We start from the raw sequence: 60,948 nt of genomic DNA, 5'->3' as shown, positions 1-60,948 counted from the left end.
AAGTTTATTGGAAGGCGTAGTGGTACGAAAACGTACAATGTATTAGTTTATTAATATACATATAATAACGATCGCTATACACAACTTCACCATATAGCAGTACATAAGTGAATGTCAGCCAGAATAGCTCAGTTGGGAGAGCGTTAGACTGAAGTTGTTTACGCAACAGTCATGTAAAGACCCACGGTTCAATCCCGGGTTCCGGCACGAATGGAACAGTTCGGCGGCTGACATTTGTTTCAGTCAGGTTAATAAATATAATTAAGCTTTATTTAATGTAGATATTTTTAAATCCATTTTACTACAATTGGACATTTTTATTAAAATTAATGGATGCAACGTGGTGACAACGTTAATTAAAATTTCTTACATCCCTTAAATATCTTATTAAAAATACACGTGTTTTTATATTTACAAATAAATGCAAACAACACATCAATTATCCATGTATTTTTATGGCTGTCTATTTTAAAATGTCAACATAAAATAAGCTTGATTATATTTATTAACCTGCCTGAAAAAAATTGTCAGCCGCAGAACTGTTCCGTTCGTGCCGGAACCCGGGATTGAACCGGGGGCCTTTAGATGATTGTTGCGTAAACAACTTCAGTCTAACGCTCTCCCAACTGAGCTATTCCGGCTGACATCATTTATGTACTGCTATTTGGTGAAGTTGTGTATAGCGATAATACATTGTACGTTTTCGTACCACTACGCCTTCCAATAAACTTGCTTGCGCGATAGGTCGTCAAATATCGTACTGCATTGATTCTCCACTAAAAACGCAAATTAGAAAAACCATAAAATAAATATATTTTGATTATGTTCGGTTTTTATACAAAACCAGAAAGTTTCGCGTATTTGACCAGTCCCTGTGATCTTCCCCCTGTGATCAGTTGTGGATCAGTTATTAATTAAAACAATAAGCTTTGCCTTATTGGCAATAAATAATGTAAAAGAATGTCATAGCCACAAATGCAGTACTTTTTTACACTAATTTACACAAAAAATCACCACTATGCAAGATATTCTTAAAACAAAAATATATAAATTGATCCGTAAAATAACTTCTCATCCCATAAGAGAAAAAAATGCATTGCATACTAGTCGCAGCTCTCCAAAGCGACGCCAATAGCATGACTAAGGGAAATGCAATCAAATCAAATATGTTACTAACAATGCTGTGGGTATTAATCAATAAAAACAAACCATAAACAAACGCTCTTGTCTCTTTCACGTTAAATAGAAAACAACTTTTCAAATCCGTATTCTAAGTGACAAATCGATGGAACACGTGCGTTTTTAGTGGGATCAGATAATGACCTTTGGAATTTATGAGATATGAATGTATGGTAAGTGTATGGTGATCAGGAGATCCGTGACTTGATCTTATAAACGTTCACACGACTGATTTAAAACACGGATAAACGCGTAGCTTAAGTGGTATTATTGTAAATGGGAACGCATTAAATATAAAGGATCGGTGATCGAGAGATCCGCGTTATTATCTTTAACATCTGAACGACTGATTAAAGTACTTAATATCTTCTAAGTGATCAAGAGTTGTTTTTTTCAAAACCAACAGGATGTTTTCTTGTTTGTCCATCGCCCACTGTATTTTGCTTGATTTTGCGATCAGGATTTGACCTTAAAATCAGATTTGAGATAATATATTCATTTATTCAGTCACCAAGTTTTTTAAGCTTGACACTTATTGATTGTAAAACTTTCCATCGTCTCTTAACGGTTCTTGAGGACGCTGTTTTTGACCTAGTTATTGGTACATGGGTGAAGCAGTTTTTTTTATCAGTCCAACACTTCATGCTAAAATAAGATTTCACTCATGTTTGTAAAGCTGAATATTTACTTGGTTTGTATTTAAATGAGGACATATTTTCCGTACTCATTCCGGAAATGTTATTTAGTTGAAAGCCTTGATGAGTTCAATTGCCTTTTGCTGATATGGGAAGCAAACAGTCATTGGTTTTATACTTAAAAGCCATTGATAGCAATTAATGTTTATTTTTTAAATTATAAAAATATTTAACATTGTTTTTTCTATATTTATTTTATAAAGACAAACTTGCCGTTTGCTGTCGATGTTTGTGTCGGTTTACATGGTTTTCGATTGTTTTTACTTTTAGCTAAGATTGAGCTTTTGTGTCAATAAGAACGATACTAACCCCATTGGAAAATGACCGTTCCAAGGCGGCAACCCCAGTATCACTCATTGGTGTTTCTGTTAGACGTGTGATTTTGTCGTTTGTATGATTGTTGGACAATGCGACTAGAGATATTTCCCTTACATAAACGAATTCAAAATGATGAAAACATATCATTTCTCTCCTTCTAATACAAAATGGAGTTTCATTTATTAATTGTTGTAATGATGTTGATGAAAACCTTGGCCATATCGATAAACAACCGGTCGCAAAAAGTCAAGGCTTTTAAGATAACATCGCGGATTTAAAAAACAAGGACAGTCATCTGTCCGCAATTTCAGCTCAAGTGCGGAGAGTCTCCTTAATAGGAGACAACGAAATTGACCGAAATTGAACGTTTTATTACTTCAAAATATTAAGCGTGATGAAAACAGATACAAATAGTTGAGCACTAAACTAAAGGGGTAATGATGTGCATCCAGAGGGCTATTTTTATTAAATAACACAAGATTTAAATGATACACATTTAACAACTTGAATATCACGTTCAACGAAAAACGGTTGCATAGGTGGGTACATCGGAGAAATATCAAAAGTATAAGAAACAGTTCGGATGACATGAAAGATTCATATCTTTATTGCAGGGGATACAGTTATGGGATTTACAATTATAACACAGCGTTTACGGGATAATGCCATGGAATACAATTATATTAAAGACACAGACCACACTAATATTATATTTTCCGCATTTTTTGATGTAATAAAAAAAGAATTTGAAGAGAAACACGGTGACGTTAACAAGGGCTTTTCCATAACAAAGCGCTCCACCATTTCGAACGCTTCGACGGTGTATTGAACATTTTGTGTCAGTTATCTGATATTATAATGTTTGTAAATTTTAACCTAAACAATACGATATAAAGATATTTGATTCAAATACATGGTGCAGCACTGTTTACCATTTCCATCTATTAGCCATTATATATATATTTCTCTCTCTGTCTCTCTCTGTCTCTCTCTGTCTCTCTCTGTCTCTCTCTGTCTCTCTCTGTCTCTCTCTGTCTCTCTCTGTCTCTCTCTCTCTGTCTCTCTCTCTCTGTCTCTCTCTCTCTGTCTCTCTCTCTCTCTCTCTCTCTCTCTCTCTCTCTCTCCTCTCTCTCTCTCTCTCTCTCTCTCTCTCTCTCTCTCTCTCTCTCTCTCTCTGTCTCTCTCTCTGTCTCTATCTCTGTCTGTCTGTCTGTCTGTCTGTCTGTCTCTCTCTCTCTCTCTCTCTCTCTCTCTCTCTCTCTCTCTCTCTCTCTCTCTCTCTCTCTCTCTCTCTCTCTCTCTCTCTCTCTCTCTCTCTCTCTCTCTCTCTCTCTCTCTCTCTCTCTCTCTCTCTCTCTCTCTCTCTCTCTCTCTCTCTCTCTCTAGACATAATCGAATAAAATATGTGATTGTATTAATAAGTTTGATATATTTGTACTTTAATAGCATTATTTGTCAAAACAAAACGTTTAAACAAGCAACAAACTTGCCACCAATTTTAACTTCGAGTTTCGTTTTCTCTTTTATCAATTATACCATAAGAATGTCGGCAATTTTACTAAGGACGGAATTGCTGCAAAATTATAAATGTTATATCAATTTGAAAGTAAATTAACTTGAACAATGCACAAAAACCTCGGGATCAAATTTGTGTAGACGAAATTATTTATTTATTTAATGTTATTTGCACACAAACATTGTTTGTGTGCTATTTCTATTTTCGTTGAATTGCAGGTCGTTTTACGCCAAGCTTTTTTTTTCTTAAATTTGGTTCGCTTCTTATCGCCCAAACTTTTGAAAATAGTTACGCAATAGATAATGCAATAGATAATGCTTATGTAAATAGTGCACAGAGGTCACTCTATATGCCCCCCACGATTCAAACAATATAATAAGGTTTAATGAATTGGTACGTAACATTGCGAAACCTAATCCTAACTATAATGAATGGGTAATCCATGATGCTGATCATGCTCCCACGTATAATAAATTGGCAATAAGTTGTTTTCTTTGTGAAATGAATGGTACAAAAATCAGGTTTAAATAATGAATTGTCAATAAACAGGGCTCTGGATTTCCTTTCAAAAATTAATTCAATAAACGGGTCATAATGGGGGCTAATAAATTGGGATGTTCACATTAATTGACTATTATTGTCATTTTTTGGTGATTGCTGGAACAATTATTAAAGAGATTTTTTGTTTGGACGTTAATTTGCCAGATCGATTTGAAGAATTAATTTAAAAAAAAACACAAAATACAATTATTCTTTTACAGTATTTTTTTAAAACAATTATTGATCAAAATACAAATACAACTTATTAGATAATCTTCAAGTAAGAGATAATGAGTTACATGAGTATGTCAATAATTTGATAATTTAAAATGACAATGTACTTTTTCGGTTTTTAGTTATGGTAATTCATTACCCCATCCACCATTGTCCATTGTTTATTTTCCTATTTGTATATGTAAGTTATTTCTTCCTTTCCACGTATGTTTTTGTAAATAGTGGGAGCAATGTTATCATTTATTCAACAATCGAAGTGTGTTTTAGAAAAGAAATCAGTATTACTTTAACGCCATGTGGATATGTTAATTGTTTACGACAACATAAACAAAGTACCATACAGTGAAAAATATCATTCATCCTTAAACGTCATTACTGGATAACACATAAGGTCAAGATGTACATCCTTGTTCTAATGGACAAGCCAATCACTATGTATAGTTTATTGCAATTATTTTGCTGTATTTATAGATAACTCAAGTTTTTTGTTGATGTTTACCATCAAATTAGGATAAAATCACTCTGGCAAAGTCACATATCCGTGTTCAGTAGGATATCTTTCTACCTAGATTAGAACTGATAAAACACTTAATACACTGTGTACAATTAAAAGGCCAAATTGTTTCGTTCCTTAAACACGACCAAAGATTAGTAAAGGGTTCATTCATTACCAATTCAAAATTTCATGCAATGGTCAATTTTAATATTTTCCAAAATAAAAAAAAAATGAATTCACAAACATTTGAAGAGGATTCCACCAACAAACCATTTAATTACACAAAAACTATATATTAAAAACTAAAGAAACTGTTTTTGGTAAACGCATTGAGCTGTTCGGTTTGTAGACCTGAACCAATGATATCTTGATCAACACCTAAGTACTTGTGTCTGTGCCGTACCGGGTGGGATGGAATTAAGAGCAAAGTCAGCCCCATCCCACTGTTGTTTCCGGAGGACTTCAGTGGCGACACCTTGCGGAACTTTGTGAGCTATTGTACACTTGTACACTTGACACAACTGAAATGCTTCTCTATATATATCGCAGATTGTTGTGAAATAAAATCATTGTGTCTGTTGGTCTCCAAAGATGAACAAGGCTGTGGTTTTCTTCTTCGTGGTAGGCCTGATGGTCTCCGTTGCGCAAGGTGAGATTTGTTAATAATAATAATAATAATAAAAATAATAATAAAAAAATAAAATAATAATAATAATAATAATAAGTTGTTTTTTTTATATTGTTTTACTTTATCTGACTTCATCATGTAAACAATGTAAGGGTTATAATGTATATATTATATACATGTCTGCCTGTTTTTAAAATGTAGTGATCATGTGAATGCAACTATGGTCTCCAACTACATGCACGAATTAATATTATGGTAAGATGCTTTATTTGCGTGTTTTACCATCACTGAAAGGTGACAAATTAATTTTTGTAGAGCACGTGCAGGAATGAAATTCGTAACTTGTCTCCGTTTGCGATAAATTATTTAAATGAAAGCCCACCGACAACTACCCTATAATATTTTTTATTATATGCAGCTAATAATTTGACATTCAATAAATAAATATACTTCAGCAAAGTGAGTGATGTACGATGTGCTTCATCGCGCTGATATTTTGTTCATTTTACTACTTCAAACAATATTTGGGCTAACCCTACATAACATACGTCAGAAAATGGGAAAAACGCCAAATTTGGAACAGTGCCACATGAATGCAAAAGAAACATACAGGAGCATGTAGTTCTTTCACCACAAAATCCATTATGTCCACAATACATAATTGTGTTATATTCACATGATATGATAAGTGTTCATCAGTAAGAAAGACACAGCATTCTTGTTCTGCCTTCAGGTGCATGCCACCTTGCCGGGTGGGACCATCCTACACACAGCAAGCTCAGCGCCAGTCCACTACAGGTTCCTGACGACTGCAGCAGCGAGACGCTGCGGAACTTTGCGACCGACTGTGGACTCCAGGAACACTACAAGGTTTGTAGTCAACTGATTTACGAGTAAACAGCAAACGATATTTTATTTGTTTTTCTTAAAAATAAAGAGCATATTGGGTGAATTTTATTTTTTAAGATTACATTTAATCCTGCAAGGCTTAGAAACATCTGAAAATGACGCGTGCTCTAATGTTTTGTGTCTAGCATGACAACCTTCTACTTTTCGATACACTTACCTCTTAAGGGATTTATTATTCTAGCATAAGGTATCATTCAAACTACTTAAGATGCAAACATAATGTCAAACAATTAAATAAATAACATCGGTTTCCCAGAGCAGCGCAACGGTATTTCTCTCAAATTTGTATGATGCCACATTGACATGCATAGTGTTCTAAGAATACTAATCGTTTAAACGTGTGCTAAAATATAGATAGTATAAACTAAGGTTTGTACATTTGGTTGTTATCCAAGACATTTTACTGAAGTAATCGGATACAATTGTACTTGTAATCCTTTCAAAAAGTAAAGGGAGGATTGAGCTTTTTGTTGCGATTGGTGCACTTGTTGCATTCATAAATAAGTTTCAATTAAATTTGTGTTAATTGGCTAATAAAATTGAATTTTGATGCGAACAGTCCGATACCGAGGTTAAAAGTTTACTGTTTTACGAGAAGTAACTTGAATTGAAGGTAGTTGTCTTGGTTATTTATTGTATTTATGAGCTATCATTTTAAACCCTACAGGAAGACTTGACATGTTTGCTATGTTTGGTATATGATAGAATGAAGATATATTATATCTGTATATGTGTTAATCGGTCAATTGCCATTGCTTGGAATTTTGTTGCGATAACTCCGAGGTTTGCAGTTTATTGGTTCAAGTGTAGTTTCGTTGATTTAAGTTGTTGTTTTTTGTATATAGTGGTCTGATTTATACTTTTAAAGCGTATAAGCAGGATAGGCCTTTGTGTTGTTTGTGTGTCATTGGTCGCATTGTGGAAGAATTATTCGATTTATCCGTCAAAAAGCAGCGCGTTTGGAAATCTGGTTCGAAGGATTTGAAACAGGATTTATGCCATATTCGTCTCTAGTCACACACCCGAATAACACAAAAAATAATTCTTGACATATAAACAACGATGGTGCGAAACTTAGTTCGATTTCAAGATGATTTTTTACATATATGTGCAATTTTAAATAAAAACTATATTTTATTTTATTTTCTTATGTTCTGAACGTCTTTCTTCAAATCTGTTATTTTCCCATTTATGATGAATGAACCCAAACAAAGTTTCGGACATATTGGCATTTGTCATATGTTTTTAATGACAATAGGCGGGTATCATTGAAGAATTAAATTTTACTTATCGGCAAAAGATATTTAACAAAACAATTTAGAAATTACGAAAAGGATTAATTAAACAAAGTATAACGGGCTTAACGTATATACCATGTATAAGTTACTCTATATTTCAATCAACTATCAGGGCAACCACTTCATCGTGAGCAACGCCAATAGCCCTTTCGGCGTCGTCTCGATGATTCCAGAGCACATTAAAGATTACGGCACGTGCGAGAGAATCGTACAAGAACTCAACGAGAGATGCACATACGACTTCTAAAGCTACTTACGCCGCTTTAACGTGAACGCCAGCTGAAGCCGTAACGACCCCTTCTACTAAGACATTCAATTTGTGTATATTATAACTATGTTTTAACTTCAGCTTTAGATTTGTTTGAGTTGTATTGACACCTTTACCCTAATCATCGAATGGATTTTCATGTGTAATCAGAAATCAAATATTTAGTATTATTTGTTCAAATCCGATTTAACACATTTTGTTGTTTCTAGAATGTTTTCTATTTCAAATGTTATCAGCAAAATTGACTGTTTGATGCAAGGTTCCTTCGATAAATAGACCATTGACGGTTAAATTTGATTTTCTAAATTAATTTATATTTATACTCCGAATCTGTGTCTTCTGTACTACTAATAAATACTATTGCATTATACTTTTTGTTAAAAGTATGCAGAAGTCAGACGTCAAGAAATCGAAAAACAAACGCCTTCAACAGCCACGAAATTATTTATTCTTTACGAAACAAAAATGGACTTAACGTAAAATTGTTGTTTTCATACGGAAATTCTGGTATCCAGCATATATCGACCTATGTAAAATGCAATGCCACACTCATTTTAACGAAGTCCATTTCATGATATGCGAAAAACCAATTAAAAGAATTACTACATCGACTGTTCACAGTGATTTTTCCAAATATTATGTTTATTTTGAACTTTCAATACCATGACCACACATCTTTATTATATCATACCATTTGTTCGTATGCGACCAATACGAGATTCAATTTTTAAATACGATAAAACATACTCATTAATAACGTTCTCTGTTTACGTAACATACTAATAGCCGAGCTTCATGTATGTCAATACAAATGTGGTCTTTATGCCGTACAAATTAGTTTCTTGACATAAACAAGTTCGTGATTTGTTTTAATATCTTGATAATAATTTGCAGAAAATGGCATAATTGGTTGTGTCAATTAGCAACGTACTCGAGAGAGCACCTCTATCGCGAGCCGATTCGACTTTAAACAACTAATACAACTTATACCAAGCTATCAGAACATGCACGCATATCATTCTATAGTGACATTTGTGTCATCAGCACACCTGGGATGATAATTTTTACAAATTCTTGCGCTTTCACTTTAAAAGTATATAAGAAAACTTTTCTTTCACCGTTGTTATTGAATAAATGATCTTAGAAAATGAAAACGATTTTCGTATGCAAGAAATTTCTACTATAGACACAGTCGAACTCGTGTGTAGCTTTGCGAATGCGTTATTACTGCTGCGGAAACGCAAATAATGACTATATACTTCTGTTTGGATAATTTATTTCAGAGATCACAACCCTTTTGAATCTGAACAACGACCACTTTCGCGTGCATTTGATCTTTATTGAGAATACAATGAACATGGTATACAAATGTATCGGGAAAAACAGATTAAGCAATATAATTGCGTTTCACGACAAGACTATAGTTCGAAAACATATTAAAGGGTAATTCTTGAAAACAAAACAATGTGCTCAGTATTTAGAGATCTTTGAGTTTAAACACGCATATCGTATGCAATTTATTGCACCTCAATTGACAATAAGCATGTGTGTTACTATTTATGATATGAAACACATTGGTACGGGGTATTGAAGTAGTTGTTTTTATTTTGTACTGAAATTAAATGTTTGGGTGAAGGGGGTTAATTATGTATACAAGAAGCGTAATATATGGATATACAAGGATGACCACAGAAAAGGGCTTGTTTACAAAAAACAGACTATTACTCCTAACCTAACCGCTTAAATGTCAATGTCGGATATTAATTATCTGTCTTTTTGAAAACCTCAACCAGTCGATGTGGGTGGTAAATTACTTCACGGCCACTGTCCACCATGCTTCAGCCTGCTTCAAGTTCTATCTAATGTGTATCTGAGACAATAGAAAGATGTTATAAGTACTTTTGCTATTAAGTCTGATTACTAGTGCAAGTTAATACAAACAAAGTACATGCACAGTGGTTAAAATTGCTTCTCTCATAGTGATCAGGTAGGTATCTTTATCGTCAAGATCACATGTGACATTCATTCAAAATAGGGTTTGATAGTACAATACTTGGTAAAAATGTTCCTTAACATTGTAAACAAAATGTATGTCAGGGTGGAAAAGAAGTCACTGCGGCGAAGCAAATATTTAAACAGGGTGCACTTACATTCAAAGCCACCAATTGTTCGGACATGCATCCGCCAGTATGACAGTATTTAGGCCTCGCCCAAATTCAGTCGAGTACAGTAGTATTTGTGACTTGTCAATTCATCCAGACAATAACTCTCCTGCAAACTGATGGTACAGGCTATGGTCAAAATCATTTCCAACACTTTAAAGAACAAAATCAAATTACAGCAAATTGTGTTGGCAATTAATATTTTGCCTCGATTAGTCCTATGCTATGTATATAGCATAAATGCACAATAACATATGCACTTAATAGTATCTGTTAACATAGCAGGTCTTATAAAATGGTATTATACAAAGTAGACAGAAGGTACGTTCATTCTAGTGAACGAATTGCCCAGCCTTAAACCGGAACAGGACGAAATAATAAAGCGTTACGCGTTTTAAAAGTGCATGATAGGGATTCTGACATATTGTTTTAAGACATAATAAAGTAACTTGTTGAGACAGATGGATGCACCTGTATGTAGAAATGAAACAAAAAACGCCATTGTGTGCTTAACCAGTCTTATAGTGGGACCTAGGAGCTTATTTCCTTTTATTGTATCATATCTTTCCCACTTATGGTATCTAAGGCAACCTTTTTATACAATACAATCCTTAAAGTCTTCTATCTGCTGTACAGAATGTTTGGAAAACTCAGTTGTCGATACTCAACACATAAACGTCAATTTTTAAGGTTATGAATGCGCAAAAAATCCATTTTTGTAAAGTGTGCAATTTTTTCAACATGATCAAGCTTCATTCGGATATATCTCCATACATGGTTGCAAATACATGCCTATTATTCATATATATGACATTTATTAAAAACTATGTTTGAGTTGTAACTCAAAATATTATAGTAACACTACTCTTTTACAACTTATTTCGAGCTGGGTAGGTTTCTTGGGTTGGGCTGCTAAGCATGAGCAACATTGTATTCATAAAAAACAATTTCTGATCATGTATGTCGCGCTTGGTTTCTGATCCAGATCAGCATTTACTTTTAAAAGTGACACATAATACTATTGTTAAAATTTGTTTAAATAGTTTTGATAGAAGGAACTTAAACGTTTCGCAATTATAATCTGCACTAAAACAATGGTTATGGTTTGGTTATGATAAAGATGTGTTGTCTATATGGTTATTTTTGAGTCCATTTTTTAAATATTAGAATTTCATTTCATGATGTGTTGAAATAACATTTATTAATATAGCATTTATATCGCAATAATATCATCTGAGCATGCATGATCATGCTGAGCCAGATCAGCATATACTCCACTCAATTAGAACGAATGTTGAGTTGGAATCTCGCGCTTGGGTCTTGAGCCTTATCAGTAAAACTTTTGACGCATAATAATATAGGACGAATGCTGGTCTAATAAGTCGCGCTGGGATGCTGAGCCAGTTCGCCATTGACGTAAACGGATAAAGAACAAATGCTGAGCTGATATGTCGTACTTAGATTCTGAGCCTGATCAGCATTGGCATTATTAATTTTGAATGAATGATGCACTGATACGTCACGTCGGGAAGCAGAGCTAGATCAATATTGATGTGCTGTCTCGTTGCGATATACCAGTTCTGTTGCTACAATTCACTGGTTTCCTATGTCTTGTACCTCGTAAAAAAGTAACTTTGTAGTAGTCTTGACCCAGACTGACAACTTCGAAATGTCCTCATATAAGTTTCGAAAGCGCCACCTATCTTGTTCCCGGGTCATGTATCTAATGGATTCCAAAAACGAATAGTAAAATGTAAAATATATCAAGAATACGAAAACGAGAAAATTGTAATAACATGCATTATGCATGATTTACCTTGATTTTGCTTGATGCGAGCGTAAAGCATCATCATTGACGAAAAATAATTTCCAACATATGAATTTGGTTTATTATATTGTCATGATGGATCCTAATGTAGACTTGTTTTTTTCAATGATAATCAGGTAACATACAACGAAAATATTTGAATGTCGAAGCATTTGGGAGAATGATATTATCGGGACAGGTATTACATACTTGATTTGGCTTTATTGCACATCTCGATACAACCGTTCCATGCGTTGTGATTAAACTACTACTACTACTAGTAGGAATTTATAATTCAATCAAATTTATTGGTATCCAATTAAAACAATGGACCAGACCTGTATTACATATTCTTAATAAAAAAGAATGTGAGAAAGCATTATTAAAATAACAATATATGAAAAACGTTAAGTGCAAAGTTTACCGGACTGTTTCTTGATTCATATTAACGAGTGCTGTGTGATGCACGTTCAATCCAATTAAGATTCATTTAAGCAGTCAGTTGACTTATGACGTCATTGAGACATCATGTCTTAGACATCATTGCACAGGTGTAAGCCAGAAGGTACACAAAGACTGTTCGAAGAGGGACTTAAAGCACAGCGTTATAAAAATGAATAATACCAGTGACCAATTCTGAATATTTACGTTTAGTTAAAAAGAATTCAGTTTTAACGTGGTATTTTTGTTGATTGTGTTCTCGAAGGTACATGCTTTCGGGAAAGTTCATTAAACATATATCTGTTTTTCAATACAATTACATCCGGGTTTTAATCTCTTCCAACTCAAAACAACGTCCGGTATAAAATAACACGAGAAAGACAAAGAAAAAAATAGTTGAGATTTCTTTTCGTATAATCAGTAAAAGAAAAACTGTGCTTGTCGTATACATTGTCGACGATGATCTTTGTTCGTGCATTTCGTTTAAAGTGAGTTTTGAGTGTGATGGTCAATTACTTTCGCGAGTGTTAGGAAGGACGAAAGAAGTAATGTATTGTTTGCAAACATTCAACTTAGTATTCAGTCGGAAAATAAGTGTTTTTTTCCCCACTTATTCGACTGACCTTTTTTGCGCCGATCTTAAACTCGCTTTTGAAATTCTATGTTGATTTTTTTTTCATTTTTGTAAAAAAATACTTGATTCTCTTAAAGTATGTGGTTATTTTCCTACATTTCATCATATCCACTAAATTAACTTTAAATTTACCAAAGATAACCAAAGAAAGACCATTGACAAGAGATTTGGAAGATTTCGGAATGTCATCACATATTCTTATTCAACTAGGAAAGGTACACAGATTTACGAAAGTCAAATTAAGCCGACCTACCTACCCTAGTTTTGGTGATGTTAATTGAAATATATAATGTTTTTAGGCCTCATTATATGGTAGCGTATATATGGAAGCGTATATGGTACCTTGATGCTGTGATGATGTCAACATTCTATGACGGCATGATATGAAAAAGGTGTCATGGCGTAAAAAAAAATCATCGTGTCGACTCAAACTATGATGGCAAGTCATTTTCACAAGAACATGACGCCAAAAATTATGTTGATTTGACGACTTAGGATAAGATTTCAAGACTAAAAGAACCCGCATGTTGGCATAACAGCCTAAATCTTTGACGATATTTTATCATTTAGCCGTCCTGTAAATTTTAATAATGTTGTGTTGTTTAATGTATGACGAGATATATCTTGATGACTTGCAAGTAACGTTATGTTGACATATCGATATATTTGAAGGAGGGATGCTTAATGTATTATTTTCTGCGTCCCGATGTCGATATAATCTAAGTGGACAAAAGGCGTTTAAAAAAAATGTTTGAATAATATCTGCGTGGATCACTTGATGTCGACATGACTCACGAAGACATGAATATAAAATATGCATGCATACGTCGATAAATATATGACGATATATATCGTCAACATTATATGGGTGAGATTACCTAGATTATGGCGACCAAATATTTTTTCGAGAAAAGCCGGAAAAAGTACGTCGAGATTTTAACTTAATGTCATCATGGCGAGTAAAATTAAGTGGGAAAAACCTACAAAACTATGACGACATACCATGTTATTTTACACTAAGTCGATATAAACTAGTCCGGCATGACCATATTATTGGGGTTTACCATATACGCTTCCGTATCATTATGATGTGGACTCTACGTCATAATGTTCGGGAAATTGATAAGATCGAGAACACTTAAATAGATTTACGCGTGATTTTCCGTTTGCTATAGGTCGCAAGTAAATACTCTTTGTTTGTTGTTTTATGTGCTTTTTATGATTTAATGAGTGAATTGAATATATATTTACATAACCATTTTACCGGTTAAAAAACAAATGATGGACTTTTTCACATTATATTTGTATCGGAAAATTTAACTTTCAGTGAGGATTGTTACGCCGAGCTTACTCGACACGATGGTTTAGTAAACGGGAGGCTACTGTTTTAATTTATCTCGAATCGCAGTTTTCGCCTAGTAGTAAAACATGAAACGTAAGTATTAAGACCATTATCATTTTGTCCATAATTACTATGTTTTTGGTTGATGTCATCTATACGCGTTTACTAATTATTATGGGCATTGATCTTAAAGTCAGTGTGGCATCTTAAATACAGGGCAGAGATAACGGTAATGGCTAAGGTATGCGTCTTTAACGTATTTGTTTTTGCGATATAAATTGTAACGTTAATATTTTTAAGATTATTTCAGATGGTAAAACGCTTGACTGCAAATGCGATGATCGTGGATTCGATCCGAACACATAACTGTTGTGGGGATTGGTCATGTAATACTAGCAATTCTCCCGCACCCCTGATTCAAAAAGAGAATATGTCAGTAACTGGTCATAAGTGCTGGTAAATAAGCTATTCCTGGAAACGTGCGAGCTGGTTAACTGACCTCCGTGATATTAATAATTTAATTAATTAATAATTAATATAAAAATTGACTTGTATTTGCACGGTTGTTACAATCAATGAAGGTATCATTATTATTTTGTTTTGTGCAGATCGTTGTTAAATCTGATTATTTTGCGGTCTTTGATCCAGCAATTTTTTTTTAATAACTTAATTGTGTTTAATGTGTTAGCAAAATTGCAGTCTTGTACTTTTAAACTAGCCTTTGGTGACAAATTGGAATTGGATTTAGATAAAGTGATCCCTGTCAAATATAAAAAGGAAATATTTCGTTGAATCATAGTACTTTGTTAAAAACTAAATAACAATAAAGACCTATATAAATTAGAACGTTTTTATACTAACGGTTTAATGTTTTACAATTCCATGAAAAAATATCCACTACTTTCGTTTCCATACCCGTAGGTAATTGTTTTCAGATTTTATGTTTGTAAATAATTTATGTTATCAATTTAAGACACCCTAAGCCATATAATGAATGTATGTACTTTTGAAACACTTCATGTTTATAAAATGTATATTGGCATAAAAGGTAATGCATTAACCTGTTATTAAATATCCACAGCTATGTGACTCGTAAAAGCCATCATGGGAGTGAAAGTAACATAGGAATACACGTTACACATCTCTTATGTGACACGGCATATTCTCATTCACGGGTGAATAAGGTCAATGCCCTTCCATAGAGAAGAAATGCGAAGTATTTTACAGTATCAATCACCAATGCTTTGCTTTGAATGGTTGATTTTCAGGTAGAAGTAAGCTTTCTTCTCAGAATAAGAAAATTGACATCAAAAGCAGTGGTGAAGATGAATTCTCAGGGAGATCTGGACAAATGGAATTTGACCTAAATGCTGATGTAAAAGCCAATGAAAAAAGACTCAAACATAGCTTCAAACTATGCCTCCTGGGTCTAGTGATTATTATCGCCATATATAAATTCCATATGATTGGGTCTTTGTCGAAGACGAATGTAGATGAAATTGTAATAAATCAGACTGAGACTGGATGGAAAAGGACATTTAAAAACCGACGTGAGTACCGTAATTTTGACATATTGTTTTAACTTCAAAAATAATTTTGTTGCTTCAAGAGTTTATCAAAGATTAATGAAGTATTAATAACTTTTTAATTATTTTAAGATTACGCGGCCATGCTGAACATCATCATCTTCTTCCACTTCTTTTTCTTATTCTCTTTTTTCTTCTTTTCGATCGCCAAATGTTCGTTGGCACGGTTTCTGTAGAGCATCCACTTGCCAAGACAGCATCTCCGGCAGTGTCACAGGTTCGGTCCATGCATTATTCTTCAGTGTTTGGTGGTTGCTTTGCCGAACAATTTAACTGTTTCAAAAGGAAAAGTTGAGAATAATGCATAACATTTTAAATGATTACAATTGTTATTAATGGTGTCTTTTTCTCATTGAATGTGCCACATGATGGTTTGTTGCTATCATTTTAAGTGCATTAAATTACACTTTGTTGTACAGCTAATTAAACCAAACCAAAATAGCGAGCAATGTCGGTAGCACAATTCTGCTAAAACTGTTAATCATATGTATAGTTGATCAGTTTCTGGTGTTAAGCAAAATAGTCGTTCTTTTATTCCACTTAAAATATCACTGATGTATGTTAACATTTTTAACTTTTTTGGATGAACGTTGAAAATGCGTACTTCAATTAAACATTGTAAATACTTTAACGTACTTCTTCTTCAACAATTAAAAAAAAGTTCGTGGATTCGGGTTTTTATTAGTCGTGTTTTATGAAAATTTCCATTACAGTGTTCCCTTTTTCGCACACGTGGATATAAGTCTTGTGAATTAATGGGCCAGCTTTTGCATAACAATTCATTTCTTACATCCACCAATTTATATTTTATTATAAAATAAGGGTTTTGTACAAGGACTGCCTGAGTTACTGTTTTTTTAATTTTGAGATGTGTCGACATTTTATTTGTATGTGCTTTTATGTGGATATGATACTATAGTGACAGTATTGTTATACAGCAATATATATATATATATAACTAACCTGTCGTAACTACACACTAATGCTGATAAACCTTTCCTCCAAGCACATTTTATCAGTGCGGCGTGTTACCCTGAACAAACATTTTCTTCGTGTAATTTAATAATTTTATCATAAAATAGTCATGGTCTATCATGAATTACTTAAGAACATACTCACCTGAATGAAAATGTACCACATGCTCGATAAATTTAAACATCTTTACTACAAAGACATCAATATCTAGCTCGAAACCAACTTATTCATAAGTTATCCTCTTGCACAGAACTTATATTGGAATAGTTATTATTGCATAAACTCTGTCTATAATGCCCTCTGGCGGGGTGCACAAACTTGGCACAAGAGGGCTTGAACGGGAGAAATCGTGTATTAAAGGGGCCTTTTCGCAGATTTTGGCATGTTTTGAAGTTTGTCATTAAATGCTTTATATTGATAAATGCCCTAACAAGCTTCAGTAAAAAATCAAGAATAATTAATTTTTTTAAAGTAAAAAAGGGAACACTCAGCGGGCTCGAATCACTGACCCTGGAGTCCTGGAGTAAAAAGTCTACCACTTGAACCACTCGACCGTTTTTCCAGATACAATATCAGTTGTATTTTATACCTTGTATAAGCAATCCTTGAAGTTTCACAAAATATAACGACAACAACAGAACTCTCCAAATTATTAATTCGTTTCGCGTTGCAACGCTTTATAATTTGCAGGGTTTTAAATCGTAAAAAGATGTATATTATGGCTATTTTAGAGCATGGTTAATTTTCAGTAGTACTGTTTCCTCACAAATATCATAACTAAAACGAAAATTTGCAAAACTGAAACAACTCTTTTCAATTTTGTCAATTTACCCAAACGTGAAAAGGCCCCTTTAACAAGGCGATTCACGTGCCGTTCATTCCCTGTTATGTGTTTTTAATATCCATAAACTGGTCCACGCGCAGATACTTCCCATTTTCATTGAATTCAATGAAGTTATTTTGAACTTTGTTAATAACTCCAGCCTTCGACGACTTTCCAAGCATAAATGGGGAGCTGAATAAGCATCAATTTCCTCATTCATGCAGGGATAAAGGCAATGAATATTTCAATCCACTTTTCAAACTATACCATCTACACTCTCTTGACAACAGCTTTATTTCATTGGAAACGTCAATGAACTTAGTTAAGGTTCTTTACTCAACACTTTCAAAAGACTATGCTGTAAATGTAAGTGTTTATGTACCTCAACGTCCCTGCTGTATGCTTGAAATACTTCAGTGACAATATGTTGGCAGTATTAATTTTTAGAAAATTTATTTGGAACGAAATAAGATAGACCTGTACGAAAGAAACATCTATCATTCTATGAAAACAATGACTTATTCTGACGATATTTTAATCCGTCACGACCAGTAAATTCCAAAATAATTCCTCATTTCTTACTTTGCGCCGCTGCATTATAAAATTTGCATGTTGTTTGAACACATTTTAAATCGAAAACTGTCTATCCGAAGGTAAAGCCTCGTCATTTCTGATGATGACCGAGTGAGGCATATGTAAAACACAACCTTGAACTGTATGACGTCATATGAAATAATCGAATTATTTTGTCGATGTCGAATGTACAAGACATATTGATTTCAATGTTATTTTAATTTATTTTGGTGTGTGTGATTTTTTTATGCAATAATAGCGAAAATACACATTTTCTCGGACACGATCATCTGCGGGCGCTCTCAAAATCTGTTCCTGCCCGAGTGCGCAACGGATTTTTCGAGCGCCCGCAGATGATCAAGCCCTCGAAAACATGTATTAGCCATATAAAAAAATTATTTATAAATAAAGTATGCATACGTCAGTCCAGTTAACTGGTGTATGTAAACGTACTAAGGGTTGAATGCTTAGATCGGTGAAATGCTTAGAAGGCTGAGTTTTTTTAAAAGAGAAGTAAGAGTGACAGCAAAGATATTACTGACGAACTGTTATAGTAGTAAAGGTTCCAAGCAATCAAACGTTTGTTTTCAGTGTTTGGAGGTGCCAACGTGATGTTTGATGTCGATGAAGATGGCAAACCGGATATACTAAGCGGAGCGGGAGACTTGATGACATATAACGAAACGTTATTCTGTATGGAATCGAATGACGATGACACGGCTGGACAATTTTCACACTTCCATGACCTGTGCAAAGACTTCAGTGAGAATCGTCGATACCGTTTGAGATTGTACTTAATGTGTTGCTGATTGCTAATCTTACTTCGTAGAGTATACTCGCGATTTATTGCCTAAAATAGGTCACATGATGATCGTGTATTTGTCTTTGGTTTGTTCCGCTTTTAATCCAATCAGTATAGACCTTCGTTCAAACTGAATGTTTAATTATGTCAAAGTAATAAACAGGATGGTGTCATTATACTAGTATAGCTATGTCTAGTCTGATTAATTAATTACACGGCTTTTTTGACTCGCCCATTATATAGATTAATAGACCATGCGTCATAATTAGAACTCGTTTTACTAATAACATTTTATATACGTTACCAAACGTTGACACTTTCATGATCTATGCACATTTAATAACTTCAGATCTGACCTATCCATGTAAAGCAGTGATATTCGCCGTGAGGGGTTATGATGGAAAGCTATTGTGGGAATTGCCAGTCAGGTCAATACCTCTGTTCTTCAACTGTGAAGACGTTGATGTTAATCAGGATAATAAAACTGACTGTATTGTGTCGGGCCGCTCTGGGACGTTGATGGCATTCGATCCCAGAAAAGGTATATTGGTTATAGCGTTCTTTGAGACCAGATTGTCGTACGATCAAAGATAGCAGGAAAGCTCTTCTGTGTCTAAATGAAAATTACCGTATATGCACATTGTAAAACTGATAAGCTTTAAATATGATAGGAATAATAATTTATCTAAGTAGTCTAGATTAAAAACAAGGATTTGTATTTTATGAACAGGTCTGCCAGAATTGTAATACTTTCACCAGAAAACCTGATAGATGAATTTATATGTGAACACCATCTTTGCATGTCATGTTCAATTTGTTGTTCACATTTTTCGTTTGGTTTAAAGGGACCGTCAACCACGAATGACGAAAAAAAAAGGTTCTAAAATACCGTTTCTTTTTACAATTATTAGTTTATATTGATTAAAATATCACGACTGATATATAAAATTACATGATATTACATTACTTGATAAAAGTTCATATTTTCAGTATATTCGGTAATAAAATTTCGCGATGTGAAATCGAAAGTACATCGCGAAAATAGGTGACATAACGATAAACACTATAAATAACGCAAGAAGATTGATCATAATATATATATATAATATACAATTCACAACGCATGCACAATTTGCATTCCTGGGATTACCACGTGACGATGATGCTCAATCTACTTAGGTTATTTATAGTTAACTTGTAGTTACCTGGTACCTGTACTCAGTAAAATTTATTACCGAATATACTGAAAATATTAACACTTATCAACTTTTTTCAAGCAATGTAATATCAATATGAAAACATTATTTTTTTGCCATACAATTTAAGACACTTTCTGCAAGAATACTTTAAACATTATTAGTATAGAATTCAAGTTTTTAAAGCAAATATTGTTTCAAGCAAATTTTTTTAAATGTTAATACAGGTAAAACGTTGTGGATGTCTGAACCACAAGATTTCATAAAAGCCAACTGGAATGTTTACCGAGTTGTTGCCATTGGTGACTTGGACAATGACGGTGTGACGGAGCTGCTGGTTTCAAACGGTGGAAATCCCGCGAAAACCGCCGAGGTTGTCATTTTTATTAAAACTCATACCCATGAAATCTGATACTTATTTTCTCTGCAAATACCCATAGTTTGCGTGATTTTACTGCTGTTCTTATTTGGGTCGCTGAACATGCACAAGAGTAGAGTTTGGCGGTTTTGACAAGCCTTTGTTATTATATTCACAAATTTAATTAAAAAAATGAGGGTTGTAAGAATATCACAAATTTTCTTTATAAAATATAAAGAAGTGAAACTCCAGCTGCTGGAGCAGTATTGAATTCTCATTATATATGCATTTAGTTGGTTCTTTATTTAAGGCAATTGACCAATTGCCAAAACAGTACAAAACAGCACAATACAAAACAACATACATAACACATAAAAGAATAAAGCTGGGGTCACCGCCTTGGAACGGTCAATGCAAAGCGGTTTTAGAGCGCTCAACATCACCCTTGGCCCAGCAATATTCATGATACATTTAAGTGTTTATAAAATTAAACCTCATAGCATTGCAAATCAAAGGTTAATTTACGCCCTTAACAGGAATTTGTCTTTTTGTAATGTTTCTATATAAATGATAAAGGCTATAGACATGCCTGTTTTACCTAAATTAATGGTACAGATACACAGAGCACTTGTAATTTTAATCACGGAATTTCACTTATTTAATGCTTTGAAAAAAAGGTAAAAGCACAAATTGATTCTATCTTTTATAATATTTATACTAAACCATTCACTTAACAATTGCAAGGAAATGTTATACACTATTCCCTATCTTTCAAATGATTAATCTTAAACTTTACACAAAAATTATTTACACAATGTTAACGGAATACTTATATTTCAATTAATGATTAAAATCATTATAAGTGGGTTTAAAAAAGATAACCAACCGATAGATGACCAACACATAGATTGACATTTTTTCGCACTTTAGGAGACTGACCGAGACCCAGGCAGACTTCTTGTTGTTTCCGGAGCAGATGGCAAACCATACGGTAGACGTTATCTGAACATGCCCAATAGACGCGAGACCTACATGAGTCCAATTCTGTACAAGCCATTTCATCACTACTATATCCTGTTTGGAAGTGGCGGGGAATCAATCTCTGGTGGGTGTGTATGTACATGGATATTCCCTAGATTTTTTACTTTTTCCTATGATGTACAGTTATTTTGAGAAACGGATTGTTACGCTAACACCAACACACGCACTCATACCAAATGTATGACAGAGAGCATTTTTTATGTATAAATCACAGGCAGAAACATTTATGACAATTACCTGCACACAAACCATTATTGTCAGCTCTATAGACAGTATTTTGATACCATCCCTCAGAAATTGACCCATTTCCAAGATCGTGTTTGGTCGGACACAAGTGTCCACATATAGAGATTGTCCATGTCGATCATTTTAAGAGCTAAAACTCAATAAACAAGTCATTAAACCATAGATAAACAGCACCTGTATGCACATTAAACATTTTTCAATCGGTTACAATACCTATTGTTATCGAAAAAGTATGGTAAAAGTATGGTCTGTCGATCCGCGAGTACAAAATCTAAACAGAAAATTCTATTTTGACTCGGGAAATCCTTTGATGACGTCAGAGATTTTGTAACACAAAATACGATTGGTCGGTTTTCAATTTCTAACTCATCTTTTTTTAATGGAGATCCTCGGGAAATTCCGCTAAAACAATAAAAAAAAGTAGCAAATTATGGTTTATTGAATGACGTCAGAGGATTCCCATACTTCCTTCTAAAAATTAAAGCTATTGGTTGTTTTTTTACAAATCGGCGTGAAAACACTTTTGATGGGAGTGTGAATGACTATAAAATGTATTGTTATCGATTCATTAATGTTTATTGAACGGGAAATACTTGTTTAAATGACGAACAGTCATTTAATCTTTGTGTTTCTGCTGTTTGAAACGATCGGAAATTGAAGGTATATTGGACATACTTGTGTCCGACCAAATTTTTTCCGTGAGTGTCAACTTCTGAGGGCTGGTATCAAAACACTGCTGGATCAATGGTACTGATGTACATTTTTCCTGATAAATTATTAGCTTTCGAAAACAACCGGGGTGTAGTTGATTCGTTAATATTTTGTTCGAGTTACATGGTTTACAGTAAAGATGGTGTAGTTTTACGGCAAATGAAGTTGCACTCCTTGTTTCTATTAAAGCATATATTGAAAAAAAATACCAATACTGTTGCGTTCCGTGGTACTATAAATTCACAACGCAATTCCGATACGAAACGTTCAACGAGTTTATTCACAATAAACGATTATAACTGTTAACTGCAATACAAAATGCTTACTTCCGATACATTCAATAAAACGTGTTATTCATCGGACTTATCAGTCTTGACAATGTAGCGTAGTCAAATAATAGTAATGGATGTCAAAGATTCAATGACGCTCCTCTAATATATTAAGGTAGTTAAAATTAAAATAAGTAGTTGAATGACTCAATAATTAAAAGAACTTGGTTTAAGTTATTATTTAAATCTCAAAATTCAAAGGTTCAATACCAAAATTACTATTGTTAATGTTAAATTTTACTTTTTAAAGAAAAACGTGACAAATGTTACCTCCTTAAAGATTTGACTTAGAATGATCCTTGTGACCAAAATTTGGTCACTTTATATAGCCGCGGCGTTCCACGTGTGACCAGAAATTGATCACTGTGACCAGAATTAGGTCACTGTGACCAAATATTGGTCACTGTGTGACACCGAAAACAAGTCACAATATCTGCCGTGGCCAACTATGGAACGCTCGCACGCTTAACACTTATAAATCGTTAAATAGACTTTAAATGACTAAACAATTTAAAAACAGACTATATGAACTAAATAATAACCTTACGTCTGCTAAAATAGTGCAGCTTTTTTACCTAAAGCTTAAATATTGAGCAGGTAAAGTTTTTGTGTACACCGCAGTGTGTTTCTATGCAGACATTACCCAAAAGTCAACATTCCAAGATGGCGGACAATGGAGAAACACATTCCGATTTCTAGTGAAAAAACAACAAAACTTAGTATAATTTTGAAGATCATCGTGAAATACCATAAATATATATTCATTCATTAAAAGCCGTTAAGGTATGGACAATGCACTTATATAGTAAATAATGGAGGTGAAAATGCGTCTCGGAACAGACAGTCTGCATGTCAATTTAAACAAGAAAGAACGATTCACACATTTCTGGCTAAAGTAGCAAGTAACAAACATGATTAGATTTATATGTAATGGGATCCGTGAAAAGTCAGATCCATACGGATATGCTTACTTGTAATGTTTGGTTTAACGCACTGACTATTGGAATGATGATGCCAGGACAATTATGTACAAAAAAGGTAAAACATTAGATAAAACCCCAGTTCATATCATTACTCCCCACACAATTTGGCTAAACTCCTGTAGCCAATACATATATTAGAAAGTTCTACTTAAATGTCATGTTCCAGAATGTCACTGTATAACTGTCAATAACGAGCTTCCGGAGAATAAATGTTATAAGGAACTTTACCGAGGGCATACCAATTAATTTAATACTAGAACATTCAACAACACGCACTGTTTAAATAATTTTCTTGCAATAATAGCACTGCCAATCTGTTACATGCACACAAGATTTCAGTTAACAAAAATATAAATTAACTTATAGTGGGATGTTCACTTGCAGTCAATTATTAGTCATCAATGCGCTCCCATAGACTGTATTAATTGCTTAATGTGTTCTGTATACAATGACATTTAAATCTGTTCATTGCTTCTGTGTAGTTGCCAATCCATGTAAGGCTCCCTAGCACACCTAAAACGAAAGGTCCTCTTCAATGGATCGCCTACTGGTTGCCCTAGACGTTCCACGTTCTCTGACGCTGATCTCTCATACAGCAGGAGTGGGTGGTCTGGTGGTTCCGTCATAGCAACATCGTCTATAGTCTCAATCGCCCTCCTCGCCGCAACTTCCAATGTATCACGTACCGATGACTTTACCCCATTGTTATGATTGACACTTGTCTCGCCCGTAACACTTTTTCTGTGTTCGTTATCTCGCCCAATATGCAAACAGGCTTTCGTTCCACGCAAGGGACGACCGCTACAACACAGCCCAGCTGTGTGTCTCATCTTCGGAGCTTCCGTCACCTTTACTTGGCGCTGTGTATACCTCGACTCGATCGCAATGCATCCAGCACTCTGATCACTACTGTCCTTATTCAAAATGCAAGCTTCATGGTTTCCTTTGTCTGCAGCGCATTCTTCTGTGGCAATTACGCATACACTACGCTCTATTTTTTCTGCTCTAACGATTTCGGTGTCTTGTCGAAGCGTGACTTCCGTAGCATAAGGGTTTAATATACCTACACTACATGTTGGTGATTTGTTCACATCGACCAACGTTGCTGCCATTCGAAGAGCGTACCTGTCTTGGAATTGTTGGGCAGGTTCGACTAGAAAGTCAGAGTTGATTTCATCGTCATCTTCTATGAAGCGCTCTACAAACACGCTCACAACTGCCTCAGCCAAACCAGGAAGCGTCATGTCCTTTGCTACGGTCACGCGTCTAGCCCTATCGGACTTGCCCACCCGGAACAGAGGTATCTCCAGCCCATCTAGAAGAATCTTGTTGCTGCTCAACAAGATGTCTGCTGGTACTCCATCTCTACCTTTTAGAATATCGTACGCCAGCAGCGCTTCGTCTTCTTTATTTGCTATGATAACCTTCTCAGCCAGAATCAGTGGGCTCCCTTGATATTTCGATTAAAAACAAAGGAAACAAAAAAAAATGGCGTACACTTCTGCAGTAAATTCATGTTCCAACGGTATCTATGTACAGATTAAAGAAATGGAAAGCGCAGTTATGTGACGTTTGTGGTTGCCACCATAGTGATGTTGAATGTACATGTGAATCACCGTTTAGGTACGTAGATTTTGTTTCTTTAATACAAAACATTTGTAGTTGTCAAAATTTGACCCGACGGTGTAAAAAAAAAAACGTACATGTGTCGTGACTCACATTGCTTATCAGTGTCATGCTTGATTGTTTTGATATAGACACCAACACGAATTATGGTTCAAACCAAATATTATTGAAAGAACAGTACAAGCCAGGCCAGGTATACATCATACATGTAAACATGTACACTAAACTTGAACAGTCACCTGGTCCCTAGACACTATAGGATCTATGAAGTATGACTACATACCGTCAGTCCGTCAGTAGCTAGCTTTACAGTTTTTTTTAAAGATAAATGATAATAAAGATTTTGGTATATAATGATCAACTGGTGACCAAACTATGCCTATTTTATTCATTAAGTCATGTTCAGACGGTAACCTATGCACATTTGTTTTATTAAAACCGTCTGAGCCATGATCAGTGGGTAACCTATGCACATATGTTATTTTTAATTAAATACTGTATGAGCCATGATCAGCGGATATCCTATGCCCATTTTTTTTTAAATTAAATACTTATGGAGCCATGATCAGAGGGTAACCTTTGCCCATTTTGTTTATATAATACCGTCTTAGTCGTTATCAGCGGGTTAACTATGCCCAATTTTTTTAATGCATAATATGTAACAAGTCGTGGCTTCCATTTTGCTAAAATTGTGAGCACTTTTTGTTTCAAAATACATTAAAGAGCTTTTTATTTTCTACTTTCAGGTTATACCCATTCCCTACCACAAAGATAGATCAGGATGGTAGAACTAAGTGAAAACAACTTGTTGGTCGGAGTGATGGAACGAAGTTATGGTCACCATCGAAGGACAGCAGAGTTTGTTCCCTGCATTTCGTGGACGGTAAACCTACCGCAGAAAACCCGCTACCAACTGTGAAGATGGGATATGATGGAGCTGACAAACGTGTGAAGCGCACGATACGGTTTCAGTCGACAACGCACACGCCAAGTCCTAAAAGGAGAATAAAACTGTCGCAGTCTGTGATTGTTAGTGACGCATCTTATGACATTCCCCCAGTCTATGTTGCACCTAGTCCTGACCCAGAGGATATTGAGGTGCCAAAATTGAAGCGTTATGTTCCATGGAATTTAATATTACTTGCTTTGTTCACAGCTTTGTGTAAGACTGTGGTGAATCAGAAAGAGGAGATAAAGAAACTTAAGACAGAAATAGTTATTTTGAAGGCGAGAAATAAGAAACTAATGAACACAGCCTATTCCGAGAAGATTCTTCAGAATGACTCTGACGTGAATTTTATGACTGGAATCGCAACTAAATCCATGTTTGATAAACTGCATTCACAGATTTCACAGTTTGTGACTAGGGAGTGGCGAGGAGTTGTGTCAATGTAAAAAAACATTAGAAAATTCAAGAAACTGTGTTGTGGTCCAGAAAGGAAATTAACTTCTAAAAGTTAGTTCTTGTTAATGCTGATGAAATTGAGGCTAGGACTGACCAACAAAGATCTTGCAAAGCGTTTTGATATATCTGACACTTTGTGTTCCCGTATTATTTTAACGTGGCTCAAAGCATCAAGTGAAGTCTTGAAGTCATTGTTTTTACAGACCAGGAAAGTTTAATCGCGTCAAAACCGCTGCGTTATAGAAAACTGTCCAATTTACATTCCATAATTTACTGCACAGAAATTTTCATAGAGACTCCTAAAGATCCCCACCTTCAGAGTGCCACATGGAGTGAGTATAAGCATCATAACACTTTAAAAGTCCTTGTGGCATGTGCACCCAACAGATCGATTCTCTTCGTAAGCCAAGCATATCCTGGAAGACTGTCGGACAAAGTCATAACTGTGGAGAGTGGTTTTCTAGATTCAGTGCCAATGAATTGGATTGTAATGGCCGACAAAGAATTTAACATTTTAGAAGAGTGCGAGAAACGAAGCATCCATTTGTACGTCCCTCCTGGAAAACGTGGTCTTTCTGAAATGACTAGTTTCAGTGTTGAACGGACTTAGGATATAGCAAATCTTAGGATTTTGATCGAACAGGTGATCCGTAGACTGAAAACATTCAGAATATTGGCGGCCGAACTACCAACCCAAATGATCCAACACATTGACGACATTTTGACTGCTTGTGGGGGACTGTGTAACTTGAGAGAGCCAATCTATAAAGTTTGAGTCTCGAAATACAGGGACTATAACAATGTATATAGCATAACTTAGACATGAATATAAATATTAGAATACAATCAATGACTATATTATTATTCTGACGACAATGATCTTAATTTTTTGTTATACAATATTCATGTTGTTATTGATTGCAAAAGATTATAGCAATATTTATAAAATGTGGCATCTATATATATTGTGTTATTATTTTCTATTATAATGACCAGATGAAATATTTCTCTTAGGACATAAATACCAACAGATCGTCAATCAAACCAAGCTCACGTGATTGCCATCTTGTCGCCGCTGAGCAAATAGAGCTAGTAATGTTTGGTCGGAGGTTTAAAAATTTAAAACGGCTAATACCATGTATCATTGATTCTCTGCTCGTTCAGGGAGCAGACAGACTGTCGCTGTAATCAATTATCATTTTATTTACTACTCAACCACACAGGTCAACCAACTAAAAATAAAACAAAAAAAAATATTTCTATAGCAACACTTTTATTAAAATTTGTATATATTATTCTTTTAAATAGCAACATTTAAATATGAGAATCAACAACCATGACTGGCGCCAATGGTCTTTTGCAGTTAATCTAAAGTATATACAAAATGACAAATGCCCTTGATCAAATTAATTTCAATAGCAACATTTGAAAAATATGGATTTCATACCAACATTTTATACACTTGACTCTGTAATAATATTTGAGAACTGAATGTTTTCAATAGCAACAAATAAAGTAACAAGATTCTTGTCTATAAGATTAAGACAGGCAATCATTTGAAAAATAGAGCCATTGCATTTGTCGGCAAATGATGTTGAACAATAAAACAATAAGTATGCCGTTTAAAAATTTCAGTGCTGGAACCAACTTTATAATGCGTTTAAAAACAGTCTTGATCCAGATCAGATGTCACAGAATGCAGCCTTTGATCAGTATCACTATGGTCTGATATTCTGATAGTGAAAATGGTAATTAATGCAAATGCAAACAATTTTTTTTAACAACGCATCTTTTTAAATATGTTACATATTATTCTTCTAAATCTAAGATCTTCAAAAATGTTGATATTATAAACTTTCGAGATCTAGAAACTGGAAACTGCCTAATATAGGCAAAAATCTAAAAATGTGCATTTAACCCATTCCCACTCAGAGGCAAAGTGAAAATGGCTACGTGCAAACAGCATAAAACCAGAAAAGCCTGCGAGTAACTCGCGACTGTTTAGGATTTATGCTGTTTGCTGCTCATCAGTTTATTAATGTTGGAAATGAAGCCTTTAACACTTTAATTTAATAAGAAAGGTCTTTAAATAAATTTATCGTTCTTAGGGACTAGAAACACGTCAAAATACGTATTTAAGTGGTAAAGGGTAATGCAAATGCAAACAAAAAATTCTAAACAACGCATCATTTTAAAATGTTACACATTCTTCTTCTAAATCTAAGATCTCCAAAAATGTTGATTTTATAAAATTTCGAGATCTTGAAACTGGAAACTGCCTAATATAGGCAAAAATCTAAACATGTGCATTTGTAATGTCATTTACAGTGTAAATCAGTACTTACATCATGTAAATACATAATGTATATTGCACCTGATGTGATATATGACTATATATTAAAACATCTGCAATCCATCATAAACATCTTTATGTCACAAAAAAGTTACTTGAAATCAGTTTTTCTGTTACATCGATATATATATATATATATATATATATATATATATATATATATATATATATATATATATATATATTCACAGTGTTTTACAACTCTATTTGCAGGAAATCACAGAATGTTTATTTTACTGGCACTTTGCACAGACCCATTCATCAACATTTTCAAGAGTTTTGTCAGTGACACCAGCACACCGGTAGTGTATCCAAACATCACACCTGTCACAATTTACAGACTGCTCAGCTTCAGTGAGCGGGACTTCAGAAACATCGAAACCACACACACCACATAAATATACAGGTTGTTTCGGTACAGATTGTCTCTGTCGCTTACTAGGAGGCTTACATGTCTGAATATTTGATACTGTCACCATTGGCATCAATGCTCTGCAGGCATTGATTTCACAATACAGTTATCAGACTGGTTACACACAAGTTTCTTAGTGAGTAGTGCTGGTAAAACATGGTTCATCTAGAACCAAGTTAGACTGGTTTCAGCCTTATTCCAAAACTGCTCATCAATTGGCACACGGACGGTCAAATTTCCATGGATACTATATATAAATAAGTCACAAAATGTTCTGTTAAGGATTTTCATTTGCCCCTGAGTTTGACAGTAGTACCCGTATGGTTGTTTCCTACTCAATACCACCTCACCATTTCTCATTTCTAAATATGGAACAATATCTACACTAGGTATCTGGTCTTTAATAGATTCAGTGCCCTTTATTTCGCAGAGGCCTTCATCGCAACAGTCGCACATAGTCTCAAGTTCAGCACTTGCTGAACGGAATCCGTTTGCTTGAATTTCTTATGAGATGCTTTCATTTTCTTGGCACGTTTTGCCTCCGGTTCCAATGAAAAGCCACGTTTCATGGCTGAAGATTGGAAGTTGTTCGTTCTCCCCAAAAGCGTTTCAACAAGGGCAGATGGATCAGCAGAATTGTCCTCCCTTAGCGTCTTTACACGACTGACCACACGGTGAAACCTGCTTGCTGTAATTCTCCCTTTCCGCTGATCACCCCAGGTAGTATTTGATGCCTTTTTCACTGAAGCATTCTTCAACGCAGTACATTGCTCAGCAATGACCCGAATGCCTCGCAACAGTTCGTCTTCCATTGAGTCTCTAACACATCCCTTTAATTTGTCGGCAACTTCTACGACAGAAGGCGGTAAGTTCAGCGGCGTGGGGTTGTACCTCTTTTTCTCCATTAGTTGAACAAAGCAAGAGTTTGGAATGTCATCCTTCAAGAGTTCGTACAACGTGTTAATCATGGTCTTCCTGTTGTCAAGCTGCTCAGTTTGGTTTTTGCGATAAGGTGTAAAGCTCCTTGTAATACTGTTTTTCAAATCACTGTCACTAGGAACTTTACCATACCGTGCCTTAGTCCATTGTAAGTCCACTGCCTTTACCACCTGTAACACTGGCTTTCCTTTTGGCACATTTCACGTTGATAGCTTGCTGGTTTTTGGAACTGTCTCCCCAGTCTTAACAGCATGCTCGATCCTAAACAACAGTCCGGCTACATGATAGCAAGTGCAAAACATACCAGCTGTATATGTAAAATATGCAGACAGTACTTTTCCACCCGATCTGCCTGGAACATTCTTTTCGATCATAGCTCACACATCGTAACACTTGCTGTTAATTGACATTGATGGTGTGACCTTACACTTCATGACACACTTGTCACTGTTCTCTCAAATGGTGTGATAAAACACTTCCCTTACCCAGCCACTTTTAAAGTACCTAAACGCTTTCCCTTCTTTATACTCATTGAGAAGCCTGTTCACGATGCTTGCTGATGTTTTGTTACATCTCAGATGATCTGATATGTCAGAGTTATAGACTGAAGGCCAATAGTTAAGTCCCTTTTTCTCCCCTAACCATCCTGAAGACAATGTATAAGGATCAGGAACAACATCCTCTCCAATGACGAGTGTATCGCTGTACTCCATTATAAGTCTCTGTTCGGCTACCTCAGCATTTATATCAAAAGCCGGATTTTCTTCCCATACTGTGAAGGCTCTGAAAATATATTAAAAAGAAATGGTATAACATATGGCTCGGAAAGTTCCAATAAATGAAATGGGCAACATGGCTCCGAAGGTATGCAACAAAAAAGAGCATATATGTTAACAGCTCATCATGTTCTGGAAATTTTTGAAGAAATTGGGCATAGGTTACCCACTTCTCATGTCTCGGCAGCTTTTCATGACCGGGCAGGTATGCAGTAAACATTTGCCCTATATTAACTGTAGTTGTACAATATGTAAATATTTTGTTTCCATTCCACAGGACTGCTTCATCCAGAGCTGTTCATATTTATTTTTGTACGTGCATCAACAGTTTGAAATTCTATCCATAAAGCTAATCTAATGGCTTAATTAAAAAAACAACCTATATAGTATAAAGACTATTCTTTATACTATATAGGGGCATATTTTTTATTTAGCCATAATGGATAAAATTTCAAACTCCTGTGATGCATCATACCTAGCCTATTGTTAGGCTTTAACCATTTCATGTCCAATTATTTATGTCAAAGTGCATTAAATGATGTTTAACAACTTACTGACAATTATTTTCCACAACAACGATTAAATTTATAAAGAAAAACATTCACGGCCGTAGGAGAAAAAAACAAACAAAAATAAATACGGTACCTTGCCACAAGCTCCAAAAAAATCGCCATTTACAGATCGATTCCTGCGTGATAGATACACTTTTAATGCTTTAACAGACCACAATTTAAACTTAGACAAACTCATGTCACTTAAATCATCCATTAATATTGTATTTTGATAGTTTGTTACGCTGTAATAAATTGATGTGTCAACACTCGATGAACGACGCCATTCTTCACATTTCTTACTCGAAAATGCAGGTGCGCGAACTTTTTTACCACGACACCGGTTGTTATTTATTTGACGGTGTATTATTTACAAAAAAGGAAAAACATTAGATAAAACGCCAGTTCATAGCAATACTATGGGCTTCCTTCATGTGCTAAACATGAAAGTGGCTGATATATTGTAGTAATCTTGAAGGAGCTATTGTCTGCCCGTGATAATTCCAGAAGGAGCTCTAACCCGCCTTTTTATTTTAGTGTTAATCTTGAACCGACCATTGTCGATTTACAATATATATGTCATGTTTATGTTTTTCTAGGTGATCTCATGGGTATCGACCTGACCGACTTTCTTTGCTATACATTTCCGAACCCTGAGTGCAAAGCAAGAAATGGCAGCACAGACCCGTGGAATCTCAAGGAAAAGAATGAAGACAACATTTTCATTATTTATAGGTATTTTTATTTAAGATATTGTACATATCTGAGGGCCTCATATGATTATATGACCAAACCAGTCAGCTCAAAATGATATCACGAACCGATGCCAAAGCATGAGGACTTATTATCTTTCGTGAACTGACATAGAGGTAACTATAATACAAGAAGGTCCGAAGTGGCATGTTTTCTTTTTATGGTATACAGTACATTAAGTATATAACTGGACTTTATTTTAAGAAAAAGCAAGGCTTGAAGGATTTCATTCAAATTTTAAACATGTTTTGCCTACAGGTCAATTACCCAATATGCCAAGTTTGGTAGCTCTTATTTGAATTCTTCTAAACTAGCGGCAATTTTACTCGTTGAAAGTTTCATATATACAATATATACGTAGGGTTAAGGGTTTTAGTGAGCTGGTATCTCACGTATGGCTTAATTGATTACATTTGTTTTAAAACATGTATTATCTATATTTAAATGAACCAATATGCCAAGTTTAGGGGCCATTTTAAATTTACATTTTTATATACGCTATACAGGCAGGTTAAAGTTGTTCGTTAAGCTAGAGTCTCTGGAAGTGCTTGAGAAATTTCATTCAAACTGTAAACATATATGCAGCAAATTAATGGTTATTCTAGTTTGAAATGTGTACAAATTAATGGCCTTTTTACTTAAAAATATGTTAACACTTACACAATTACCTCGAGAGGAGAGACAGTTTATATCCGTTCAAACCTATATATTGTCCACTAACTTCATACGGTAGGTAGTTTCAGATCGATAGAGAATTCATATGGGGCGGTTTTTGGTCATGATCTAGATCACTGTCACCAACAAAGCCAAATGGCTTGAGCTAAATTTATCAAGAAGAAATCATGTTATTGTAAAGAAACTGTACACATAAATACATAAGTTTGAGAAATGGCTTGGGTATGTGAGGTCATGACCAGGTTCATGTCAATAAAAATAAGTGTTTTGCTCAATTAAGCAATACTAAATTAAGCTATTTTAATAAAACACAATATGCCAAAAACATTTTTATCATATCGCTAAGTTTGCGTGGGATTAAATATGAATGGTGTGGGTCAATGTCATGGTAACGGTTAGTACATATTCAATAATTGTTTTTACTCAATAACTTAAAAGCAAATTGAGCAATTGAAATTAAACTTGCTCTATATCAAAGGATTACCCATACGAGTGAGCAAGGCAAACGTTATTTACTGTATATTATTGTTTTGACTTAATATCTCGATACTAAATTCAACTATTTTTTTACATGTTTGTTTGCATTTGGAGCGCATTGGTTCAAGGTGAACAGTCGAGTGCACTGATAATAAATAAATAAAATTATTTTTTTAAATAAAAATCAAGGTTTATGTATCTGGGATTTTTTGCGAGCGCGCTGTCTGCCAACAACATGTTATGATATAAAAAAAATATCACACGCATAGCATGTCATATACTGATTATTATTTCCTTTCATTTGTTAGTTTGATGACATTTTAGCCCATTTAAAGCGTGTTAAGTTCAGCACGCGGCAATAACGTCATTAAAAAAAATAATACTGCGTCATGATTTCATAAAAAATGAAAATGTTGAGATTGTATTAAGACTATTTCTTTTATACCTAATGATAAAATATGACATTTCTGCAGTGAAATAACAGCAGTGAAAAGAACTAATTGTTATTTTCACCAATGAAAAGAACACATTTTCGGAACTCCTTTTTCTATTGTTAGATGTTCATAAATAATTTTATATAATTATATTTTCTATGATCACGAGTGAATTTAAATCGACATTCTACCGAATCCAACACATTTTCTTTTAATTTTATGCTTTTTTGCCGTTTATTTACATTGTAAAAGAGTTTAACTGGAGAATTTCGCTTGTATAATGACGTCATTTTGTGGTTTGAAATGTATTTAGGCACGCCACGGGATAAACTCCGAGAAAGGATAACTTTTCAGCGAAAGGGAAACAACTGTAAATTATTTTCTTGAACAAGGGGCATAAAAGAAACAGAAAATTTGTTCATGTCAGTGTAAGATCGTTTGTTATTTCACTCGTGATCATAGAAAAATAATATTTTCACTCGTAACTGCGCCACTCGTGAAAATATAATTTCTTTGATCACTCGTGAAATAACAAACGATCTTACACTGACATGAACAAATATCCTCTATATATTGTATTAATGAAATGCAGTTTATTTAGGGATGTAACTCAAAAAATAAATTTGCAATCTCTCCTTACTGGCTCTGTGTACAATACTATTTTATGTGGCCTGTTGAAATTGTTAGTTAACTAGCAACACTTCGTGTAACATTGTTGCATGTACATAGTCAACAAATGTTCAATATAATTTGTTCATATTGTAACAATATATTGTCACATACATATCTAATTTTTCTAGTTTAATTATGTACATTGACTATTTGCACCGTACCAATTATTAAATAATTTCTAACGTCCAATAGTTGCTGTAAGTAAATTCACTTCATGTGGAACATATCATCATGGAGACATGCGTCTTTCTATTTATTTCTCACACATACGAGGACGATGACGAATACAATGCGTAGACGTAGACGCATTGTATTCGTCATTGTCTTTGTCTGTATGAGAAATAAATCGGTAGAAAGACGCATGTCTCAATGATGATATGTTCCACATGAAGAGAATTTACTTACAATTCTCGATTGTGATGTTGTCCACAAATGTTGTACAATATTGTTTTTATCAATGACCGCTATGACGTCCATAATATGACGTAAACCGCGTAAATGCACGTGACGTCGTGGCGCTAAACATAAGAGCGTAGATTCTTATAGTTGCGATGTTTTAACTTTATTTAATTTTATCATAAAGTTGTGTACCCAGATAATGAAGAAATGTGTTACAGAAACAGGTTAATATTAATTAAAAGTTTGTCTAACTAGATATTTATAAATCAAGCTGTAATTTATTATCAATACAGGTTTACTGAGCTGTGAACCTTACACTCAATGTCAGACGAAAAAATACATTAGATACTCCCTAGTTTCAGTGTCTGGCAAAACTGTCAATTAAAACACGAGAAAAAAACAACACTTTTATAATTTAGATTGACCTTCATAAGATGTTGTGCACTTCGAGAAGTGATACTTTCTTGGATATCCGTAAAGCCAATTTTAAAGGATATTTTGTTAATTATTAACCTGCCAATTCATTGTATGGGACAACTGAAATCCTTTTAAATGTCTTAATAATTTGATTATCTTCCATCCAGGGGTGAGAAGAAAGGGGTCATGGTAACCCCAGTGATCGTTGATGCCAACAACGACGGTGTGCAAGATATCATTCTGTCAATGTTCGAAGGCAAGATCGTGTTGATTGATGGCAAAACCGCCAACGAAGTGTGGACTACCCTTTACAATGGCATGGAGTCGTACAGGTGTGTCTGATAAGTGTTAAACTCAATGAGCTATGCATGTACACTTACAAGATAATTGCATTCATGTTCATGTTTGATTTAAGCCAAGAAATACCAATATAAATACATGAAAAAAAGTAAGACATAACTTGATGATCTTAGCAAGGACAGCTTCATCTGTGCCATCTTAGAGCTTGAATGTTTATATTTACTTTCAGTTTGAGACCAGTGTCTTCTTTCTTTTTAGCACCCCTGCTCCTGGTTATTTCAATAATGATGATATCTTGGACTACATGGTCAATTGGAACAAAGGCGCATGGTTTACATACTCGTCTGCTAATGTAGGTATATCTTACAAGAAATATTTATCATATAGAGGCAGTTAAATGTAAGACACACATGCGTTTAACATGCATTATTGTGGTAGATAACGTCAATTTAACTAATGTATACAATTTCGAACAACTTAATTTAAGATGGTTAGTCTCTACTATTAATAACAGAAACCTACAGAACAAAAATGCAAAACAAAGTCCACACACTGGATCCTTATCTGCTATAACAGCCACCTAAGCATAATGATATAATAGTAGAGACTGACCATCTTAAATTAAGTTGTTCGAAATCGTATACCTTAGTTAAATTGACAAGTTTGGAGACTAATTTTGATTTATTGACATTAACTGCGCTATATTTGCTGTATTGTGTGAAATACTTAGTTATACGGTGTGATGATTTTAAACAGTTTTTAATTCACCGATCATAATACATGTTTGCATTGGAAAATTGACTATATTAATAATGAATCTATGGGTGACTGTTTGAACAATTGGGTCAGCGCTTCCAGATGTCACTTCACAGCTTTGTGAAGTGAAATGTGCTCTTTTGTCGATTACCTCTATTCCCCTTGTTAGCTTATTTATAACGAGAAGCGTACTATCTTCAAACAGTTTCACAGGTGTCAATAGTAAACAGCAAGGATAGTTCCATCCTATGGACCATGAGTTCTGCTATACTTTTGGTTTACCATTGACTTCATAGAGCATGGGTTTGATCTATCTTCCTTACTGTTCGCTTTCCATTCCATTTTCAGGTGTTCATTATAAATGTCAGTTAAATTTTTCATGAGTCCGGCCTTTTCTCCAAACTATTCCGTAATGACTTGTTTAGATAATGTCTGGACCACTCGGTCTATTGAATATTTGTGTCTCAGGTGTCAATAATCAACGGCAAGGACGGGTCAATCCTATGGACCTTGAGTTCAGCCTACATGCAGTTCAGCTCTTCGTTAGTTGCGTCAACCAATCACAAACACAAGCATGCGTTCGTGTTTCGACAGCAGGGCAGGGGGTCGGTCTTCCGCTGGACTCCTGGAGGTCAAATACTAAGGCCTGGTGAAACACTGAACGACCTTAAATTGCATCTTTCAATCAAGGACACTGATTCAGATATGCAGGTAACTATTAACAACAAAGCAGTGTATGAAGATACTTTAGAAAAGCTCTTTAAGATTGTGTAGTAAGAAAACGACAACAAGCATAGAATTTCCATGACTTGTTTATGATAACATAGCATTTATCTGGTCATAGTATATATACTAAATATGTCCGATGTGCCAGTGATGTTTTCGTTCTCACAGGTATTCTAATACTTATTTACATCTGTCTAAAAGTGTAAAGGCCTGAGTAAATAAATAAATAGTGCATTTTTTAAGACATTGGGGCAATTTGAAAACCCAAGAAAGTTATATTGCCCTGTCACCATCCAAAAATTAAATATTAGTGTAATTTACAAACAGCGTCTCAATAGACAAATAACGTTTATAACACAGTAATTAAACTCATATCAAACATTCCAGTGTACTCCTGGTAACATTGAGATAACAAATCACAGCTGTATTCCATCTAAACGTTTGGTAATTGTTCATTTGTCAATGACAGTTTTACGGCAGAACGTTTGCTATGTATGGGAAATCGTTTAACACTATTTACGTATATGTAGACGTCATTTTTTTAAGCGAATTTTGTGTATGTAGATTGCATGAGATTTATAAAATAAATTAAAATGTTTGTTGATGCAATATTTGGGTGTGTTTACCTATTATTTTGCAAACAGTTTAAATTGCAAATTGCATAAAACAATAAAGGAGATAACGTTATTCATTTAACATTTCGTTTCGAGTTCTTCGGAATGATAAAGAAATACCGCTTATCTATATACTATTATATATATATATATATATATATATATATATATATATATATATATATATATATATATATATATATATATATATATATATATATATATATATATATATATATATATATATATATATATATATATACTATTCCCTTTTCTGACAGAGACCACATGACGACTATGAAGTAGTCTTTCCAGATGAACTGGATAAGGACGATCTTAAGCGCTTAAACATGACCAGAGGTAGTAAAAAATAGAAATCAACGCCTTATTATGCTATGCTTCTTACACAAACCGTTGACTCAGTAAAGCTTTTTGTTTTGTAGGATGCATTCATTGTGTTAGAAGTTCTTAAAATTAAATCGTTTCTTTGAATAGATCTTATGGGTCCATAGACACTAAGCGTTACTTTTTAAAGATATGCATAAAGTCGAAAACCTTAATTTACTTTGCCATTGTAATTGCTGATCTGATATATGTCTTAGTAGCTCAGTGAAATATGGCGCATGTCCTTGGCTTGGTTCAGGCAGATATGATGTCCGCCTTACTATTACGGGGTCATCTAATCATGTGTTTTATTATGGTAGCATTCTCAAGATTTCTAGCAACGACACACAGGAAACGGACACAGGAGTCTAAAAAACGTTTCATGAATGCAAGCTAAATTAGATACTTTAATCGGAACTATTCTATTTCATTTATATTACACTCCGATAATTTCATAGATTTATATAATAAGCTGTACATTTTATAAATGTGTTTTATGAGACTGTACTCTTCATTATTTCATTATGTGGTTACGTACATTTCAATAATGAAACAAATCATTGTTTTTCTCATATTTAGTGGATTACAAACGCCTTAAATACAAGCTTACCACGCTCACTTGCGAAGATGATGTTGACAGTTTCCGCGGCGAAGTCCTGATGATTGACATAGATAGTTTAAACTCCGCCTATCGGATTATTGACAGGCCCATGGAAAAGTACCATTATAGTGAGTGAAATAAAAAGTATGTTTGCAGTTTTCCGTTACACAATAATGTAGCAAAATGTCTGGGTTTAGTATTGTATTATCGTGTTTAGCTGGACCATAACATATCTTTGGGATAGGTCCTGTAAAACGCTTTAATAAAAATACATTAAACAAGAGCTGTCAGAGGACAGCGCGCTCGACTATTCGAGTGATTGACAGTATAACGTAAGCCATCATGGGGTAATTGGTCAAATTATTCAATAAGGTCAAGGTAATAGTTCAGATATATTTTCCAAAATCTATTGAACATTTGTAAAAACATAAAACAAACTAATAAGATTTTATTTATAGTTTGATTGCAATAGCTTGGGTGGTAAGATTGGACGGTCCTTCAAAAATAAAGTAAATAATTTTCATGTTTCAAAGAAAAAATATTATTGTTGGGTGGGTGGGGGGTTTTGAGTGTGTGGGGGGTTAATGTGGGGTGTGGTCATTTTTTAGACGATCTTTCAAAAATAAAAAAAGGAAAAAAAAATTTGGCGGGGGGTAGGGGGAGGGGGGGCAGGGATTCTGGGTTAAGGCGTGGGGTATTGTTTGGGTGGAATCCATTGTGGTATTCAGTTAAGTGTTGTTTTGTCAAAGTATAAATAAACTCTGATCATAAATAAAGATGTTATGGCAATTTAACTAACATTTACTCTTGACCTTTAAAGTCATGGTCATTCAAAGGTCATGGTCAAATTAAACTTGGCAGGTACAGTACCCTCATAATACTTTAGAAGTCAAGTGTATCCATACACAAAATTTAACAAAATATTCAGTTACTAAGACAAAAAAGGGCAACAATTCTTACAAAATGCTTGATAGAGTTGTCTGCTCTTGTTTATAGATTGGGGTATGTTGGGAAAGAAGTTTGCAAAATATGAAAGCAAAATGTCAAAGGACATTGAAAATATTTGAGGTGGTACGCAAACTATAACATAGATTTATCAATAACATGCATATTATAAGTGAAAAAAGGGCCATGATTCTTGAAAAATGCTTGATGGAGTTATCTGCTATTGATTATGGGTTGGGGTCATGTTGGTAAAGAAGTATGCAAAATATGCAAGCAATATGTCAAGGAACATTGAAAATATTTGGGCTGGTACGCAAACTTTAACATTTGCAGGCTAACGGGAACGCCGACGCCGGGTCGAGTAGGATAGCTTCACTATATATATTTAATATATAATAGTCGAACTAAAAATTATGGCCCTGTCTCAAATCTCCCATTCTTATAAAAGTGTTGGAAAAGGTAATCGACGCTCGCATAGAATACCATTTTACATTGAATAACCATCATGAACCAAACCAATCAGCATACAGAAAATATCACTCTACAGAAACCGCATTGAAGAAGGTTCAAAATGACATTCTAAGATCTTTGGATAAGCACGATGTCACAATTATTGTCATGATTGACTTATCAGCAGCGTTCGACACCATCGATCATGATTCGTTACTAACCCGACTTAAAACACAGTTCAACATATATAAGTAGAAAACCGTTAGAATGGATAACATCATATCTAGGTGATAGATACCAAACAGTTACAATTGATAGAAATTTGTCAGAACCAGTGCTAATGGAATTCAGTGTACCTCAAGGGTCTGTGCTGGGTCCGAAATTATTCACAATGTACACCTAACAAGTAGGTCAGATATGCAAAAAACATGGTCTGAAATATCATTTCTATGCCGGTGATGGACAAGTATATATGTCTTTTGAACCAAGTGATCCTATGTCAAAAGCGGACCTCTTTGATCGTGTTAAACTTTGTCTGACGGATATTGTTTGCTGGACGAACCAAAATATGCTGAAGATAAATGCAGATAAGACAGAAATCATCATAATCTCCTCCAAACAAAATCAAACACACATTCAAGATATAACTGTACAAATTGGAAACGCATACATTAAACCATCTGGCTGTGTTAAAAACCTTTGTGCGTATGTGGAATCTGAATAAAATATGGGAAAACATGCCAACTCAATTTAAATATTATGTTTCTCATAAATTCGACAGATCAGCCACATCGGACAATATCTGTCAAAAGACGCAACAAAGTCCATGGTCAACTCCCTTGTCACATCACGTATGGACTACTGCAACTCCCTTCTCTATGAGGTTCCAACAACAACACTTCACAAACTTAAAAAGGTGCAACACACAGCAGCACGTTTTATATCAAGAACTCGGCGGAATGAACACATCACACCAGTGTTAAAAGAACTACACTGGTTACCGGTGAACCGCTGCATTGAATTTAAAATCCTAATGACGACATACCAAGCTCTCCACGATCGAGCGCCATCATATATCAAAGACATGTTTAAAGTCAAAATATCATCACGTTCTTTTCCGATCTGACAAATCATTACGACTTCAACAACCAAATTAGATCGCCATGTGAAATATGGAGGAAGAAGTTTCACAAGTGTTGCGTCTGAAATGTGGAATGCTCTACCGGACCATATTTGGAACTCTGGAACAATTGGAGCGTTCAAGACAAGACTGAAAACTTATATGTTTGTAATCGTCGACAACGGGAAATGTTTAATAATTATTTTGAATGAAGCAGAGATTAAACAACGGTTTGGGGTTTCATGTAGATAGACGGCATGGACTGTCTGCCTTAAGCAGCAGTGCCAGGCTCTGAGAGCACCGACTTAACAATAATCCTAATGAAGTGAAACTGACAGTTGTATGTGTGAAAGCGGGGGCAGGAAGGTAGGTTTTGAGCCAATCACTTCATAAACTTCTTAGAATCCACTGTTCGTATTTTGCTTATTTCGGTTTTCGAGCAAAGCAGGAATCTAAGTGGATCACATATATTTGCATATTTGTTTTGAATATTGATGCTGGATGCGGTTGGCATACTGCCCTGTACAACAGCCATATGGTGATGTGCTGCCCTGTACGACAGACACATGGTAGTATACTGCCCTGTACAACAGCCATATGGTAGTATACTGCCCTGTACAACAGCCACATGTTAATACACTGCCCTGTACAACAGCCGCATGGTTTTAATATACTGACCTGTACACCAACCGCATGTTAGTATACTGCCCTGTGCAAGGGCCACATGTTAATATACTGCCCTGTACAAAAGCCACATGGTGATATACTGCCCTGTACAATAGCCACATGGTAGTATACTGCCCTGTACAACAGCCAAATGGTAATATACTGCACTGTACAGCAGTCACATGGTAATATACTGCCCTGTACATCAGCCACATGGTAATATACTGTCCTGTACAACATACCGATGTGAATGCACTGCCCTGTGCGGCAGACACATAGTAGTAAACTGCCCTGTGCGACAGCCACATGGTAATATACTGCCCTGTACAACAGCTAAATGATAATATACTGCCCTGTACAAGAGCCGCATGGTAGTATACTGCCCTGTACAAGAGCCACGAGGTAGTATATTGCCCTGTACAACAGACACATGGTTATATACTGCCCTGTACAAGAGCCACATGGTAGTGTACTGCCCTGTACAACAGACACATGGTAATATTCTGCCCAGTACAACAGCCCTTAGGCATTTTCTTTATTTTAATCGTCATTTGATAAAGCCAGTTCTTGTATTACGTTTCATTAGTTAGAATGTGCTCTTAAATTTGATGCTTTAACAAATGTTATTTGTTATACATGTACATTTTTGTAAAGCGCTATTGAACGCACAATATTGTATGAAAAGGGCGCTATATAAATGTGGTATTATTAATTATTATTATTATTATTATTTTTAAGTTGAAATACAAACAAGCAAATTAGAAAAAAACAAGAACACATTCAACAACAAATGATTATCAAAGCGCTGAAGGCACTGCAGGCATTCGCTATTGCATAACATAAGACACAACCCAATTTTCAAAATTAAAAATTGCTTTTTAACATCACACGTTTAAACAAGAGTTCCGCGGTCGGAAACATATGACCCCAAAAACAGGGCCTAGATTTTCACACTTATTTTGACAGTGACATTGACCTTTGACCTAGTGACCCCAATTTCAATACGGGTCATCTACTGTCCAAGGCAAATGCACTTGTAAAGTATCAAGTCAATGGGTCAATTGGTTGACGAGTTATTGATCGGAAACGATTTTCACACTTATTAAGATCGTAACCTTGACATTTGACCTAGTGAACCCAATTACAATAGGGGTCATCTATTGTCCAAGGCCAATACACATGTGAAGTATCAAGTAAATCGTTCAAATGGTTGATGAGTTATTGAGCGGAAACGATTTTCACACTTATTGTGGCAGTAACCTTGACCGTTTGACCTAGTGACCCAAATTTTACCTTTGCAATCGTTGTCCCGAAAACTCAGAGAGTCCAGCTATAACTGGTTTGTTTCGTCACTATTTTTGATATAACGTCACTCGTCAAATGGCTTTAATTGTGCAATTAATTTTATGAATATCATAGAACGGGATGTTGGTTCGGTAGTTGATCTAGATTGCAGATGAAGAAATGAACTTAAATGAAATGTAATGTAAACACTAACATGCGACAGAGCTTGACCGTACGACTGTACTTAGCCTTAGACGTTACAACGTCCTCTAGCCGATTAAAAACAACACCAACACCAACATCATGTATTAGCTCTTAAGAATACACTTGTTTTTTTAGCCAAATGCAAAATACATAAGTGTAATGACAGGGATGAAAATAATTATAAGAAATATGTAATAATTATGAACATAAGGTAATGAAAGCTTTGACTAATTTATAACATAACATATGTTTATAACATCGATACTGACAGTTGTTAATAAAATAATGAGACAACGAGTACACTGTTCTACATAATTAGTTTCACTTAAACATTGATATTGACTATCATTTATCAAATTCTGACGTTCGGCCCAACTATACCGTATGTTATTGTCTAAATAGTAGGACCCCATGTTGAATTGTCAATAACTGTTTTAATACATTTCTTGTAAACACTTTCAGAGGTCAAGAACATCAACGTCGACCATTTCGACTCCAATACCCATTTAGACTCCAAGTACAGAAGACCACTGCCCGTACAAGAAGGAGATGTGGCTAGATCAGCAAAATCCCAAGGATCTGGTGGTGGTCTGTTAACTGCTACCATTACACCCAACACAAACTCAAAGCAAGAGTCCAGAATTAGAAAATGCAAGGGATTGACACAGATAAAAGGCCCTTTGGTGGAAATGTGCTCAACCGAAGAACCTGATCTATTTAGTACTGGTAAATCAAATTAACAAATACCTTAAGTACACTGTAAATATTTGTGAAATGCATATTACAAAATGTATTGCTAAAACCCGTCGATTTTGTTAATTATAGCAATACAATTAAGAACAGTTGTACTTGTAAGCTCGACTTTTCGAAGGAAAAGAAAGCTTTTCTACTCGCCCCGGCGTCGGCGTTTAAGCTAGGTAAAAGTTTTCGCTAAGCTATTTTCACCGGATCGGCTTTATGGATTTTATTCAAACTAAAAACACGCATTTCCAACATTAGAATGGTAAGTTGGTAACTCTATGTACTTATTTGTTAAAATAAGGAATCATTTTTATTTGCATTTAATATGTGTATGGTAAAGTGATATTGGTGTATTGTGACCCTCTACTTATTTTGATCCAATCAGGCATCACATGATTTATTCTCGTCTACTATTAATAACTTTAAACATATTCATCTCTCAACTCGCTAGGGTCAGTGACTTCATATTTGTTAAGTAACACCAAATAATGGTATTCTATATAGTTTGTTCAAAACTTGACCCTGGAATGAAATGTGGTCCACCCTTTCACCCAAGACCAAAGGTTTAGTATTTGGTGAGTTGCATTGTACGGCAGTCCTCTACTGAGTTTGTTCAAATCATGCACTGAGGTTAAACCCCCTCCTCAGGGGTTACCTGTTTTCCTTATATTTAAATGTCAAAATTGAACACCTTAAAATCTACTCTGCTGAAACGGCAAGGCCCAGAGATCTGGTTCTAGTAATCAATAATGTAAAACAATCTTTGACGCTGTCAGGCGCAGAGGCTATATATTAAGCGAGTAACATCACTGTGGTACTCGTATAATTTTTTTTCAAATCATGTCCGTTGAGTCAAAAATTTCCTCGGCCTAGGTTTGATTTGTTTTTCTTATAGGTGTTTAGCAAAGTTTATAAACATATTATTCCCTGAAACCGCAAGGCCCAGAGTTTTTTCATGTACATTGTATGTTAGTTCTCTAACGAGTGTGTTTAAAACATGCAGATACCCCTAGTGTTAAATTGGACCCACTCCTTGGTCAAAATATCTATATAAGTATATATGGCATATGTTTTTGTAGACTTTTATCCTTAACTTTTTTTAATTAAAATGTTATTGTCTGAAACAAAAAGCCCATGTGTCTCGAGGGGTATTTTGCAAATAAAACAAAAACGCTTAATGCCTAGCAAAAAACTAACTTGTTATTTGACTTCTACTTTACATACAGGTTGGATTTTTTAAAAGAATCTGAAACAAATCGAGCGTTCTGTCCTCCTGTTTAAAATATATATCTCAACAATCTTCACTTTTTCATTACAATATTATTCTATTACGTATAGATGTTGTTGTTTGCAAGTTCATTGACATTTATGGTCCATATATTGTTCACTATAAATAAAAGAATATCTTCAGCGAAAGAGTAATCTGATTTCTGATTATGAACACTAGAAAGGCACCAAGGTTAAGATTGGCAAGTATTGGCAAGTTTTACAGGCAGTAATAAATTATAATAATGAAAAATGTCTACAAGCTATATAATACATATAACTTGCAGGTTGGAGTTATTAAGCATGGTGCTTATATCATATTTATTATAAAACATGCAGGCGCCTTAATCGTCTTTTTTAGGCATGCTAGGAGATTTTGATGGTGATGGATTCCTTGACTACATTGGCGTTTATCTCCGCCAGTACCCTAAATACAATCGTAAATACTACAAGGCTGGTGCTGACATGGATGTACTAATGCAAAAAGTCAACGTGGAGTTACTGTATGAATTTTTCTTCTTTGAAGCTAAACACTAAACAGGTTGCCTATAGACCTTCCTAAAACTAGGTGGTCTTTCTTGACATTTACCTCCCTTTGTTGAAAATTCGTTACTACCCACAGTTCAATATCTTCTTCCGATTACTTTTTTAATGTCTAAAAGTGTTCGTCGCGCAAAACACATTAAATGTAACTTTTAATACCAAACCTATGATAAAATTGTAGAAAACAGATAATAAATGATATATTACAAAATGAAATTTTACAAATAGAACAGTGGACATTACTTGTGATTACGCAAGGGAATTAACCTAGTTTTGGGAAAGATCTATTGATATCTTTAAAGATACATTTGAACAGTTATTAATTATTGTATGATTGTTTTATTTCAGTTTTAAAGAAAAAATGAACCTTGAAGAAGTATTAAATGCGTTGTTCTTATTGACCTTTGTGCTTGTTATAGGATTTCAAAACAAACATTGGAAAAGGTCCATCTTAACGCAGTGACAGACATGCAAGTTACCAAAGACCCCCAATACACACCCAGTACACCAAAACGATATTTACCACCGACTGAACAACCATGGACCCAGTTTATGGGGAAATCACAAGACAGTATTTATCAAAAAAATATCAGCACTATTATTTAATAATGGTTTGGTTGGTTTGACTTGTTTTGTATATTATTACTCTGATACAGTTAATGTAGCGTTCTATTTATTTGCGGTATCATCATTATTATTTTTATTAACCGTTCGTTAGATGCAAACGGTTTGTTTAGTTTGATCATTGGTCTAATAGTCCGAGCTATACTCCACACCCTTGCGTACAAGATTAGTATATCATGCAGGTTTCTACTTCCCACAGGTGCTTGATCACTGACCAAGTTTCATAACTCTGACCCTGAATTGAGCAGTATGGAAACCTTGCAGTGAAATCTTTAACATGTTTTCAGAGTCTTCTAACAAAAACTTATGACTGTGAACCGTATTTTAATATAATTATGCCACTTAAGTGTATATCTCTATACTTTGTCTATACCTGCTCCAGGTATTGCACAGAAATTTGCCCATATGTGTTTATGGTATTTGAAAGCATTCACTGAAAAAAAACTCTAACCAAGATCTTCGATTCTCTCGGATCGTCATGTAAAGTTATTAACCAAGACTTTGAACTTTAATAATTCAGGTAAACGTTTGATTACACCATTCCTATTTTTAAGCCCCATTTACACTCACAATCAACGAAAATGTCGTAAAATATAATCAGTGTTCCCAATAGCAATATCCTAGATGTGGTCTGGTAACAGATATTTAACAATATACAAAATGCTCTATTTTTATTGTGCGTGGTACTATATTCAACATATGTTCATGTCCCATGTTACTGTTGTGTGTCGTATGAATAAATATTGTTGCGGGTAATAAAAATCGAATATATATATATATTGTTCCACAATCGGAGATTGTGTGTAATATGTGCCTGATCATGGTAATATAAAATAAATTGTGAAACGAAATATCGTTCGTTTATTAACAGGAACATTTGGTAGAATCCAAAGAAAACGAAGGCATGAACATTAAATCAATTAACAATATGCGGGAGCGTTATCCTTGTGACGTTCGACATGACCACACGTTATAAGAAAGGTGACACATCCCTGAAGTGGAATTTTTGTCCGTACACTTCCCGTTCGCCATAATAACAAGTACGACACAAAATGGTCGTGTTTACGGTACTGAAGGAAAATATTATATTTGGAATCGCCATTTGGTACAGTATCATGTTGCTTCTTAAATACAGGCGAATGACGCGAATACACATGAAACAGTGACATTCGTTTATAATCGTATATACACGCTGTGAGAAACGTCAACCAGTAGTAGTATGAAAAAACAACACTTTAAATGTCGCCATATCGCCTTCAAAACGTTTCGTATTAATACAAATAAGTGAATGAATGTACCAAAACCGTTCAGTATACAAATTGATTTAGACAACTGATATTCTAACTACACAAACTACGAAATAAGACATTCTACAAAACATTTTATATATCAATGTGTATTTCACTGGTTTATGTCACTGAATTAATTGTAATATAACGGTTAATAGTTTAATATGTTTCTACATTACACTTCTCGTACTTTCAATGTTATTTACCTCTAAAATGCAAAGTCAGAACCACGGTAAATGCCATTATCAACTTAACAAACACATGTTTTTTTTTACATAAGTTTGGTCATTTTCCGGTACGTGTCAAACACGTGACTTCGAGGCAAAACGCATATAGTTGGCCGCCAGTGCTTCAGTCTTCGATTAGATGTTTGCAAAACAAATCTTTTCCAGCAAGTTTATTCTAAAATGTATTGATTTTTGTCGCTGGCACAATACTCTGAGAACTGCCTGGAAACAAATAATGCAATGTTCTTGTATATTTAATATTCCAACTATATTATCTGTAACACTTGTGATATTAAATGACGTGGATTGCATTAATGCGGACTAATAATAATAATAATAATAATAATAATACTACTAATAATAATAATGATTGAAACTGAAACAACAAACGAATTATTTTTAAAACGTATGTACTCTTGCTTTCAGAAAATGTAATACGAATCGTGTGTTAATTTCCGGTGCATTTATCGAGGTGAACTATTTAACTCTATTTAGTGAATATGTTTACAACTACTTCAAATAAAGCAAATGTGTGTTTAATCATGGTTCCATTTTCCAGAATGTTGGATTTAAGAGCACCGAGCGTGTGAATATTGTTTTCATAATTTCTATCCGAAGCTAACCAAATCCTCATTAGTAATTGGTAAAGGGGTACTTTAGTACTATAAATATGACACAAAAAATACGGAATAGAGGCAATTGACGACCCAGACAGTTTATCTTTTTAAAATAGAAAATGTTACCGATTTCATAACGGTATCACTTGCCTAGCTGAAGGAATGACGTTTACGCAATACATCACAGATGCCAATGATTGAAATGGACAGTTTATGCAAACATTGACATTTTCACATATTGTCAGATGAATGCATACACGATAGAGTACAGATGGCGATGATCGAAACAGAGAGTTCCATGCGAACATTGAAATGTTCGTATATTGTCAGAGGACCGCATAATAGTTGTCATAGATTGCAGAAAAAGATGACTGGAGTACACAGACATTGCAAATACTCGTCACTTTGACGGAACTTCTAGCAATGCGTTTTTGTTTTTATTATGGACTAAACAATTTCAAGGGAAGACTTATCTTCATAGTATGACATTGATTTTGAAGATGATTTGGTTGATCTTGTTATAGTCAACAAGTTTATGAGTTCATATTTTCAAAATATTCACGGTCAAATTGCTTTTTTTACTTCGATTTAAGCTTATATCATATGTCTCTGATAAAATATAAATGCTCACATTCTAAAGAAATAACATATAACTTCTTCAAAAAATGATAATTCTTTTGTATTATACGATTTTATCATCTACAATCATATCCTGTACTAAATATACCAAACTTGTTAAAAACTATCTAAAACATATAAGTTTATTAAATTTATCCACAGGAGTAATTAAAATTCGAAGAAAATTCAAATTATGGTTAATCATACAGACAAAATCACGAATACAAATTGCATGGAAAGCCACCCTTAACATTTGTTATAATACCATATATAGTATGAAGTTTTTAAAATTGATACTTTTAATAGGTTTTGGAATATGTCCCATTACAGTTGTACTACCTTAATATCAAAGTTGTTCTTGTTTTGCTTAACCTTATCAAGTGCCTTGCAATAAAAGTGAATTTGAAAGCAAGGAGAATGTACGTTCTTAAATATTTTAATTGTTAAAGAAAACGAGCTAGAGTATATATTTAGATAATAACATAATGTATTATCTTAATTACGAAACATGCCATGCATGAAGACTTCGTCGTTTGATCTGCTGTAATAGAAATGCGATGAGAAAAAGTGACGACATCACCCATACAATGTCTTTTAAACAATGCAGAACATGTCCATGATTAAAACAGAGAGTTCTGGGCAAACATCAATATTTTGTTAAATTGATAAATTGCTAGGTCACCGTCGTCCATTACTGGATAACGCCTGAACCATTTAAATTCTTTGAAAGTACGCTGGAACAAAAACAGGGATTTTAATTTGTTATTTAGTGTATTGGTGATAACCTTAACGATCTAAACCCCCACTGGTTAATTGCCAATTTAACTTTTCAAAAACGCAACGACGAAGTAAAACAAACGTTATAATTTCACGTGCCATAGGTTTGAACCCCTATTTTGATTTTAAATGCAATGGACACTTCAGGACACTAGACGCAATCGTATGTCACAGAAGCACACGCTTTAGGAATTATGCTTTTACAATATCGAACAGATATACATAATTGAAATTAATATTTTTTGGCAAACATAACCAGGGTCTTGCTTTGTCAGAAGAATGTCTAAATTTAGTACAATTCTAGAACAATCTTATATGGACAACATAAACACATATAGCGTGTTTGGCAGCGTTTCAATAGGTTATGTCTGCATATGAGTGGATCAGTTCCAATAAAAAAGAATAACTTTTCTTACATTGATTTTAAGAGAAGTTTTAAACCTTTAACCCTCGCTTAATCAAGGGCCGTATGCTTATGAGGCATACTCGAGGCTGTTCCCTTGAGAGAACCAGTATACTTGGTTTCTTTATAGTTTGAGTTATTTTTAATAAATGAGGCTGAAACATACTAGTTTACGCTAGTGCAAACTCGCACTATACAGAACAACATAAATCCTTCTGATCATGCAATTGCTTTAAATGTTTAGTGCTTTAAAAGATTTTGAGACATATTATCCGTATACATATAGAAGATATATTGAGAAAACTATGTTAGTGTGCTTGTGTACTAAAATTTATCCCACGAGTGAAGGAAGCTTTACATGGCGAGGCTTGCCGAGCCTTGTAAGACTTTCTGAGACGAGTGGGATAAATTTAAGTACACAATCACACTTACATAGTATTCTATTAATCCTACAAAATAATTATTAAAAAAAAATGTTACAAATCTATACGAAACAATAATGTAAAAAAAAATCGGGGGTTGTACCTTTAATTTTTTACCTATTTTTACTCGCGTATTAATATACAAACATGTCGATCTTCTTGCGCATGAACGCGAAATAGTTCTAAAGTTAAACGGACGATTGCTGAAAAATAAAGGGATTAAACATCATATACATCGGTTCAAATTTATTCAATTTATTGAAATACACATTTTTATAATTAAATATAAAGTATTAAATGAGAATTAACAAATAATTTTCCGTCAAAAAAGGTGAAGGTCGCAATTTTTCAATCATAAATGACTGATGTACTGCACTGGAACATAAACAACAACAAATATCACGCAAATTACACAGATCGTTGGATTTACTAGGTGTAGAAGTTGAAATTGTTCACATTATAAACTGCCCCATAAAACTGAGAGTGTGTCTGAAGGAGATTCATCAAAGATTAAACGGACACGTGATTCTGTTCCGAGTGGGTGCGGAAAGAAAGAAAATCAATGTTCGGAATATTGACGGCCTGGGTTCGGATATTGGTTCCTTGAAAGCGCTAGGCGTGAGAGATGGTGCTGCATCGCGATCATCGTGCTTTTCAATCCTTGATGGTAATGGTGGGGACGTCACAGTTGCAGTGACTGGATACCGTCGTTTCCCAGACAGGATGTGTGATCCGGCCTCTGCGTTGATTCAGAAATCGCACTGTAATTCAATACAGATTAGGATGTTATGTGGCCTGTGAAATGCATAATGTCAGTAGGTGCAACGTTTTCGTCCCTGAGCATTTAGGACCATCCGCTTGCGAACAGAGTGGTTAGTCAGGCGCTGACGGTCCAGCTCGCACTGCTCAGCCATCCTTTGAACCATGTGTCCCGGTTTATTGAGGCCGACCCTCTGCATAATAAACCACTGGCAATTCTGGTTGACAATATCCACTAGGTCGCTTAGAGAGAAAAAACAACTGGTAGGCTACGATGGGGCATCTGTCGTTTTGTGTGGCATACATCCTAGGTGGCACTTTCCTGATGTTTGAAATGTCACCCCCTGTCCTTGTTTTGGTCTATCGCTCATTCAGTTCAAGGAACTCCGTGCCATCTGCTGCCGTTCTGAGGGTAACGTCTTCCCAGCTAAAAAGAAGAGATGAACATTGGAAACCTTGAACAGTGGGACTATTTAGTTTTTAAGAAATAAAAACAAATATTAGTTGAATATCGCCTCATTGGGGCAAAAAAGTCCCATGTGACACTGAAATGGCAGATGGTACCTTATTGCACCTATGGGGCAAATTATCATTTGAAAAATTCTTGTTAAAATAATAAACTTCAAAACTTTGTGCTCTACCGTGTGCAATACATGTACTTTGCAGACTTATTTGGTGTATTATTTTTTACTATTTGTTCAGAATAATCGCGCAATGTTACTTTATTGTTTTTTATTTCAGGCAATATAGAAAAATCAAAGGAAATGGCTAAACGATTATAAATCACTCAAACCAGAGATTATATTGCTCCGTGGTTCCTCGAAGGCCAAAGTGATCAAATTTGTTATACCACATGATATTCAGAAAGGCACTGGGAGTCTGACAACCGTCCAAGAATCTGTTTCTGGTATAAAGCCTCAATCTCGTAGTCAGTCAATGGAGAAGCAGCTTTCAGTTTGTTACCTTTGCCTTGTCTTTTTAGACTCTTGGACCTTGCTACGAAGGCTTCCCTCGAAATACTGAACTCGGGGCCAATGTTCGACATGATCAGATATGGATATTTGTTGTGTTTTAGTTCCCTATCTATGCTTGCCATGATGTTTCTTATACTAGAGGGTTCGTAATTTGTTCCTGACTTAGTCTTACATGAAAGAATGAAATTTGCCACATATTCATCTAAAATATCACCATCAAGTACATGCAGTTCTCTGCTCTCGCATTTTAATTTCAGAAATCGTTTACATTTTTCAAAATCATTTTTTCAATGTTGCTTTGTTTTCTTGTTCTAAAATACGTTTTTTAACCGTGCAAATTTCAATGTCCTCAAATTCTTCATTTAGTTCAGGAATCGGAATGCTGGCTACTTCATTAGAAGTTACATTTTCAAATGTATCGTCCAGAACCCTTGCATCGAATCCATACAATTTTAATAAAATCTTCCAATGATAAAGCTTGACCAATTTGATCTGCACTTTGCGATTCTATCGTTTCGTTTTCTTTATTTTTCCCGTTCGCTGTTTTGTTTGTAGTTTTAAGTAAGTCATCTTCCATGTCGTTTTGCATAATATCATCCCATAAAATGTTAAATATTATATTTTCAATATTATCTGACATCTTTATTCCTCTGTTTTGAATTTTCACTTGTTCAATATTTATTTGAAGCAGACGACAGTATTTCAGTGTGTAATAGTGATTTATTTATTTATATTTTTATTATTATTGTCATTGATAACAATTTAATAAAATAACAACAAAAACTACATTTTTCTTTTTTTATTTAATGCTAATTAAATATGATACAAATTAAATCGTCTTCAAGTCTAAACTGCATTTGATCTTTAACCAGGGGTGAAAGGTAAAAAAGTATTCCCTATGTACATGTTCTAAAAATAGCTGTTGGATAAACATAGGTGTGGGATAAACCTTATCTTTTCTGTATGGGTCCTTTTATGTTCTATAAAATCATTTAGCTGTAGGATAAATTGTCAATATACTCTGTTCAAGAACATCGCACTAGACTATAATCACGTGTCGTATTAAATACAATCTTTGAAATTTGAAAAAAGATAAAGACTTATGCAAAACATATACATGTTAAATAAAAACAACATGAAAGGTCAATATGTTTCTTGTAAATTTACTTTAGTAATTGATATCGGTTTAAAACAGATATATACAAGCTTAACATATAAAAAATGAATACAAATAAAGTTATAAACTAAAAATTAAATGTATTCGAACATTTAGTGTGTAGTGTGATTCAACTATTCATCAACATTATTGGGTCGAAAGAACTGACACATAATTAATCGTCCAAAGAATGCGTTCACTCTCATTATAACGCGTCAATGACCCTTGAAATTCCCGGAAACAACGCCGTAAGCGCTGATGACGTCAACCGTCAACGCCATAGGCTTCGTCGTTTAGAGCGTTAACGCAGCTCTGGCAAATACATTCAGGGTCATCGTGGAGCTGGGAATAAAGGTTGAAATCATATATCATTAATAAACCTGGAGTTGATGCTGCACGAATGATGTACGAATGAAAAACATGTGTGAATATGGAGTCTGAGAGCATGATAAACCAATTAGTATATTAAGGGCATAGAAGTTAACTATAACCAAGAACCGTCACAAAATCAAAAATGCTTGGGAATATGTTAAGGATCGTACATGTTACAAGAGACCGAATTCGCTATTATGACTATTTTCTCCTTTTATCAAAATTACTGTAGGAACTCTAGGTAGAATATATTTGAATATTTTACTGTGGTAAGTTTATGTTGTAACAAGTCAATAGTAGATATTCACCGATTGACAAAATTAATTTGTTCACCGATTGACACAATTAACCTTTTTTCATTTTGTCCTATGTTCAATGTAAATAGTAAAAACTTACTAAAAAGTAACATGCCCCCGCTTCTTTACGTATAAGACTTTAGTATACCTTAACTTCGATTTCCGCCTTGGATGTTTTACCCCGCCATCGTCTGAATATTGAGATGCCTCCCCGTCGCTGCCTTCGCTGATGTCGCTGCCGTCGATCGAGCCGTTATTGCTTACGTCAACGTAATTGTTGTGAGTCAACACACTGCTTTCGTCGTTGTCAACGTCGTCGACTGAAGACCAGTCGTTGTTATATTGGCGGGCTATGTCTTCTCCGCTACCCTTTATTTTCTCAACACTTGCATTCCTCACATTATCGTCGTTGTATCAAAACCAGCGTCCTATGATATAAAACATCGTTGAAAATGTTAAACGGGGTGTGGTTATGAAACACACGTTTAAATTTTGTTATAAATCCAGCTGCATATGTCAAGAAATTTAACACATATTATTTAGTCTGTTGTAATGATTCTTGCTTCATTATGTGGTACATAAAGGTTTGTACATATTTTCAATTGTACTTTATTTCAACAAACAGCAAAAATGGCATAAGTAATTTTAATTTGTCATTAGATGCATTCATTTAAACCCTCAAAAACTCGATGAACATGTAAATAATGATTCAATATATTAACCAGTCGAAAAACCAGATCTCTATGTTTAATAGAGAACAGCGAGAATTAATTGAGACGCGTTCTGGGAAAACTGGTGTTAATGCAAATGCGTAAAGTGTCGTCCCAGATTAGCCTTTGCAGTCCGCACAGGCTAATTAGGGACGAAAATTTCCGCTTTTATAGAATTTTCGTTAAATTGAAATATTTGCAAACGAAAATCCAGTTTAGGCGGAAAGAGCCCGGTTTTCCCAGATCGAGGCTCAATTATTCTTTAAATTTTCCCTAAGTACCTGGTCGATACCCATTCGGAGTGGCTCTGTTATAGACACTAGGATGGTTGCCATTGTGGCCAACATCGTGAAGTTAAGCGCGCACGAACTCGTAGCTCAGAAAGCGCCGAATATCGTCCCCGGTTTGCTTCGCATGACTGCTGACAATCTCGGCTGATTCCAGAGTCGGATGGCTGCTGGGAAGAAGGAATGTTTGTACAGGTCTGTTCGGCAAAATGGGACGAGATAGCATACATTTGTCCCTCTCAGTAGGGACACAGTAGATGGATGAAGGTACAGGTTGGCTGGAATTTCAATCAGGCAGTGGATTACCCTGAACATTAGTACCAGTCGGTGGTCAGTACGCCGGGTTTACAGCGATTGTCATCCAAGGGAGGCAATCAACTGGCTTGTGCAGCTTGATGTCTTGTAGTCTTCCATGACGAATCTGGCAGCTCTGCACTGTACTGCTTCCAGTTGGGATATGTTTGTCGCTGTATATGGGTCCCAGGCTGTAGATGCGTATTCCAGGATTGGGCGCACTAGTGCTTTGTAGCTTTGGTCTTTCACATCAGTCGGGCAGTTGCTGATGTTTCTTCTCAGGAAGGCAAGGGAGTTGTTTGCTTTTTTGGAGACCTAATCGATATGGCTGTTCCAGAGCAGTTTTTCGTGTAATGTGACCCCTAGACACTTCTCACTTTTGACAATAGCGATTTGGTGGCCGTTAAGCACGTAAGTCCTCTTGATTGGATCCCGTTTTTTGTGAAATGGATGGTTAAACATTTGGAGGGGTTGAATTCCATCTGCCAGTCTCTCTCCCACTAATCAGTGACGACACTTTCTACGTTTATGGCATTTTTTGTTTGAAGGAAGTCTCTTCGTAGCGAAAATCCATTATCTTTTGTGGACTGAAAATGCTAACCTAAGATGACTTCATTGAATGAAATGGAACAAATGTTGGGTAACCTTATCCGACGATTTTTGTATTTGTTTTTGCTAAACATATGTTGCCAATCTTTGAAAATGGCGATGGTCAATAACATTAGTACACGGGTGATAATTTTTATAAGGAAACTTGTTTAGGGTACGAACTATTACTGTCCGAATGATTAAAATTTGCTCAATCAAAGAGTTTCCCAGAATCTTAACATTTTCCTATCTTTTCTTTACGATCATTATTGATAGCACTGACTCGATGGATGTCATTCCGTTTTAAGTTTGAATTTTAAATTTCCCCACATAAACGTTGCTGCAACCGCTTGTTATGTTCTAGTATACGACCGAGTCTGTAATATGTGATCAATAAATGTTTGATGTAGCAATACGTTACTCTTAAATAGATTATTGACCGTTTTATAGGTGACCCATTTTTAGTTGTGAGCGCCGAATGTTTTCCGGGTTCCAAACAGGCGCGGACCTTGTGGGACACAGAGGTGCGCAATCTGTCCGTACATGATGGAGGCCGAAAAGTTCAGCGATACCACCGGCAAAACCTACAATGTGCGGAACAAGGTCACCTGCAAATCCACCAATGTAGTATACGCTGTGCACTGCAAACGCTGTAAGACCTTTGTATACGTAGGGGAAACGGGATACCCTGAACCAACGACATATCCTTAACCTGTCCCGGATACGGACTCGACACAATGACCTGATTTCCGAGCACTTTTACACAAACGACCACAGCGTCGCGGACTTCCGGGTCATAGGAATAAAAAAAATGGATCCGACGAGTACGGAAGACCATTGAACAACTTTGGAAGCGCAAACTGAGGACGTTTAAACCATATGGACTGGACACAAAAGACTAATAAAATTGGCGCGGCATGTGACGTTGAATAATTAATGTACACAAACATACTACTAGTAAAAAATAAAATCAGCATTTAGTTTCACTTTCATATTGTCTGTGAGAGCAGTCTTCACTTTCTTTTTAAATTCATATAAATTCTGAACATTTTTAATATATGAAGGCAAGACTGTTCCAGTTTTTGATCGCTTGAGAATGAAAAGTAATGCTGGTAAAACCATTCACTTGAGGTAAAAAAAGTTACCTTTACTATGTCTTCTATTATGACGCTGTATATCAGACACTAAACTAAAATTATTATACATGTAAGAAGGACATTTATTGTAAAATTTTTATGAATATGGTTGAGACTTAATTGCTTTACTCTTTTTTGAACATTTAACCAACCAATACTACTAAAATCTTTAACTTTCAAAAGATTTTTTACAGTCATATCCATGAATAAATCTAACAACTTTATTTTGTACAACTTGTAATCTATTTTTTAACTGTTTACTAATACTATTGTACCATGAAGAACTGGCATAGTCAAAATGGCATTGAACCAAGGAGTTATATAACAATTTTCTTAATTCCATATTTAAACAGTGGTTTTGTTTTTACAAAAATCTTATTCTTGAGTTCACCTTTTTAACAATATTATTAACAAAAGATGTAGCAGAAAGATCATTGTCCAATATTGAACCAAGGTATTTAACAGATGATTGAGAAACAATAGTGTGATCATTACATTTTACAATAAGGTTATGAAGTTTTGATAATTTCCTTTTGGAACCAAACACTATACATTCTGTTTTTCCAAGGTGTAAAGACAGTTTGTTATCCACTAACCATTTACTACAATTTTCAAGTTCTTTACCCAAACCACTACGGATGATACTAAGATCTTTGTGAGAATACAGGATGGCACAGTAATCGGCATAAAGAATAATTTTACATGATTTGCTTATACTTATACCCATATCATTTACAATGCATAAAAACAGGAGCGGCCTTAAAATACTTCCCTGTGGGACACCGCATGTGATATTCATAGATTCTGACACAGTGTTATTGACATTTACCATTTGATTACGACCTGTAAAGTAAGATTGAAACCACTCTACTGACCCAACACCCATTGTCTTGAGTTTCTGGTATAGAATGCCATGGTCAAGCGTGTCAAACGTTTTCTGAAGGTTTAACATTATCATACCAGTGTAAAGGCCTTTTGAAGTTTGACCCTTTATATGGTCGGTAAGGTGGATGAGACAAGAGTCAGTGGAATAGTTACATCTCAAACCACTTTGATATTCATATAAAACACCATGATTTACTAAAAAAGATTCTTACTGGTTATATACAACCCTTTTTAAAATTGTAGACACAATTGATAAAATTCTGACAGGTCTGTAATTAGAAATATCAGATCTTATGTCCATTTTAAAAAGTGGTTTAACCTTAGCACATTTATGATCACTATGAACTTTATTAGAAGTAATAGAGCTATTGACTTAAAAAGTAATTTGAATTTTTATAAAAGGTGCAGCATCTTTTAAGTATTTGGCAGGAATGTCATCTAGCCATGTACTTTAAGAACAATTTAATTTACACATTTCTTTATAAATATATTCTTCACTGACAGTATGAAGTTTAAATTTTATATCATTTTGATTTCTGTCTTTATAGAACTGTTTAAAACTATGAGAATCAGAAGTAAAAATATTGAAAGGTAATGGTAGCTTGTCAACCAACATATAAGCTACAGTAATAAAGTATGTGTTAAAATGACAAGCAATTTTAGCTGATTCAAAACAATTTTAATTATCAATATTTTATACAACATTTGGTGACGATTTTGTCTTATTACTATACCCAAGGCCATTAAAATAAGACTATAACCTTTTAGGGTAATACTTATTTTTCTCTAACTGGTAAGAGATATCATCAGATTTGGCAGATTTCACCTGTCTTGGTACCAAATTTCTATAAAAACTATAGATATAATATATTTACTATACATTTCTTTCTGTTTATTTTTTATATTTGTACAAATAAGAATTCCTTATACTAATTGATTCTAAAATGTTTGAATCCAGCCAAGGTTCACTCCTTTGCCTAAGTCTAATCTGTTTCATTGGATCAACAGTATTTAACACACCTAAGAACAAGTCTTTAAAAAACAACCAAGAATCTTTTACAGAAGTGGCAGTAAACATACTGGACCAATCACAAAGATTAATATTATGTATGAAAGTTTCACAATTGTAATTTTTCATCGATCTAATAACAATATTTTTATGTTTTTTAAAAACACCTTTCTGTGTCTTTCAAGTACAATATACAGGCAGGTGGTCACTAAGCCCAACATGCAGGGTAACAGACTGAATTATCTTGTCAGGTTGGCTACATATTACATGATCCAGTAGACCAGAGGAGTTAGTTGAAATTCTGGTTGACTCATTAATAAGCTGTGACAAGTTAAACATACTAAGTTTTTGCAAAAAAGATTGATATAAAACAGATTTCTTATTAAAAAATACCATTCAGTGTCAGATCTAAAATGTGTTAACACAGATTCAAATTGATTCACAAAGTCATTTTGTTTAGGGGGTCTATAACATGACCCAACTGAAATTGGCTTGGTCTTGGGTAAAATAATGTCACCCAAGACAGCCTCAATATTGTCATTTTCCAGATCTCTTTTTCCGAAAAAGCCAGATCTTCGTTGATGTACAAGCACACACCCCTCCTTGCCGGTTTCGGTCTTTTCTGATCACGCTGTAGCCTTCCAGCCTCACTTCTTGGTCAGTCACGGTATCATGCAGCCAGGTCTCTGAGAAAGCTATCACAGCAAATTTATATTTGGAAATAACATGTCTTTTTTCTGATATTTTTTGCAATACAGATCTTATATTTAATTGAATACACTAAAATCCTTTACGGTCAAAGCAATTAAAAAAATGACATGAGCCTCTAAAAGTTTCTGAATTGACATGTTCACTAGGAATATTATTTCACTGTCACATTTAGATTCACAGCTATTACATAGACCCTTTCAGTTATTGTCGGTTTT

At 34.7% G+C, this 60,948-nt stretch overlaps 2 protein-coding genes and 1 non-coding gene across 5 annotated transcripts; 2 read left to right on the top strand and 1 right to left on the bottom strand.

Moving 5' to 3' along the window:
* Positions 1–551: 551 nt before the first annotated feature.
* Positions 552–641, bottom strand: Trnaf-gaa (transfer RNA phenylalanine (anticodon GAA)). The gene is given in 2 exon segments: positions 552–587; positions 605–641. It is a non-coding gene; the product is annotated as a tRNA-Phe (tRNA).
* Positions 642–5,460: 4,819 nt separating this feature from the next.
* Positions 5,461–8,449, top strand: LOC127831873 (uncharacterized). Its single transcript, XM_052356946.1, has 3 exons — positions 5,461–5,627; positions 6,340–6,476; positions 7,926–8,449. Exons 1-3 carry the CDS (start codon positions 5,570–5,572, stop codon positions 8,058–8,060), a joined length of 330 nt encoding a protein of 109 aa, XP_052212906.1. The 5' UTR covers positions 5,461–5,569; the 3' UTR covers positions 8,061–8,449.
* A 5,791-nt stretch (positions 8,450–14,240) lies between these two features.
* On the top strand, positions 14,241–48,056 carry LOC127832240 (uncharacterized). 3 transcript variants are annotated; one of them, XM_052357552.1, is made up of 16 exons: positions 14,241–14,307; positions 14,453–14,560; positions 15,736–16,017; positions 19,016–19,186; positions 19,576–19,767; positions 20,650–20,795; positions 21,711–21,885; positions 32,752–32,887; positions 36,147–36,311; positions 36,538–36,631; positions 37,504–37,746; positions 38,657–38,735; positions 39,339–39,488; positions 44,492–44,755; positions 46,398–46,539; positions 46,999–48,056. In XM_052357552.1, the coding sequence occupies exons 2-16, from the start codon at positions 14,554–14,556 to the stop codon at positions 47,183–47,185; spliced, it is 2,433 nt and encodes an 810-aa protein (XP_052213512.1). In that variant the 5' UTR covers positions 14,241–14,307; positions 14,453–14,553; the 3' UTR covers positions 47,186–48,056. The 3 variants fall into 3 exon arrangements, with proteins under 3 accessions (XP_052213512.1, XP_052213511.1, XP_052213513.1); XM_052357551.1 differs by lacking the exon at positions 14,241–14,307 and having other exon boundaries at positions 14,315–14,560; XM_052357553.1 differs by lacking the exons at positions 14,241–14,307; positions 44,492–44,755; positions 46,398–46,539; positions 46,999–48,056 and adding an exon at positions 41,537–42,234 and having other exon boundaries at positions 14,315–14,560.
* Positions 48,057–60,948: the final 12,892 nt, after the last annotated feature.

Source organism: Dreissena polymorpha, chromosome 5, assembly GCF_020536995.1.
Source record: "Dreissena polymorpha isolate Duluth1 chromosome 5, UMN_Dpol_1.0, whole genome shotgun sequence".
In the NCBI taxonomy this organism is placed as follows: domain Eukaryota; kingdom Metazoa; phylum Mollusca; class Bivalvia; order Myida; family Dreissenidae; genus Dreissena; species Dreissena polymorpha.
Note: the sequence above shows the minus strand (reverse complement) of the source record. Positions and strands in the feature narration are given on the sequence as shown.

What these genes read in the sequence shown, in the direction of transcription:
- LOC127831873 (XM_052356946.1), top strand. Translation starts at nt 5,570, where the DNA reads ATGAACAAGGCTGTGGTTTTCTTCTTCGTGGTAGGCCTGATGGTCTCC. An exon ending in GATGGTCTCCGTTGCGCAAG is followed by an intron (nt 5,628 to 6,339) that starts GTGAGATTTGTT and finishes TTCTGCCTTCAG; the next exon opens with GTGCATGCCACCTTGCCGGG. An exon ending in GACTCCAGGAACACTACAAG is followed by an intron (nt 6,477 to 7,925) that starts GTTTGTAGTCAA and finishes ATCAACTATCAG; the next exon opens with GGCAACCACTTCATCGTGAG.
- LOC127832240 (XM_052357552.1), top strand. An exon ending in TTACATACTCGTCTGCTAAT is followed by an intron (nt 36,632 to 37,503) that starts GTAGGTATATCT and finishes TTTGTGTCTCAG; the next exon opens with GTGTCAATAATCAACGGCAA. An exon ending in AAAGTCAACGTGGAGTTACT is followed by an intron (nt 46,540 to 46,998) that starts GTATGAATTTTT and finishes TGCTTGTTATAG; the next exon opens with GATTTCAAAACAAACATTGG.